The sequence below is a fragment of the Haliotis asinina genome, chromosome 1, assembly GCF_037392515.1.
Source record: "Haliotis asinina isolate JCU_RB_2024 chromosome 1, JCU_Hal_asi_v2, whole genome shotgun sequence".
Classification (NCBI taxonomy): Eukaryota; Metazoa; Mollusca; class Gastropoda; order Lepetellida; family Haliotidae; genus Haliotis; species Haliotis asinina.
The window spans coordinates 8,261,290-8,333,378 of NC_090280.1; the positions used below are offsets into that span (position 1 = coordinate 8,261,290).

The following is a 72,089-nucleotide window of genomic DNA, read 5'->3' on the forward strand; positions in this document are numbered from 1 at the left end:
TTGCACAATGCTTTCTTTAGTATGTACAGAGAATGTCATGTATTGAGTTCGAAGACAGTCTCATGTGGTTTAGTATATAGTGCAGTATGATAAGGGATTAAAAATTAATGAAAAAGAAAACTCTACAAAACAGAAAACGTGAGGTGCAGTGTACTAGTTTCAATGAAACGTTCAATTTTATTTATAGAGAGTTTTCGTTTGACCCTTCACGTTAAAACATGTTAACAGATAATTGAGTCTCGAACTAATTCAGTTATTGATTTTATTATAAGGATTTCATGGCTTCAGGCAAAAGTTGCATTACGACGCATGTAACAACCAGCACAGATAAGCTAAACCCCGAGATACCGAAAACTCTAATCCAGAATCCAAATAATATTTTAGTGAGCATATTACTTTAGCTACATATTATCATGTTCGTTCCATACCAGCGTCTCTTAATGGAAATTATTGCACATATTCATTCATCAGAACTTCCCACATGTACATTCCCACGTTAAATAATGTTATGCCTCGCATAATCACGTGTGTTATATCTATAACAATACATTTGACTGATTACCGGTTACTCGGCTAACGCACGTATTAAGACACGTTCATAATACAACATCGAAAATAGCAAACATCAACAATACCAACAAAAGCAAACCTACCCTAACCAAAACAAACAGAGCACGCCTGAAGGGTTTAGGGTTGTCAAAGCAGACAGACTTTCATCATTACGAAGAGGTACAGTTATTCTCATAACAGACATATCAATCTACTCGAACAGGGAAAGCGCTGGATGCATTTGACTGCCACTTAAAAGGAAGGGAATCCAACATGAGGAGAAAAATCCAAACATGTTCCACTGATGATGATTTATGTAGATTGCAAAACAAATACGTAAGTTGCCTACTCGGATTGCATAATGGCAGAATGTCATTCATTTAGTAATTTAAACCTTCAACGGATATAATTCACTGGATGTATTTAGTCGGGTGGGTTGGCTCACAAGTTTCAACACTGATGAAGTCGTTTCGAATCTCCAGATTTAAGAGGGACATGATCCATTCTGTTCCAGGTATAGTTGCCTTATGGACGACAGTAAACACATAGAGGTTGATAAGGGTTTCGTAAAGTGTGGAGAGAGGAGTCAGCACTACAGTACACTACGTCTAAAGCTTCGCACATGGACACCCATAGTGACCTTCGTCGGAATCAACTCAGTATATATACCACTAAATGTAAACCTACTACATATACTTCTAACACATACAAAGAGATGACATGCCGAGCTAACACACACACGTGGAGCTTTACCAAATTGCTTCATATTGCAGTATCATGTCCCATCTCTCGTGCATGTCTGCAAATATATAATAAGTTTATTTTGAAGCACAGGCAAGACAGTAATTACGAAAGAGTGATACTTATGTTAGGATGTTAGGAGCAGGTGTTTGTCATCCAGATCCATTGTTCTGGAGATTTCGTCTCTTCCTGGAATCAAATTGTTTACAGTGGAAAGTGTTAAGCAGTACTGCAGGAATCTTCCCAACATACAATATTCAAGTATTGGTCTGCCCAGTACGTAAGAAAAACGTAGACATCGCTTAATGTATATCACTGAGATACACGCTCAGCAAAACCGTCACAGCTGCCACCCCATCCTTTCAGTCGTTGAATACTACAAGCTCTAGTAGTTGTTGCAGGCACTTTATAGGAACTATACTGAACCGCAAAAGAAACGCAAGTCGGTTTTCAAAAATCTTACACTGCTATCTTGGGTACTCATAAACTTCATCAATTGAAAAAAACCAACAACAGACACATGATTGTTGATGAAATGGTTCATGATTTCTGATGGAAAATTCATCTCTGTTAACAAAAAATTCAGCACCCATAAACAGTAAAAATGACATAACAGAGTCTCGTAATCAGTAACGCGTGTGAGCGCCATTGCTGTCGACACAGGCAGTACAGCGACGTCTAATCGAGTCAACAAGTTTCTGGAAGAAGGCAGTTGATTCCATTCCCTTGTCAACCGTGCTTCCGAATCGCTCAGGTTTTGAGGTGGACCAGCTGTGTGCATTCTTCTTCCAGTTTCTTCCCGCACGTGTTCTATCGGTGCCATATCGGGTGATAGAGAATGCCAAGGCAGCACAGGAATGTTGTTTGCTCTCAGAAAGTCCATGGAGTCCCGTGCCGTGTGAGGACGAGCATTGTCTTGCTGGAAGATTTGGAGTGGACGCTGTGCTTGGAAAAGGGGTACAACGTGTTGTTGGGGAACTTGATCTCTGTAAACGACAGCAGTCACACGCTGACGAAACACAGGTGGTGTTTTGTGGTGGTGGATGAATCAAGTAATTTTAGGTTGCTCTGACAGGCCAACGGTACCAACGATCTATATAAGTGAAGGAGGGTATTTTGATCCCCTCCCCATTTTGAATTAGAAACAACCTTTAATAAATCAAGTGCCTTCAGGCATTTTGCTTTTAGGTATTTAATATGAGGCAAAAACGTCAAATGTGAATCGAAAATGAGACCTAAGAACTTAGCTTCCTTGACAACTTTGATGGGGGTGCCACTTAAAACAGTTCTGGATCTTTATGGGGTTTGTATTGACGGCAAAAGTGTATACAATTGGTTTTTGATTTAGAAAATTTAAAGCCGTTTTCAAGACACCACTTATCTATTCTATTTAAACACAGCTGCAGTTGCCGCTCAATAGTATGCATTTCCGCGACAAGAAATATTAAAATCATCCACAAAGAGTGATCCATCTATTGAATCATTTAAAGCCTTGGATAAACTATTGATCTTTATACTAAACAATGTGACAGGCAAAATACTACCTTGCGGGACACCCTGATCCTGACTGTAATAATCAGACAGGGTAGAACCCACGCGGACTTGAAATTGCCTGTCATTTAAAAAGTTGGAGATAAATTGAGGCAAACGGCCTCGTAAGCCAAAGTCATGTGTATTCTGTCTGGCAACCCACTGTATTAACTGAAATGGGTCGTAGGACTGTGTTAGAAGCTGGAGTTGAAACGGAAACAGTAGCAGCATAGGATGGCCTTGGAGTTTCTTGGGCAAGAACAATCTTTTTTGCATCCTGGAAAGAGATATTGCGTTCATATTTGACGCGTGAAATTTTGGATTGCTGTTTCCACACTGGGCAGTCTTTAGATGAAGAAGGATGATTGCCTGAACAATTGACACAAGAAGGGGATTTGTCACACAATGCACTGTTTTCACATGTTCCGCCACATCGATGACAAGCAGCTGGGTTTCGGCATGATTTAGAGCCGTGTCCATACTTTTGACAACAGTAACACCTCAGTGGATTTGGAATAAATGCATCGACCCTTATATGACAATAACCTGCTTTTAGCGAGTCCGGACGCGTTGGAACACCGAAAGTGAATAAATAAGTGTTAGTTAGTTAGTATTTTTAATTTCATTGTTTTTCCTGAGAGTAAAACGTTTCACATCAATAACACCTTGTGAATATAGCTCTGAAATAATGTCACACACATTCATATCTGAGAGGCATTGACCAAGATCGCGGACAATGCCTTTACAGGTGATTAAAGTTCTATGACGTGAAACCACAACAGCAACGTTAGCTAGTGACTTTGCAGAAAAGTGAGTGAGTGAGTTAACATTTAACGTCACATCGGCAATATTGCAGCCATATCGTGACGAGGACAATATAAGTTATAGCAATGTTAAGATGAGAAAAGAGAAAAAGTAAAACCTGTAAAAACACTAGAGTATCACAGAACATAAAACTAGCATTGAAAGTTAAAACATTGGAATTAAAGAAGACAATACAACATAAAACCGGGGCTATAGATCGCCAACAAGTGAAGGTAGATCACCATAATAAGGTCCATGGGGACTTACATTACTTCTGCTACCTGCATGAACCCTAGCTGGATTTACACCATCCCCTCAGCTATTGGCGATTATCCTGAAATTTAGCCATGACTTAAAACAACAAATATTCTATGATTAAAAACTAGTAGTAGATTTAAATTGACTATGAGAGTATTGGACTTATGTACCCTCTCAGGAGGACAATAATTTTACCATACTTCAACCCCCTTTGAGGGTACAGCCACTAACAATCTAAGTTACAAATTTAAACTACCAATCATTAAAATACAACTATCTACAGAACATATCAATTACAATTCAATAAGAAAATCAATTTCTTTTAAAAATCCAAGAATTAAATGAGTACTAACTGTGCTAGAAAGATCCTTCATTGTTTTGACATTGAAATAGTTATCCCTTATGAGAATTCAACACAGTCAAGCAGGATATGCTTGACCGTGGTTCTCTCATCACAAAGGATACAAACCGGAGGATCATCGCCTTTTAGTAAATAACTGTGGGTGTAACGCGTATGGCCAATGCGACATCGTCGCATAATGACCTCTTCAAATCTGGACTGACAGCCCAAGTGAGTGTAACCAATATAAGGTTTTATGGCATGTAATTTATTTATTCCCACTTGGATGTCCCACTTCTTTTGCATCAGATCACGAATGTAAGTTCTAATGCTAGCTTTATAGTCACTGTATGGAATAAGAAGTGGTGTCACAGATTTGTTGAGTGCAGCCTTAGCAGCAAGATCGGCCATTGCATTCCCAGAAATACCTACATGGCTGGGTAACCAACAAAAGACGATGTCGCACTGGCCAGTTGCAAGATCATTATATAATTCAATTATGTCAATTAAAAGTGGATGTTTACAAGACAAATTTTTAATCGCCTGAAGGCAAGAAAGAGAGTCAGAAAAAATTATATACTGTACATGATTAGGATGTCTTTGAATATATTGAAGAGCCGTTAATATTGCGTTTGCTTCTGCAGTGAAAATGGAGCTGTTATCAGGTAATCGAGAAGATATTGTTCTGGATGCAATGACAGTGGCACAAGCCACTGCGCCACCGTCCTTGGATCCATCTGTAAATAAGGACTTGTAACTGCTATATTTACTTTTTAATTGATTATATTGTAAATCATTAGTTTCTGATTTTTTAAGCATAGTTAATGTTAGGTCAACTTGTGGCCTAACCATCTGCCAAGGAGGAGAAGAAAGAAGACGGGAAGGAGCTATACTTCCCAGCTCAATGCCGGTAGCAGATAAGAAAGGTTTAATTCTTATACCAAGAGGCGGAACAAGAGAAGATTTCTTATTGTATAAATCCTCATATAGAGGATTGAAAACACAGCTATATGCAGGATTAGATTTGTTAGAGTGTAATTTTGTAATGTATTGTAAAGATAATTTAATACGGCGTTGTGTAAGAGATGGTTCATCTGCCTCAACACAAAGACTGTCAACAGGACAAAGTTCTAAATGATCCAAGACAAAGTCTTAGACCTTGATGATGTACCGAATCTAATAGTTTGAGGTTGCTTTTGCATGCTCCACCATATACAATGGAGCCGTAATCAAGTTTTGATCGGATGAGGGATCTGTACAGTTGGGGAAGGGTCTTCTGATCCCCTCTCCAGTTGCTATTTGAGACTACTTTTAATAAATCCATTGCCTTCATGCATTTAGTCTTTAACTGTTTTATGTGCGGAAGGAAGGTCAGGTGTTGATCAAAGACAACGCCAGGAAATTTGGCCTCTTTCACAACTTTGATAGGAGATCCATCCAATAATAGATCTGGATCCTTATGTGGTTTATATTTCCTACAAAAATGAATGCAGTTGGTCTTGGCTTTTGAGAATTTGAAACCATTTTCAAGACACCATTTATGAATCTTATTCAAACATAACTGCAACTGCCTTTCAATAGTATGCATGTTTTTACCGCGACAAGAAATGTTAAAATCATCCACAAAGAGTGATCCATCGATTGAATCATTTAAGACTTTTGATAAACTATTGATGTTAATGCTAAACAAGGTAACAGACAAAATACTTCCTTGTGGGACACCCTGATCCTGATTGTAATGGCCAGACAGGGTAGAGCCTACTCTTACTTGAAATTGTCTGTCTTCTAAAAACTGAGATATAAATTGGGGTAAACGGCCCCTCAAACCGAAGTCATGGAGATCTTTTAGAATGCCATACTTCCATGTCGTATCATATGCCTTTTCAAGGTCGAAAAAAATTGATACAGCATGCTGTTTATTCAAAATGGAATTTTTAATAAAAGATTCCAACCGTACCAAATGATCGATGGTACTTCGGTTTTTGCGAAAACCACACTGAATGTTTGTGATGAGGTTGTTGGTTTCCAGGTACCAAACTAAACGGTTATTAATCATGCTTTCAAGAGTCTTGCAAACACAGCTAGTAAGTGATATTGGTCGGTAGTTAGAAGGATCAGTATGATCCCGGCCAGGTTTCGGGATAGGAATGACAATAGCATTTCTCCATGATGATGGGAAATGGCCAGAAGTCCATATATTATCAAAGATAGTCAATAATGTTTCTAAAGATGATTCAGGGAAATGTTTAAGCAGCTGATAATGTATATTATCGGGCCCTGAAGCGGTGTCATGAGCTTGCCCAAGGGCAGTATGGAGCTCATGAATGGAAAAGATTTCATTATAATCCTCCCCATTGTCTGAATTAAAATTTATTTTCTTTTTTTCTTCTTGGTCTTTAAATTTCTTAAATGCCGGAAAATAGTTAGATGAGGAGGAATGTTTAGCAATCGTTTCACCAATTTTATTGGCAATAACAGAAGTTTCAGTTAGAAGAGTATTACCCTCCTTTAGATGGTGGACACTACATTTGGATCCTTTACCTTTAATTTTCTTCACCATATTCCAAACCTTAGAAATTGGTGTTCGTGAGTTGATTTTAGAAACATAATTTTGCCATGACTGTCGTTTATGTTGCTTAAAAGTGCGACGAGCCTTGGCATTTAAAATTTTAAACTGGTTCAAATTATGGACAGTTGGGTGTCGACGGAAAAACTGTTCTGCCTTCTTTCTCGCCTTTCTAGCTTGTTTGCAGTCACTGTTAAACCACGGTTTACGAATATGTGGGTTTGTAGAGGATTTGGGAATACATTCGTCAGCAATAGTATTAAGTTCATCAGAAAATGTTTGAATTGGATCGGTAACACTAAGAAAGAAATTAGGTTGCAATCTTTGAGCGCATAATGCATGAAATAAAGACCAGTTGGCTTTTGTAAAGTTCCATATTGAGGAAGGTGGAGCATCACTTGGATGTACAGTTGATAGAACAGTGGGAAAATGATCGCTTCCACAAAGGTCATCATGAAACGACCATTCAAATTCATTTAATAAGCTTGAGTTTGTAACTGAAATATCTATTGAAGAATAACTTCCAGTTCCAGGATGGAGGTAAGTAGGAGAATTATCATTGAATATACATTATTCGAGATGAAATCCTCAAGGACTTTTCCCTTCGTGTCAGTAACTGTACCACCTCAAAGTGGATTGTGGCCGTTCAGGTCACCGGTGATAACACAAGGTTTAGGTAGTTGATCGTATAACTCTTGCAGATCTGACTGCTGAATACAGGATGATGATGGAATGTAAAGAGAACATAAAGTGAAGACAACATGCAAAGTCAACCTAACAGCAACGGCTTGAAGAGGGGTATTAAGTGGGACAGGGCTATGGATTAAACCCTGCCGTACAATAATTGAAGATCCTCCAGTAGCCTTACGACCTGAAGGGGAGAAACAATGGTATGATGTATACCGTCGTAGGTCAAATGTATCAGTTGACTTGAGATACGTCTCTTGCAAGCATAGAGCTGACGGTTTCAAATCTTGAACTAATAGTTGTAAATCACTCAAATTATTCCTCATTCCTCTACAGTTCCACTGGATTATATTCTGAGTATTCATTGAGGGTGTGATATTGGAGAAAGCTCCCGGCCTTTCTTCTTTGGAAAGTGGCTCTTGGAGCGGGTGCTCAGCTGGGATGACACATCCATGTCATCAAAAAAATCGAACCTGTTTAAAATTGGCACAGGGTCTCTGTGTCCTTTTGCAACACGTTCATTTCTGTTTGGCTTTTTTGAATAATCAACGTTAACATTTTTCTTTTTAACAAGTGGTGCAGATGTCTGAGGTTCAGAAATTTTTTGACCATGGCCGAATTTCTGGCAGTTAAAACATCTGAGAGGATTAGGAATATAGAGGTCAATTTTCATGGAGAAGCATCCGACTTTGAGAGTTTGGGGTAACTTTGGAACATCAAAAGTAAGCAGATAAGTGTTTGAAGGCGAATAGACTCCATCTTTCTTGAATGTGAAACGCTTTGCCTCAACTACACCTTGCATTCTTAATTGACTTACAATGTCATCCGTGGAGAGATCAGCTAGACTTCTATCTCTGTCTCGGATAATACCTTTACTGAAGTTGAGAGACTTGTGTGGATAACATTTCACAGGAATGTTTGCAAATGATTTTGTTTCCATGAGATTTGCTGCTTGTTCTCTCTTGACACATTCTATCAAAAGTGATCCAGATCTAATTTTGGTTACATTCTTAACAGTGCCAGCAATGCCTTGAATTGCTTTTTCTAACAGAAAAGGAGAACATGAGGTTAACTTTTTCTCACTCGACTCGGCAACAATGAATTGAGGCCAGGTTTCACGTTCTGAATAAATTAGTCTGGTAATTGCATCTTCCTCATCGTCAGTATCATCAGCGTGAAAACGTTTTTTTTTTTTTGGGTTTTGTGAAGCCATGATTATATAGTTTATGGTTCACTCTCCTGTCTCCCCACCCACCATGGATTGTCAACAAGGACAATGCCATATGCCTGTGGGCCTCCAACAGGCGGCACCAGGGATACCAAGAGAGTGTACTCCAGCAGTAACTTTGAAGAAAATGTACTACCAGATTGGCCCATGAGCCATCGCCTTCTGGGCAAAAATAAAGACTCTAGGCAAATGTATAATAACAATAATATTAAAACAAGATCTCTGTGATTAACAAATCGGACCAAGACCTAAAGTTAACAAGTAATTCAGAAATAGAATCTGTGCAAATACAAAATCATATGCACAGGGCTTGGCATGACCAGCCGATTGGTCGAACCGGGCCCATTCGACCACCCGTCTAGGCGAAGTCAGGGCCAAAGTGGTGTATTGAGCAACAGGAACACGATTGCAGGCCCCTATTGCCCTCAACCACCAGGATCCCCTCCTCCGCCGACACAGGGCCGCAACCCACGGCAAACGGGTTGGTGGACCAAATATCCCCCCGGGTCCACTACGGGGGTGTTTGCGAGCTCTTGGCGTTACCCAGCACCCACCACGAGGAGGTGGCTCGCCACGGGTGCCCTTTGCAGAAAGGAGAATCTGTGATTGGATTTGTTTTTTGCATTCGATAAGTAAATGTCCCGATCGAAGCTTTTTTATCTCTTTGACGTCACCAGCTAATCCTTCAATGCCCTTTGCAATGGCAAAGGGATTTAACTTGAGAGGACTGCCATCAGGAGAACACATAACAAGATATCGTTCCCAATGATCAAGTTTGTTTTGAGATAGTAAAATATCATCATCCGAAGAACAGGAATCATCCGATTCGTGTGAACCTTTTTTTTTGTGGGGGTGCCATGGTTATAGCAAATATGATTCACCCTCCTAGCTCCCCACTAACCATGGACTGTCTACATGGACAACGCCTTATGTCAGTGGATCTCCAGCAGACGGCACCAAGGATACTAGGAGGGTATACTCAAGCAGGAAAAATCTTGAAAAGATAAATCCTACCAGATTGGCCCATGAGCCATGGCCTTCTGGCATAGGACTCTAGGCAAAAGAATGAGTCAGAAATTATGTTTTTCAACCAACCTTTATCACCAAGACAATATAATACATAGTGGAATAAATCATATTGTGTGCAACATATTTGTCCATGCACAGGGCTTGGCATGACCAGCCGATTGGTAGAATCGGGCCCATTCTACCACCCGTCTAGGTGAAGTAAGGGGCAAAGTGGTGTGTTGGACAAAGGAACGCTATTCCTGGAACCAGTGTCTTCAACCCACGGCCAACAGGTTGCCCAATTCGGCTGCTCCTTGCAACCAGCAATGGGGTGCTATGGACCTAATTGACCCGGGTCCACACGGGAGGCAAGCTCTTAGCGTTATCCAGCACCCACCACGAGGAGGTGGCTTGCCACGGGTGACGGAAGAGGTTGTGGTTCACATCACGTCAAAATATGATCAACACGACGAGGGCAACCCGTGGCAATGTTAAGGAGTATAAACATCTGCTACACTCAGCCGTCACCCGAGAACCACCCGCCGCCGCCGCGCGGCCGCGGGGACGAATGAATGGTGTCTGTGAAGTGCAGACGCCGTACATACACTTGCGTTATGTGTTCATGAAGAAGAGGACGTGGATGAACATTTTGTTGCAATATCCAAATGAAAATAGATCAGCTAAAATGATTAAAGTGGAAGACTGCACCTCACACACGTCATTACATCCCTCCGTTGCCATTGGGATCTCAGAGACATTAACACCAGGACCAGTTCTGTATGTGTATTGGAAAGGCGACAGCTGTATAGAGACGTAAACCTAAAGTGACATCGTTTGTGTATTCCATCAGACAACCTCGAGCTCTGTTTTTTGTTATGATGTATATGCAACACTTTATTTGTACATGTGTCTTTTTTTATTGCCCATGCTAGTTTGAAAACGAATGATAATGTATATATTATCTCTCTCTCTCTCTCTCTCTCTCTCTCTCTCTCTCTCTCTCTCTCTCTCTCTCTCTCTCTCTCTCTCTCTCTCTCTCTCTCTCTCTCTCTCTCTCTCTCTCTCTCTCTCTCTCTCTCTCTCTCTCTCTCTCTCTCTCTCTCTCTCTCTCTCTCTGGTGTTGGTTTACCATTGCACCTCTATGTCATTTTATTATCCAAACATGTGTTCCATAGGCGACATTTCTTTTTGTGAGATCAATCGATATTTCCTGTTAGACATAGTTTTGACCATAAATAGAAAACGTTGACCTGACATCATCATTTATGCATTCAGGCATATCTATTCACAATACATGCATACAGAAATATATATGTGGCAAATATACACCTGGAAATTAATCAAGCAACACCCCAATTTTTTCTATTGGAGCAACTTTGAAGTGTTCTGACAATCAAAATATGCCGGGTTGATATAGTTTGACACTTTTTTATTCAACAGACGATCTCTGACAAACAACTTAAAGGGAAAAAGTATCAAGACTTTGCTTTATTGCAACGAAATCCAAATTCTTAAAACTGTCTTAAATTCATGAAAAAATGGACACAATTTACTATTCATCCACAGACGTTGTTGTCAGGTGTATTAACACAAATGTCACATGGAAAGAAAGAACAGTCATCTGAGAGTCTGCACACCGACTTTCATCAATATCTAGTGTGTCCTCCCTGCGCACGCACCACCGATTCCAGACGCCTCCTCATTCCTTGGATGAGTCTCCGGATCTGATTCTGGGGGATCCTGTTCCACTCCTCATGCAGGGCAGCCGTCAATTCGTTGAGATTATGGACTGGTGGGTCTCTCTGCCTCACACGACGGCCAATAAAGTCCCACAAATGTTCAATGGGGTTGAGGTCAGGGCTCATGGCAGGCCATGGAATTCTGTCAATTGCATTTTGCCGCAAAAAATCATTTACAGCATGCGCCCTGTGAGGTCTAGCATTGTCGTCCATAAATATGGGTCTCGTTGCCAGAGTATGGTTCTCAAAATGAGGTACCACAGCCCTGTCAAGAACCTCCTGTTGGTAACGAACACCGTTAAGGTTGCCACGGATGGTAATGATATCCAACTTGCAGTTCATGGAAATGCACCCCCATACCATAACGGAACCTCCAACAAAGGCCACAGTCTCCTGGATGTTCCGTGGAGCCATTGCTGTGTTCCTCTGCCTCCAGACCCGAGTACGACCGTCCACCATGTGCAGCAAGAACCGGCTCTCATCTGAGAAATGGACCTTCCTCCAAGAGGCAATGTTCCAGTGCAAACGGTCATTACACCAGGCCAGTTGGGCTGCCTTATGGGCTGGAGACAGTCTGGGTCGCTTGATTGGCCTCCTTGCCCGGTATCCTGCAGCTTTCAGACGATTCCGAACAGTCCTGTTCGAGATGGGTCTCCCTGGAAGCCACTCCTGTCTCAACCGAGAGCTCGAGTCGAAGGACCTGCGCCGTACAAGTCTCAGTAAAGCTCTGTCCTCCCGGACTGTGGTCTTCCTGGGTCTTCCTGGTCTAGGCAGGTCTTTAACTTCATTAGTGGCCCGGTATTTTTTCAAAAGTTTTGAAATTATGGAATGATGTCGTCCGATTTGAGTCCCGATTTGTCTTAGAGACATACCAGCATTCCTCATGCCGATTATTTGCCAACGAGTGGCCTCTGATAATTTCCTACGTGCCATGACATTGAAATGAATGAAAAACCGAATGCAATCGACAACCTGCGCTTGTAAACACCCCAGGGAAAAAGTGCATTTTTCGAAAGTTGAGGTTAAAGCAATGCACGTGCGCTGTGCAAGCTTCACGCGCGTCATATCAACCCATGAAAAGCTCATGCTGTATGTCAATACATCAAAATTGAATAATCAATCATCAAAATTACTTCGTTAAACTTTGTTAAGTTTTTATGTGTCTTTGAATTTGGTGTTGCTTAATTAATTTCCATATGTATATATACAAAATACATACATGCCAAAAATATACATAGAAATATGAAGATTACAAAGATAAATTGTGCACTGTCACAAAACCATATTTTGGCAATAAAATTGTAGAAATTGTAAATTTTACTGGGAGAGAAACAGCCAAACTGGCACAGGACTAAGGCGTTTAATACTTCACTGCAGCCAACGGACACGGACATGGCGCTGAGACATCAAGACGCTGGATGTACAGTGATTGAAGTCAGTCCTAGGTGACAGCTCGTTCATGTCCAACCACACACTTGTACGTATGCCGAGGAAGTGGATTGGGTGACTTGAGTCTGCGGGATGAGAGGTGAACCGAGACATTCTCTATGACACGAGGAAAAGCAGAGTGAAATGTACCAGCTGCTACCGCGGCAAAGATATATCAGAAAAGAGCTAATGCATTGTGATCACCACCGTGCTACGCCACCTGCTGCTCTAGGTTATCGTGACATTGCTCAGTTTGATTTACATTTCCACCATTTCAGCCGGTCAAGGGATTTATCCCCTCTGTCAGGAATCAGAAATCAGAATGTTTATTGTCATAAATCATACAAAGTGATATACAGGACATACAAATATTTTGATAAACAAAAGTGCTGCAATAGCGTACACCACAAGAAAAAAAATGGTGATTTACAAAAATTTGCAAAATGTAAATGTCATATTTACAAACATTTACAACGATTGTAAATTTAGGAAAGATTTTACCACTACTTCTTTAAATTTTGCCATTTCTCAAGAATCCCCATGACACTGTAAACTTACTATTTTATCATTTCTTTTGTTCTGTTAGAGTTCTTAGTGTTGATATGCATAATGGATCTTGCATGAGACATATTATTCATGAAAACTGATGGAATAAGCCATATATTGTATAGTCTATTTGTGCTTTATATCAATGCAACTGCGTCTGGTGCGTGAAGACATGAAAGTTGATGTGTACGGCCAGCATTGATCTATATATCAAATACTTGTGCCTATTAAAACAGATGTCATCGAGATCATCATCCCAAGCTCATTCCGGTGATTTTACCACTCTACTCCAGGGGAACTATATGCATTCTCTAAATAACACCTGTCACTAGACCATTTATGTTGGTGCTCATTAACGGTGTTATGCAATTGGCGTATTCACGAAATCTCATAAACATGTCAATAGATAATTGGTTGTGTTGTCAGTATGTGTGGATTGGAGCAGATACTCAAATGAATTAACAAATCATTGTGTAACAAGGTTTATATAATCATTTACAACAAGTATGTTACAGAATATCTAAATGGTGCGTGCCGGTCTATCATTTGTTTGTTTATGTTCGGCATACATAAATTTTATCATTCATACATAAAACATAACTTACATAACTGTACACTGTGCTTTGCATTTCGTTACTGCGTAAATATAAGAAATTATTAAAGTGCTACACAATCATACATCATCAGTGTCAACAGTGATAGTTCATTTCATACACAACTGATTCGACAAGATGGGAAAAAACTTTTCCATACTCTGTCATGGTCTTCCTTTCTGCTTGAAGATGTTTTTTGTCTTAAGTCTATGGTTACTTCGGTGAGCATCCACAATTTTACCATCAAGACACCAAAAATAATTATCTTACCAATAACATTCTCATAAATGCTCTACATTGATACATGTCAATTAGTTTGTATGTGTGGAATCTTTAGAAGGGGGAAGTAAGATGTAATACACACACACACACACACACACACACACACACACACACACACACACACACACACACACACACACACACACACACACACACACACACACACACACACACACACACACACACACACACACACACACACACACACACACACACACACACACACACACATATATATATATGGTTAAAACATATTTAAACGTGCAGTCGAAAATGGATTGGCAAACAAGTTAGAAGCTTATGTTACCTCTCTAATGCACTTTACAAAGGTAAATAAACCAAAATTCTGATACAAGATTATCATATGACAAACCACGAGCTTAATTCTTCAATCATATGTATTATCAAATCTAAAAGAAGCAGTGACGAAGAGGTAGGCAGGTCTTAAGATGGACAGATTATTAAGATCAGATAATTCACTATTTCCGTATAGGATTGTCTGTTTGTAATACCCATGTTTGTAATTCAAATTTATATACATATGTGACAGCAAATGCTGCATTAAAATTTTGTATTGTATGTTGTATGGTACCGGTGTTGATATAAACTGTAAAGCTGTTCACAATCCCATTTCATTTTATCAATGAAAATCAAACACAATAAATAAGCACAAACAATGGAGATGTGTGAATCATTCCCACTGCTGTTGATAGCTGTATGGGATTAGTTCAGTCCACTGGCAAAGAGGATACCACTAGTGGGATTATTTGGCTGATTTGGGTTAGTGTTTTGATAACGCTTAGTCTTGATGAAAGACTATTTCAACAACATGGTCAATTGGTAAAATTCGTATTAAAGTGACATACCTTTATTTACATGTTTCACAAACCCTTGAGTACACATGCGCTGTCCATTGTATTTCTCGTACCAAAGCATACAATAGGAATACTACTAGCTCGTGACATGCGTTAACAAGAATTAATGATGTAGACTCACACGGATATGTATGCTGGTGAATCTAAGCATTTTGAGAAAGGGGTTTTAAGTAGTAACATCCGGGCTGTTAACAGGTAATTCAAGGCAGATGAAATCAGCAGAAAAAAAGTATCTGTGTGTCTGTCTGAAATCAGCAGAAAGTTGGAGAAGTTACAGAGAGGAAGAGTAACTCAAGTAATTTGATGACCTCTTGAGATCTAAATAAATATATGAACTACCGATGGGAAAATGCAGCTGATCATTGCACACCAACATACGGACATTTTGCTGTCGTGAATTTGAGACTTTACATCTACAAAGCCGTTCAGAATGTCTGTCAGCGATATTTCTTCAGAGGGACATTCACCTCAGGTGAGTATAGTGCAGATGACACAAGTATATTATTTGTAAAATCAGAATGGCAATCCTGATGACGCCATGTGTTCCTTCAGCAGCATGGTTGTTGAGAAATCTTACACTCAAGACTACCATATCATTTAGCAGGGAGCTCAATACACAGAGTCGTAGAGTATCCCTGCCATTCAGTAAGTGTTTAGTATATTGAATCACGATATGAGAACAACAGCCCGACTAATTGGCTGATCAAAGGTTTACTTCATGTCATAAATATCCTTCCTGGGACTTAATCAGGATATGGGGGTGGAATATATTCCCCAGGTAACACCAGCTGGTTTTTTTTGTGGTTGAGCTGGATTACCTGTTGCATGTAATTTCAATTATATTGTATAATTATTATAAGACTGATTTTGGACGTATTCTTACAGACGTGAAACGTTCTGTTTTATGTTTTAAGACATAGGATTCATCACAAACAACAATGACGGAGCAATACAGACTAATCCCAGTATTTATGCATATACGTATTTTGGGTTCCAATATCACATGTCATTATATGGATGGAATAGTGACCTTAATAGATATATCCTTTTCAAAATCGCTGAGGCATTTCAAAATCAAATTTAACACAAATATATTTTAATAACTAAATTGATTGTTTATCTCTTTGTAAATGTTTGTAACGTTTTCAGACAGGAAATTCTTATACGATGTTGTATTAGCAGTAATTCGACTTTATTTAAGACTTTAGTTGTAATACCTGCTAGTCATTTTGTTAGTTTTTTCAAAATGCTAACTGTATTTTTCCCATGAATTTACTTTCACAGACAACTGTGAGGCAGGCTCTACGGAATGCTGAGTCCGTAAGAGGAATGACTTTAAATCCACAACAGATGTAAGAATATAATTTAATATGATTTAAATACAGTAACTGCAAGAGTTTCAATGCACTAAACCATTCAACAAGTAAAACTTCTGGTGTTTCTACAATAACCTCGACATGAATTTATCTTCATTGTGCAATAAATTTTGAATTGTATTTTTTCAGGTTGGAAACAGGACAGAATAAGGACGCTAAGGCAGCTCTCCCTGTTATTCCGCACGCTGAGTTTCAAGGTATTGCAGTTCTGTTTAATGCTCTGTCCTATATGCTTCAGTGCACAGCAAAAAATGAGCACAACCTACTATATAAATAAGAATTCTCATTTCTTGAGCTCCAAACATGACTTTTGTTGCACAATAAAATTATGCAACAAAATGTGATGTTCAAGGGCGATTTTGTTCAACCGTTTGAATGGGTTGCATGTGTTTGGTGACGACTTCTTGTTATAATTCTGTAATCACTCTATAATATACGTCAGTGTTGTTGAAACATAAAGTTTCTGTCAGGGTATTCTATCTTGTTTGTTGCAGTGGCTATGACAAGATGTTTGCAGACAAAAAAGGAAACCGTCTCAAGAAAGAAAAACAACCAAAATAAACACAGTGATCTCATGAGAAAATGTTCCAGAAAAACTACAGTAAGTAAACATGAAAACCAATTTAACTAGCTTTCGGGAATCAAGAATTAGATGAAACTGTTTTAAGAGGATGCACTATGTAACTTAGCTTACCATCAATTAACAAGGAATAAGGCATGTTAATTGATGAATCTCAACTGAGATGATATCAAGGCATTAGGCCTTGTTAATTAATGAACCCTTACCGGCATGAGTTGCTCATCAATGAACAAGGGATTAGGCCTTGTTATGTGTTGAGGCCTTGTTCAATCACCCCACAGTATTAATCCTAGTCTGTCGTACAGACCCTGGAGTATATATAACCAAGAAAGCCCACGCAAGTCTAGAAAATGTGGCAAATCTAGATTTCCTTAGCTTCAGAAAATGAAGAAAGTCTCAGGGCTCCATTTCAGTATTGTTTTCACTATGAACGTTTTTCAGTAAAATATGTTCATTTCAGAGACTAGCTGTTAGTCTATTTTAATCCGTGTGATCTTTCAAAGGAGAAAAAAGGTTCTACCATACAACACCTGTGTTCTAATACACTAAATACACAAGTATCAATAATAGTTGCTATGAGATTATGAGAATAACCATTGATTCTATTTTCACATTGGTTTACCATTCACTTAATGCAAGTATAATCATATTAACTGTTTTCTTCAGAAATCGAGTCGAAGGGATGCGACAGGCAGACCTCCCGAGCCATAAGAAAGCAAAATATGAACCAGTGTTAAAGAATGCACAACTACAATTTCCTATTGTTTTTTATTGTATATTTGATAATAATGTGTAACATGTTTTCCGTAAATTTGTAAATGGAATGTGCTTGTATGAAATTTAATCTTGCTCTTTCTTGTTGTAACCTGTAAATAAACATCTAGTGTAAGCTTGACACTGTCTATTTGTTTTGGGGTAATTTCATTCGCATGAAAGACATGAGTATTATAAAAGTGAAACAAATTCCGCATTATAGAATACCATTTCCATCAACATCAAATTTATTTCAATGTTATGATATGGTAAATTCCTTGTTCACGCGTCATGAAACAAATTCAGCACATTACAACTTTCACCACCTAAACAACCCACTCCTCGGCGCATAATCGCGATGATGACACTGCAAGATGTCAAACCAGCCTACAACTCAGCAGAAACAATTTCAAAATGTTTTTTTATCCAATTTTTTTATCCAAGAAAGATGCAGTAGAGTTGCGGGGGAAAGGAAGCAGTGTGACTCGCCACACCTCAAATATGGTTCCTATGCCATATGAATAAAATGACAATGCACAAAGCCGAACGAAGGCCATTCTGTGTATTTTACAGGCACAAGGTGGATAAGAACTTACTAGTATTGATCACGAGATAAGAAAAACCCCAAAACATATGAAATATCAACATGTCAAATATTCCACCACTATAAGAACTAGTACTAGTAACATATATTCCATTATATCAGTTCTGCTGTTTGTAAGAAAATAAATAAAATTACAAGCGTACAATCACGATTCAGAAGTGCAATATGTTGTACCAGGGAGCCTATATAGAGTATTGTAGAGTATCCCTGGTTGTCCTTGGACTTTAAGGAAGCCCGCGGGAGACCAAACCCAGTCATAGCTGGTGGATGTGCACTCAAGTGTAACGACGGCAACCGATTGTCTGCTTCATTTGCTGATACGCCGAGCGCTCATAAGGTGGGGCCCATAATGTGTTCAGAAAGATGTATTTGATGGGCATTTTAGAAGTATGGAGAGTCACAAGAAAGTAAGATTCTTTGTGGATATCAACTTTTTGTACTGTATATGATGCATCGTTTCAGTATGGATTGATATACCATTGTCAAACAAAATCATATACACTATGTTGGTATCCATAAAGAATGTATGTAGAGATGTTGGGTTTTGTAAATCTCTGAATCTGCGTTCGATCCAATCAAAAATCATCTCAGTAGAGATGGTGAACTACTGGAAACTGTCATTCGTCCAAGTACAAAGCAGGACTTAAAACTGACAAGCGTTTGCACCAGTTTCTGTGAGATCCAGTCATCCAAGAAAAACGGATGTAGTTTGTTTGCAAACCAGAGACATAAAAAACATGTAATAGGTACAAGTATCACACCTGCTTTATTGCATAATGTGGCTGAGACAGGACTCGGGTGCATGAGTCATCAATCAATTTATTTTGTTTATGGCGTATAGCCTGATAGGTGTTATGTTTAAATGGCATGTGGTCAATAATTGAAGCTGTGTATTGCATATTGTCTTTAGCAGACAGGCAGCCATACATATAGGTGTCAATAAACCAGACATTAAGCTTTCTCTGTGATAGAGGCTGCTTCGTACAATCAACATGTTTTGTTTATGTAACGAGTAGATTATATACTTGTTTGTGTACACAACCAAGATTAGACTACTGCTCACGACCTCATACTCCGGGCATGCATACTGTTTCAAGCTCCGCGAACCTATTCACTGCGCATGCGTTATGGGCGCAGCGCAACACAACTGTTGAAACAACTTCTTCCCCCAGCGCTGGGTGAAATTTAGTGAATCGCTTGAACTCCGAATTCGCGGATTTTTTTTCCATCGCGTTTTTTTTTCAACTTTATAGGCTGAATTGGCATTTTCTATGATTTGTTTCGGTAACTGCTTACCGAAAGGTATCAGAATCTGCAAAGTTGTGTTTTCTTTTTTTATGTGACCTTTTAGAAAGTTTCGTTCCATGAGATACCCTGTCTAAATAATACAACATATCAATAATGCCCTATGTTCCAGGGTGGGCAGTTCTCTCTGGAGGTCTTGATCTTTCCTTTTCCTTGGGACAGTGTCTGACCAGCACTATGTTGCACCATGTTCAGTTTATTAATTTGCGTCCCCAATCCAACATGAAATTTATCACCTCGAAAACGTTGGGATGGGTTTTTCGAACAAGTTACTTTAACCTCCCATGCCAGCCTCTTACCTGTTATTTGTCCAGGGCACATTTCTGTCATGGAGTTCCATTCTTGAAGGTTGTTGTTTAGTTATGTTAAATATAGCAGTATGTGTTAACTGCAACTAGCCCGTGTACAACAGGTGTAGTCCCACGAAGCCTAAAATTATTCAGTTAGGTACAGTTCACTCGGCTTATTGGACTTCATGCCTCAATGATTTTACGGGATTATGGTGGAGTGTTGCTTGACTGACCACAGAAAGGGAGAATCAAAAGAAACAACAGAAATCAAATATGATTGTAAAGTATTTCAAAAGGTGACCTATCCCATCTGTATCACTGGTACTATTGGTAAAGGTTGGATCGACCACATGATTCATAGCAACATATACTGTCATGTGTTATGTTATCACAACACAATTTCTATCATTTAGCATATTATCACAGGTGACAAGGTGATATTGTTTATGGTATTGTTATTCACTGTTCCCAAACACAAAATAAGTGGGATACTGAGTCAGAATTCTTTTCTAAACAGATTGCGCATAGTGAAAGAAACACCCATGCATCTTCACTCCACCGAACACTGTGGTAAGAGCATCATTGTCCTACCCGTAACAGAGTGACCACTCTCCACTGAACAATGGTCTGTCCCACTCTCATTTCACGCCCCAATTACCTCATTAATTATGTCCAGGGGTCAAACTGTAATTAGCCTTTGGGATTTATTAGGTGTGAATTTGAGGCCTTGCGGACCGTTTTACCATCACCCACCAGTTATCTCCCCTTGTGGATCTTTACAAGTTGTAAATGTCTTGTAAACATCATCTTTCCAAGCTTGTAAATGTCTTGTAAACATCATCTTTACAAGAGATTTACAAGCTTGTAAAGGTGGACTTTTTTCCAGTGCACAATACAATACAATACAATACAATACAATTGAATACAAATGCATACTTGAAAGAGATAATACCAAAGAATGATAGTCAGAGTTCATAGGGGAAATAAAGTTATCAGTATGAGGGTCACTACAAATATGATTAGTGGTTAAACTTTTTCTTACATCATCTAGGCCTGTGCATGATAAGATGACATGAAATTTGTCACATATAACATGGTGGTTACACATTGTATACACCCTATTTCCTATGCATATGTTATATCTGTCCATCTGATGGTTTCAACCTGTAAACAACTTGTGATAACCGAATCAGGGCTGCACAGTACAGGAGATGAAGCCAAGATTTCTGAAATGACCCATCTATCATATTGTTTAACGCACTGTCCTGGACATTATTTACAGGTCTTGTTTAGACATGCATGTCAAGGAGACACAGTCTACTTAGAAATCATTGGAAGTGTTCGATGTCTTGGTCACTTCTGGTCAGTCAACAGCACGGTTGATGTGTATATACAGACCCCCACCATCAGCACGGAGTAAGCTCTCTGATGATGACTTTTTTCAGGGACTGTCAGATGGGCGTTCTTCTTGTGCTAAGATCCACACTGTATTTTTGGAAGATTTTAATGTTCATTTCAACACTCCACAAAAAACGAGTGTAAAGAAAATCCTTGACATTCTCAATACTTATTCTCTCAAGCAACTCGTAATTACACCTACTCATAAATCAGGGAACATTTTGGATTGGATTGTTCCCCGACTGATGAGAACATTGTGAGAGAAGTTGTAGTTGCCGACAGGCAAGCATCTGATCACAGTATTGTAAAAGTTACCCTCTGTATCCAGAGGCCTCAAAATCAGTACCGCATGGTTTTGTGTAGAAATCTAAAGAGGAATGATGACAATGATTTCAAAGAAGATCTGAGGTAGTCGGAGTTTCTTCCGTCTGTTGAGAAGCAGATAATACTTCTTCCACATGCTCCTGGGTACAAAGACATTGTTCACGAAATGAAGCACATACAATGTGTACAAGCTGTTGTTGATGTAGCCTCCAAATATGATATATAAAATAGAATATCTTTGGAAAATAACACAGTACCCATCTGCACATGTGTTTTAGCAGTTTGATGGACGATCCTCGTGTAGTTCATCTTACTAAAATTTGCACTTAATTTTGGAGAAATTTATTTTCGATGTAATGATATCTCTCTCTTTATATATATATACACACACACACTGAACCGCAAAGAAAACGTTACTCTTTTTGGAAACTGGTAATCAGTTTAATTCAAACACATGTGTTTAACATACTAAGTGTCGGACAATTTTCAAAATTAACATGTGTGATCATCAAGACGAATTTCATCATCAAGACAATTACAAGTCAAAATGACGACAGGTGGCGCGACAGTGCAGTCTGAACAGACGATCCCGACCAACCGAATCGATTCGTTAAACTCTGTGACGTACCCGACACTACCCGACATGTCTTGATTGATGACGCTACTTGTGTAAATCACTGACCTATCTTTCCCAAACTAATATAAAACAACTTGCGTTCTTTTAACATAAATGTTATTGCCTATGGCGTCATACAACTGAACAAGCGAAGGTTGGAGCATGGGTTTTGCAAAGCATGTATTTAAATACTTCTGAATGCATAGTTCATATACATCGTCGGTGAGAAATGTCAATGAAAGATTTGATTTGTTCACTCTACTTTCATTAATTCAAACTATGTTCCTTTTCCGTCTCTCCTTCCATCGGCCTCTCACTGACTTTTGGTTTGATTCTAAAGTCTGAATGCTTCAGAGACACCAACATGTAGCATCACCAGTAAGCAGGACACTAACTCACTTGTCCAGTACCAGGATCTGTCCCTCATGGTGGACGTACGCGACTACTACTGCTCCACTGGTCACAACATCTCCCTCCAGACCGGAAATGTGACAACCCTGCTGATGGAAGCTGACTCTGTACCAAGTGTCTTTGAAAAGACCTCATCAGTAACACTAAATGTGACGGACTCACATCTGTGCAAAGTAGGACTGGTGTTTAGATGTGACAGCAATCAGTGGAATATAGAGTGTGCTGGTGTGACTAAATTCGGTTAGTTTTACCGCATCCAAATGAAGCACATACCAAGTGTACAAGCTGTTGTTGATGTAGCCTCCAAATATGATATATAAAATAGAATATCGTTGGAAAATAATACAGTACCCATCGAAAGTTACCAGCCTCTAACTTCAGTCAACTGTTCTATACTAGATTGTGCAAAACAGTCCATACTGTTTAAAGTTACTGTTAAAACATGAACTGATGTATTGCAAAACAAATTCGGAAGGGTGAAAAGATTATTGTCATGAGTTCAGTAAATGATGAAACGTTTCCCAAAACTGTAGACCCAAACACAGTCGTTCACATGCACAATATCCGAAAGGTAACATCGTGTATGGCCTCCTTGAGCGTTGAGAACAGCGTTGCCTCGTCTGTATATAGAGCGGATGAGACGGATGATGAAGACCATAGGAACATCGGGCCAACATAGACTTGGTGGTACGCCTGAGAGTGTTCAGTGCAAGTTGTCGACCTTGGCCGCACATCTCTGAGTCTCCTCTGGATCTCGTTCCACGTGTGTTCTATCGGGTTTAAGTCTGCACTGAGGGTAGGCAATTGAAAACTGTGTATGCTATGTTGACTCAGAAAGTCTCTAGTTGCTCTGGCAGTATGGGGACGCGAGTTGTCTTGCTGGAAGACATGGTTTCAACGATGACCAAAGTATGGTGGAGTGAATGAGTGAGTGAGTGAGTGAGTGAGTTAAGTTTTACGCAGCACTCAGCAATATTCCAGCCATATGGCGGCATTCTGTAAATAATCGAGTCTGGACCAGACAATTCAGTGACCAACAACATGAGCATCGATCTGTGCAATTGGGAGCCGATGACATGTATCAACCAAGTCAGCAAGCCTGACCACCCGATCCCTTTAGTCGCCTCTTACAACAAGCACAGTCACCTTTTATGGCAAGCATGGGTTGCTGAAGGCCCATTCTACCCCGTGACCTTCACCGGTCACCAAAGTATGGCACGAGGAAGGTCTCAGTGCTTGAACAATATAGGGGGCAGGTGTTACACCATTTCCTCTACCGGGACAAATATATATATAATATTCCGGAGCACAAAAGGGCCTAGTTTGGGACTGAGAGCAATAGCATCCCACACAATTGTGTTCAGACCTCACCACGAGTCTCTTTCCAGGACACAATCATCTGCAAAACGCTCCCGCGTCATCGCCGTACCCTCACTCTGCTATCAGCCGTCGAGAAGCAATACCAGCTTTCGGCGAAGAAGATTACAGTTCGCTACTCCCGGGGACGAAAAATTCCAGTGATGTGCGAGTCGCTTGAGTTAATGTCGAACAGTAAGGATCGGACCCAGGTAAGGCTTGTCACATCTGACGTTTCTCTGCCTCAAACGCCTCCGCACTGTGTCGGTGGTGATTGGTCTATGGTGATTTCCAGTGCTTGTCTGTGCAGTTTCCATAAACCTAGTAGAACCATTTTGCAGGATATATAATCTGCTGGTTTTGCCTCAGCATTGTCACGGGCGGTCTTCCACTGCGAGGACGGTCGGCTGTGCATTCAGTGGATTGGACTCGTTGCTGCAGGCGGTATATTGTTCGAACATGAACGGAACTATGATTTCCAACATGTCTTTCAATCTGGTCAGCATTCAGTATTCAAGTTTGGTCTCTCTGCTCCCTTGATAATGGTGGCCTGTTGCTACTGTCGAAACGTGAATGAGTCGGTGTATGTTCGGTGACTCTACTTATAGGGATGACATCTCGTGATGCAAGTGCATTGTCATTTTCATGAAATGCTCACAAAAGTCTCGTCCAATCATTACTTTAGTAACAACGTTTTCACGACGTGTTTCTTTTTATCAAATACAAAACCTGAAATCAAAATTTCTTGAACTGTGGCCACGAACTAGATCTAGGTAACACATAAAACGTGAAAAAAAAGAAACTAAGACGTGACATAACTTAACATAAAATTTCTCAGATGTTGTATCACCATTTACAAACCTTTTTGAGGTAAAGGTAAAATTCCAGAGGGACATCAGTTGTCAGACTGCTCTTGAAAATGTCAAAGCCGTGCTCATGAATTTAGCAATATTGCAGGCACCAAAATTTGAGATAGTTGATGCCAGTGATGTAGGTGCAGGTGCTGTCCTGATTCAAGAGGAAGACTCAGGAATTGAACGTCATTTTTAAATACTTTTCCAAGACATTTGACAAACAGCAAAGGAATTATTCTTCCATTGAGAAAGAGACATTAGGTCTTTGATAGTTTTACAGTATTTTGAAGTGTATCTAGGTACCACTGCATTATCAACTTCAGCGTTCACAGATCACAATCCATTGGCTTTTGTTCTTTAAGAATCAAAGACTTACGGAATGGAGTTTAACCTTGCCAGGGTTCAATTTTTTTATTAGACACGTTAAAGGCAAAGACAATGTTTGTCCTGAGGCACCTTCCAGTTTGTAAATGTGTGACGACAGAACTATCCTGACAGAACGTCGTCGACAAGCTCGCCGATTGTGGTGTCTAAATCATGTCTGCAACTGTGGTTTGGTGGAGAAGTGTCGTTTTAACAGATGAGTCCAGGTTTAACATTACCATTAGTGATGGACGTCAACGTGCCTGTAGAAGAACGTAATGCACAAGTCTGTGTCTTGGATATCAATCGCTCTGGCGATGATTCCATGATGATTTGGGGTGGAATAACAACATGTCAAAGAACCCCTTTTGTGATTTTTCAGGGCAACGTAATCGGTGTGGGCTAAAGGGATCAGATTACTTGACCTGTGGCAATTCCTTTTCTGCAACGTCATGGCCGTGGGTTAACATTCCAACAGGACAATGCCCACCCTCATACGGTAAAGGTTGCTATGGATTTCTTACAACACCACAACGTTGACGTTGCCCAGCATGTTTGGGACGAGACAGATCGACGTCTACACCATCGTCTTCATCCTCCCTCTTACAGCAAGGGTTTGCATGTATTTCTTGCAACACCATAACGTTGACCTACTGTCGTGCCCTGCAAATTCACCGGATCCCTCCCTGATAGAGCATGTTTGGGATGAGATGGATCGACATCTACGCTGTCTACGCTGTCTTCCTCAGATGACGTCCTTGACCTTTAGCATAGTTTGGCGTGACATCCCGCAAAGCCTTCCTTGCACGTTTGATAGGCTCTATGCGTCGTCGATGCACTGCTGTTCTCAACGCCGATGGAGGCATTATTGAGCATGTGACATGGTCGTTTGACCCCTTTCTCGCTTGTGGACTCGTTGATTGACTTTTCAATTGAAATTCTCCATACTTGTTATGGTCTCATGATCCCTCCATTAAAGTTTATATGTACTTTTGACATAGTTACCCTACTTATCAACTGGGATAATATCGTTACAGTGCACAGTTTAAGTGGCTGGCATATAAGACTAGTTACTGTGTTGACGACACACACACAGACACAGGGCTTTACTTGAGTTGTCATCATTCGGCCTATCTGCATATGTATACTTCCTCTTCTGATTGTCAACATCGACCTAAGTCCAACACTGACCTCTCATCGTGTAACATTCAATATAGTTGTTTGTCACTCTCAAACCAAGACGGAATGGCGCATACGCAAGGGAGTGAATTGTTCTATACCTGTCGAATCACTACGTGTATTTCCTCTTTTATGATGGGTCTTGGTGCACGTATTTAGCGCAGTAACCATACGATCACGCTTGCCCCACCTCTCTAAGCAGCAAGTGGTAACATAGGGATGATAATGCGACAACATGACACACAGCTTTAAAAAAAGTAGCTTTGTCAAGATTTCTTGAAACTTAACACGTCTCCTATCTAGCCTTGTTTTCTAGTCATCACATATATCTACTGTTATTAGGAATTGACCTTTTAGTTTTTTGTATTTTCATTATTAAAAGTGTTTTCTAAGTACGTAAAACTATATATTTGGCGTTATTTAGATTCGAATTTTCAACATTAACCAAGAGTTCTATGTTCACAATAAACACATCAAGGCTCATGTGTCGAATCCGTTACTTTATGAAGTTTCGCTGTCAATACTGGGACTAACAGAAACTAGTTGTAGTGATTTAGAGTAATGAGGTGAATGAAATCAGTTGAGAGAAATACAGGACAAGTAGCATTGCTTAACTCTAATACCGCTTGGGGATGATAAAATAAGGGTCTAGTGATTATTTGACGTGGTTGCATGTGTAAGATGATTACAATGAAAGCCAGGGAGACTGGTAATGTAATCCACTGAGAAAGGCACAATTTTACCAGTAGATAGTAGGACTAATTAACATGTGCGAGCCGTGGACTTTCGAAATTAGGACGACCACTTAGCTCATTGTTTGAATTGACTGGACTAATTACAGACATGTGAAATTTCACTGTCAAAATTGGGAATTTATGTAAACCCGTCAACAATGTTATACGTATGTGACATTTTCTTTGAGGTGAGGTTAGGCATGAAAACACACACGGTCATTTATATGTTGTGGTAAACTTATATTTCAGCCCTAATGCTTTGTTCGTATTTTTACAACTGAGAATGCTTGAATTCTGATACTAACCCTAGACTGCGTTATGTAACGAAAGTTAAACAGATTATCGATTAACGATTAGATGTATATGCATTTCTAAACTTGGCATCAGTGTGAGTACACTTTAACAATTTCAAAGATACTGACACACCTCTGGCAAAAAATATATAAATAAATAAAATAAATGCAGTCCTTTCAGTTCCCAGGACACCAGCATGCAACATCACCAGTGACAAGGACACAGAGATTCTAACCCTGCATGAAGCGGTGACACTGACCGTGGACATTACTGCGTATTACGATATCCGGGGCTCCCACTGTTCAGTAGATTCAAACTTCACTCTGCAGACAGGTGACGTCTCGCAATTACTACATGTTGGTGACCAAGGTCTTTCACCAATAACATTCAATATGACTGAAACACACTTGGGTGGGATAAGGCTGGTATTCAACTGTCAAGTGCAACACTGGAATCTCAGCTGCGGCGGTGTGACCCGACTCAACAACAGTGAGTTACATTAAAACTCAAATGCTAACGAGGAGTATGTTATCACAAGTACTTCTTTGCTTGCAATCCGTAATACGTAGCAGTACCACCTATAATGCAGGGCATGTTTTTCACCCTATTACGCCTTTTAGACTGCGTGCAATCTGGATCAGTATTGAGTTTTCTTTTACACTGACGTTCCACACTGCATTGCAGCTGAGTCTTCGTTCTGATTGTTTTATTCAAAGTAAATCAACATATGTCTGTTTTCTGACGTATTGTCTGACCTTGTCTGAATACTCCGTTTGCAGAAGATAAAGCAATTGGACAAATAGCCACAAGCTCAACTATAGTTATTATTGCTGGAGTTGTCAGTGCCGCATTGTGTCTCATCGTCCTCGCCATCATCATTTTCCTAGTCGTCAAAAGAAAGGTAAACTGATTTGAACACGAGTCACTCTTCTTATCATCCTAATATACTTTTGAGAGTGTGGGGTATGTCACAACACATGTGTGACTATGCAAGCGAATGAGCGGTCACATGTTGTAAACCGGTAACATTTAATGAGGAAGGATATATCTCAAAATACCTAATGTTAACATGTCACTATGAGATATGAAACTAACTTTCCTCACAAATATTGATCCAAATTTGAATAATAACGACTCTTTAGGATTGCTTTGTAATTACACGCTGAATATGTGACATGGGAATATATTCATAACCTGCACTTGCATCTGCTTACACTAAAATTGGTGCAAGCCACAATTTTCGGTGCAGGTGTGGGTGTAAATGACAACTGACGCTCACTGTTTATCCATATAATGGCATCACTCCTTAAATGTGCATAAATTAGCAACCTCGGGAAGCTGAATGTTTCTATGTTACTTCCTTGTTGGGTTAACAGGTATCTGAATTAACAGTACGCCCCCCTTCTGGAGGAAGTGAGCAGCAACCTGTGCACAATGTTGCAGTCAACTCGGGAGGATCTGCCTCTGGTAATAGCCAATACGTCCATGCACTGCATGTTCATTTTGGGTGCAAATCAGGTATTGTAGGTGTCACCTGGGAATCATATAACAGAATCATCACACGCGATAGGTCACAGAAATATATATGTTTAATCGGTCTGCAGACAAGTCCCCTGTTGACAAAATCCCCCCAGGGAAAAACAACAACCTTGGACCCCCTTAGGACAAAAAAACAACACGTAGAACAAGAAAACCGAATTAATATTGACGGAAAAAAACTATTTAGCCGGCATCACACTTACAATGAAAAATAGCAAAAATTGGATTTTTAATTCAATACGTATACGAGACAGACAGACAGATGACAACCTTTACGTTATGGTATCTAGGAGTATGCCTCTCTAGTTCCTGGAATATCACAAAAGCCAGCTATATTGTCACTAATAAAGGTGTATATCACACTGTTGTGTTCACATGATACTTGTTTTTACAAGTTTTTTTTACCTGGCCTCATTGACTGATTATATACATACAGGGTTTCTAGTAAATCTAATTATCACTTCACATGCTGTATATCACTCTTCTGTGTTCATATCTCAGTGTTTGGGGATTTTGCCAAAAGGTTCTTATTTATTTTGAAGGGATTTGTTTCCTAATTGGTTTTGCCTTGAGGGTTTTTTGTCCAAAATGGTTTTGTTCTACAATCGCTCCGTCGTTCTAGTACACCACACAATTCATATCAGCCATTTCGTTCTAGCCATCGTCCATCGTAGATGGAAATATGAATCACATAATTTCAGCTTGGTTTTATCACTTCATTCGTTTGTCTTGTCAAGTCACGATATGGCTGAAATATTGCCAATGTGGCCATATATTTTAACTCAGTCAGTCGTTCGTCTTGAGTCTATGTGCTAATATTAGATTTTCAGAAACAAATAGACTTTGCTAATTTCATCTAACTGTTTCAGGTGGTGATTACCTGCATCCTCAAGCTGGAGGAGAATATACGGCTCTGGATAGAAGTGCTGTCCAACCTTCAAACATATACGAACCTCTGGCAATATACGAACAGATATCCAATATGTGAAGCGTTAAAAGTCTACGAAGACACCATATACCGCAATTGGACTTTGCATATGAACACATTCTCACCTTTGTACGAAAAACATTACAAATATCTTGAAAAACATTGCGATTTAGACTTATTACCAAAATCAATAATAATTACAATGTAATATGTAAAACAAAGACCATACTGAAACGATATAATGTGCAGTAGACAAGGGTGAAAACCTCCAGTATGTTACAACAGTACTTTGTTAGACAAATGTATATCAGATCACGTGACCACATTATATTGTTGGAGAAGCATGCGTGTGTGTATGGATCCCATTCAATACAGAAGTAAATACACATGAGTAATATACTCAGAGCGTTTCCCTGAAAAATTAAATGTGCGAAAAGTCGATCTCTTAAACTTTCCCCTGCTAGGTGTGTCGTGACATCGGTTTATTCCCAATATGACTACTCCTAGTTTGACTACCCGGCCAATACACAACTTGTCTCTGTCGAGTGTTTTTTTAATTACCTGCTCTCAAAAACTTATAAAGTTTTGTTTGATTTGAGAGAAATATTAACGTGGAAAAGTTCTCTGCAGTTCGAAGAATCCCTACATGCGATGTCACCAGTGTCAAGGACACAGGGACGCTTACACTGCATGACGAAATGATCCTCAAGGTAGACACACTGCCCATTACTATGTACGAGGCGCTTTCTGTCCTCTTTCTCAGAATCAGCATAGTATGCACTGTTTAGGTAAATCGAACAGAAACCACAATCATCAGTTCAACCCTGCTGTACTCCGAAAGTATATTTGCAATGCAGTTTCGTTTGTGATTCTGTCAATCCAGAGCCTCTTCAGTTTCTCTCCTTTTCTTGATATCAGTCTCACATTCCAGTAGCAGGAAGAGCTGTGTCCATGCCCTAAAATACTGCATATTGACTGTGTATTTTCAAAATAGTCAAAATACGTTATATAATGATAGTAGATGCACTGTGACGTTGTGACTGCTTTGAAATACCTATATTTAGAATATAGTTGATATTTTCTTGGAAATTTTGACCGACTTCTATCAACATGGTGGTTACGCAGCATTTCCTACATAAAACGGCGAAAATAAAGCCTTCCCTTTGAAAACGACGCCTCACTTTTAAATCAGGTGTTTTTTTTAGTTAACATTCAAATTTGCAGCGCTTTACGAAGTGAGAAGTATATAATCTGACATTGCCAACTTCAGTAAGTGCCCGTGTGCTGGTATCTAATTATAACCATGCCTGATAAAGATAAGTGTCCTACTACTGCCACTTTTATTTGCCATTATACACGCACAACAGAATTTCCAGTTTGGACCTACAGTGTGCATGATCTATACCGTGTGCCATTTGCCAACAGACATGCCATTTATTTATATTAGGTACTTGTCCTATATCCTACGTCTCTAGGTACCTTAGACCAACAAACAAAATATTACAATAATCTATTCGAAACAGAAATAGCACATGGAACATAGAGGGACCATGCAATTTTGTAAGGTGTGCATTAACTACTGAGGAACCGAATACCTCCGTGATTATGTATTTAAACAACGAGAGTTTAAAGCAGGAGTGGGCTTCATCCCACCGTTGTGAACACTTGGATCATTCTTTGATCCCAATTCCAATGCCACGTGCAAAAATATGCATACGTTATAAAAAGGAGACACAAAATTTTAAAATCGACCAACGACAATCGCGTCAAGTTTGCGAAATCCAAAGCAAACTGTGATGCTATTCATCACGTAAGCGCAAACCACAGTAGGGTCCTGAATTATCAAAATCAAGGTGGTTGAGAGCGCCAGATTCTCGTGTCTCACACACTACCTGCAGTCCACTGGTAAAAGACGTTTCGAGTTCTAAGTGGGGAGTAATGATGACACAAAGGTTGATGATCACTTACTTGATAAAATCATACGAGGCATATTTAAGGCATATTTAAGTATCGTGTGCATAGGTGTAAGAAATATCCACGTGGTGTTACAAATATGTCAGGCTGTAGCACTAATTATACTAACACGATATTCCTGTAAAAAACGTGTTTAGAAATCTGCAAAGCCTGATTCAGAATTTTTTGGAATATTAATATTTAACAACACATATCTGCAGCTGAATTTGATCTCACTCTCAAGTGTCCTCAGACAACTCCTGTCTTCTCTAACTTCACTTTGAAACCCATCCTTTGGTATCCTAACAGGATTATGACTAATTGCGCTCAATCTATACTCAGAAGTAAACGTTGATACGTCTTAGCGTATATTCATGGATATTCTTGTGAATAATTTTCCCAACCAGAGCAAAAGTGTCTTAAGAGGCATTTGTGGTTGTGTATTGCAAACAATAAGGCCCTAGTTCATGGCTGACAAATATAAACCACGGACATTTCTCCAGCCAGCACACTACAGCCCGTATCGACAGAACTTGAATTTATGTTAGGTGATGTTTCACCTATGAAACACGTCGGGGATTATCGACATTTCAGACGTTATCCAAATCCTGCAACAAAGCCTCAGGAATTCCACCAAATCCTTCCTCTGATATAGAATGATCTTAACGGGGCGAAGAAGTCTGGTCTGTTTCTATGCGCACACTGGCTGCTACCTACAATTATACTTTGTGTATATGTTCTTCTTATGTATAAAGTTGCGTGTCACTTGCTTAATAACATTTTGACCCTACATCGGAATGTAGCATCTATTCTACACATGGATTATCTATAACAAGCAAAGTGGAAAACGACTAAAACCTAACCTGACATCAATGGCTTTCGTGAGATTTTGCCTAGGAATTATTAGCCTTCAATCAACATATAAACAGACTCATCATGTTCACAAAGGTCATATTTTAGTCAACAGCTAAAACACTGTGATATTGTGTTGCTAATGATACTTCGTCTTTCCGTGTCGGCAGCAATCAAAGTACCCCTTAATATTTCAGGAATTTTTTCTCCCCGATATGATTGTTATTTCTCATCGAAATGATTGCATGAGTTTCCTAATGTACGATAGTCACGCTTAGTTATATGACATAACTTTCGAACAACACAAGCCGCCTTTTCCCTAGTTTTAATGCCACTAAATCTCTCTCTCTCTCTCGCTCTTTCTGTCAAACATCCTCTCTCTCTTCTCTTTGTCGTTGGCTCTCTCGTGGTCACAACAAAGGTCATGCATAAATATGTATGTAAGAACATCTGGTATTGCGAAGTGCTATACACATCATGTTGACTTTAGTAAGGGAAGAAAAAACAATGTCATATCTCGTGTACAAATAGACGTCAATATTGACTCATACCGGACAAGGACATATGATATGGATACTAAGCGTGTTACGACTGTATAACACATCTAAGAATGATGAATGCATCTGCTCTGTGTCGATGCTTGCTGATACCCACTACATGAAAGGAAGGTGTTTATTGTTTATCTCTCTTGTAAAAGACAAACTTGGGTGTAAATTTTGTAGCGTGTTGGAAATCAAATTGCAAATCACTTTCACTTCGTTTCCAGAGAATAAAACAGCAGTCATCTAAGAATCTCTTCATTGATGTTGAAATTAAATAGTTCGCCAAACGTCTCTTCTATTTTAGAATATAGTTCCTCTAAGTATCCTAGAACAAGGGTTGCATAGGTATGAGCCATATTTGTGCAGTACCATTAACTTGTTTATAATGGGAACCATCAAAACGAAAAGTGCTATTGCTCAGGATGAGCTTTATTCTTTCGGTAATGAATTGCTTAGGTATTCGATCTGGAATCACAGACAGACCTTTTTGTAGCCAGTAGCTCATAGCTTATATTCCTAGATCATATGGACTATTGGTGTAGAGATTAACAACAAAACTTACCAAGTTTGTACCCTCCTCTACTGATTTGGGGAGACTATTGAGGAAATCAGTATTACCCTGTAAATGGGTTTTGACGTGTTGGGTGAAGAAAAGAAACGCACGGGTAATTTTTCAACCCACTTTAATCCCAGTCAGACTATAAAAATATTATGACACCAAATTATATTCAATACTAGTACATGTTTAAATGAGGAATCAGTCACCAAAACATATCACCTGGTAAAAACAGTAATCATAAACACGTAGGTCGACAGATTTGGATGGGAAAACGTGCAACGGTGTGGGCGAAAAATTTCTTAAAACCGAAAGAACTGACTAAATGCTTATAGAGGGAAATCCTACCGCCATTCATTAAATCTTTCACGTTTACGAACAGATACACAATTTTCAGCAGGATAACGGCACACCTCATACAGTAGGCATCACAATGAAATTCTGCACCAGCCAGAATATAACCGTGCTTCCATGGCTCTCTGTATCCCCAGATTTTAAACCACTTGAACACCTTTGGAATTATCTTGATCGACGGCTTTAACGACGTCAGACGCTTCACAAACTACGGCAAGCATTGTAGGATGTAGGCACCGACATTAAAGCCGGCTCCGGTGCAGCGCTGGGGTTGTCGTGACATAAACGTACCTTCATTTGGTGCAGCTTCCCATTGACCCTCATCATACAAAGCTTGATATCTGTGAGGGGTTTATTTACTGTGCTATTGTCATTCAAAATACAGATATGTTGTTCCCAGATGAACCTCGGTGCGTTTCGTTTTTGAGAGAGTGTATATCTTCAAAATTGCTTAACTTATGTGTTGGACATTGTGGCCCCGCAATAATAGGTCGTAATTTTAAATCATTCGCAGATTGGGTGATAGACTTTTACTGAACTTAATAACCGCCCTTTTGTGAATTTGAGGAAGTCTGTAGAAGATACTTTCATTTTATTCGAAATTAATCAAGTAATCTTTTTTTTTACTGGAATAGCAGTCAAGTATATATTTTTTTAAGATTGAAGATTACTGTTTTTCCGAGCTTTCTGGAAGCTTAATATATACCATGTGTAAGAATGTCTAGTGACAGCTGCAGATAATAGTTGGTGTCCATGAAAACTGTCACAGGCTCCGTCTTTATCGGACTTTTGATTCACAATGAATTCATTTTGGAGAACGAGTTTAAGGCGTTCTGTTTTTACCCGAAAAGTTAGATCTACCTTTATAAGAATGTTCTGTGAAAGCGAATTCCTTATATTGCTCAAGGACTTTATCAGGGGCTTTGTTTTTATCAGCTTTAGGTGTGAAGTTACTTTTGTTTTTAGCGAGCGTCACATCTTCAGTACCTATGTCATATTCAAAATGGTCTCTATATGTATACATATATGTTGTGTTTTGGTACACACACGCACGCACGCACACACACACATACATACTATATATGCATGTGTACATATATACATCTTGAATCTTTCAATTTATGGGTAGTAAATATCCATAAATATATGATTTTATGTTTACATCCTTATAGCAACATGCACTGAACGTCAGTATTATACTATCGTGGCTTCTTAGTTTAGCCATTTCATTTAACAGCCCCAAAGAGACCGGAATGTAACATCACCAGTGACAACGACACAGAGGTTCTAACCCTGCATGAGGAAGTGACATTGACCGTGGATGTTACTGCGTATTACGATATCCGGGGCTCCTACTGTTCTGAAGATTCAAACTTCACACTGCAGACAGGTGCCGTCTCGCAGTTACTACATGCTGGTGACCAGGGTCTTTCACCAATAACATTCAATGTGACTGAAACACACTTGGGTGGGGTAAGGCTGGTATTCAACTATCAAGTGCAACACTGGAATCTCAGCTGCGGCGGTGTGACCCGACTCAACAACAGTGAGTAATGTGTGTTTCTTGAGTGAAAGATCCTAAAACCACAAACATATGTCCCGTGCCAAAACACAATAATGCTTATATGTACCGATATCCTGTCATGGGTTACCACTATCCTGTCACTATTTGGTTTGTTGTTAATTGTATTCCATGTGCAGTATCCTTACATCATGCCCAGAATCTAAATGCTGAGTTTGCCATTCATGAATAATAAACTGGAGCTATCGATAGAACAACCTCTTGTAAAAATGTCATTCCGTAAAAAATAATTACGTAAATTTATTGTTTATCCAATAAACACTACTGTGTAAGTGTATTGGCATATTGTGAGTGGGCGAGTCTGAGCGTGTAGCGATATCACGGCGGAGGGCACCGGAGATGGGCTTCACACATTGTGTCCATTGTGCGTTTTGAACGTAATTGCATGATTTTGAAAAATAATTTATTTATTGAAACCTACATGTCAATATTACCTTTGTGTGAATGATATAAACTATTTTCAATATCAAACGATGATTTTTACCTTGCACATACCAGAAGTATTGTAGGCTCAGAACTGTACGATGCCCACGTACTATAACTGTACTCATTGTGCATGAGTAACACAGTAATCTGATTCAACTTATCCTCGCAACCCTTGGACACGACGCTGCGTGTATTAATTAAAAAATCGTATTTCCATGGCGTGACTTTACTTTCAACAATTCACTGTCACGTTTCATATCAGTCCTTGCCAATTTACAAAACAATTCATATTTATTACGTTGCACTCGTCACAATTTCTTGCCTTCTTTCGATCGACTACACGGTTGCGTGTCCCAATTTCTGCATATGGCGGCGGCGGGTGGTTGTCGGGTGACGGCTGAGTGTAGCAGATGTTTATACTCCTTAACATTGCCACGGGTTGCTCTCGTCGTGTTGATCATATTTTGATGTGATATGAACCACAACCTCTTCCACATTTCATCTCATATCACTTTTGGGTCTAATTGAAATTATATATCATGCTCTTGCTTAAACTTCCCCTTTGTTACAGAAAGAAAACCACTGGACCAAGTAGCGACATCCTCAGTGCTAATCATTTCTGCTTCTGTAGTTGGCAGCCTGGTTCTAATCGTCGTCGTCGCCATCGTCATCGTGTTTGTCGTTAAGAGAAAGGTAAATCGAATTAAACAACGCTCGTCAGTTTAATCTTGTTCGCCTCCATACATAACTGTGGGGCAACGCACAAGTGCTGCTTATGCTGCCGTGGAAGTGAATAACTATCCGACCACCATCTGGTCCAGGTCGATCCCACAAGGTAGATGTGATCGATGCAGGAGGTTATGCTAGTGTCGCAGATGTCGTCCCTAACGGTGAACACACATGTCCTTGGCCACCAAGGGATGAATCTGATGAATTATCTCCACCATCTGCAGATAGCCCTAAGAAGGAGATAGGTGTCATTGTACAGAAGATTGTCCCAGAAGATGAGTGAGTGAGTGAGTTAATGCTTAACGTCACATCGGCAATATCTCAGTCATATCGTGACGAGAATATTCAACAATGAAAAAGAGCATATATAAATCATAAAAACCCGTCAACGAAGGACAGTAAAACAACTAGAATATCACCATTTCAATTAAAACTAGCATGGAAAGTTAAAACTAATAGCACTATTTAGACAATACAATATAAAAACAGACTATAGATCGCCAACAACAGAAGGTAGATCACCACACTAGGAACCATGGGGACTTACAGTACCTTTGCTACCTGCATGGTCCCTAGTTGGATTTACACCATCCCTTCAGCTGCTGGCGATTGTATGAAAAGTTAGCCTAAATTAAAAGAACATGAATGCTACGATTAAAATCCTGGTAGACTTAAATTTACTGTGAATGTTTGTGGACTTACGTACCCTCTCAGGAGGACAATATTTTTACAATACTTCAACCCCCTTTGAGGGTACAGCCACCAACGATTCAAGTTACTAATTCAAACTACCAATCATTAAAATGCATCTATTTACACAACATAATTTTCAAAATTCCACCAAAAAATCAATTTCTTTTAAAAAACCAATGAATAAATGACAACTAACAGTGCTAAAAAGGTCCTTGATAGTTTTGACTATCCTATTACTCCTGATCCGCGCTTTGCTCCTTTATGTAAAGTCTTTCTGTTTTGCCCGTACCAACAGTAATCTTTCATGCAGATTTCCCCATCTCCTTGTAAGAAAGTTTCACAGATTCCTAAAATATCTGGATTTAAAATCTCAATTACATCACATTTAAAATTAAAAGCATCAGCGTTCTTAGAGTGTTTTTTGAAGCCCCTGGTATTCCAAACACCAAGCCAGAGTCCCTATGTAAGTTTAACATGTGTGCTGGATGTACTTGAGATCTTCCCATTTTTGTTCAGTCTGAGGTTCACTACATTTCACTACCTCAATAGGTTTCGCACATTTTGGTTCAGTTGTTCACACGGTTCATTTGTTTGATTTCCACGAAGGCCTTTAATTACTGTTGTATTTTCTTCTGCTGTTATTTTCTTATTTTCAATATTCTATACAACATCAGCATCGGATTTTTCATGGTCATTGATTCTTCCTTGAACTTTGTCAAAATCTTTCTGGAACTCCTCCTTTACCTTCCCTACCTCCTCCTCTATGGTGCTTGTTATTAGTGCAGTAAGTTTTGATTCTAAATTGTTTTCAAATCATCCATACGTCTCCTTAATGTCGAAACAGCAAGGCCTAATTCCTCTGAAAGTTTATAGACTGCGCTTAGTACAGCATTGTCTCTTTGCTTCTGTAGTGTGTCGTCACTTTGTTTTGGTTTTGGTTGGGTATTTATCGGCGCTTCAATTACCCCTGTGTCTGTTCTGTGTACGTCTAGCTCTACGATGCGTGTTGTGCCGTAGTTCTTTATTTTCTTGTTTATTGTCAGCATTTCACTCGCCTTAGAATTGGTGTCATCGGATTCCCCAGAGAGACTTCTCTTCTTACATGCAGGCTCATAACTACCTGTGTGCATCATTTCGACTCGTACCGGACTGGGAGACGCCATTACATTGTCAACGAATTCGGTAGCCGACATCATTTTGCTTATGTGTGGTTACTAATGTCTATATCTGATCGCAAATCGAACGGATATAATGTCACTGTATGTCGTATGAGTGTCTTTGTCTATGTGATGCGGATTTATAAACTTTACTCGTGATTTGAGAAAATTTTCCGGAGCTCCGAAGTTCTTCTTCTTGCGTCAAGGGACGTAATCTCTAATTGGTCCCTTAAATTTAGAAATTCACGGAACAACAAAATGCTTAGGTTGATCGCTTGTTGTTATTGTAAGAGCATGTAACACTGAAATAACATATTTTCTTCTTCTTCTTCTTCTGTCATGGGTCAATGACCCTGGGGTGGGTTGCAGATCCCCAACAATCAGCAGTAACAATAGTTACGCAAAGATTAAAATTTCCACCTTGTTAATTTAGACAACAGACAGCAAGAACCACTGTGTATGTCTTCCATTCGTTACAGAAAATCACAACCATTAACCTCAATTCACGTACAAAGAGTATACATTATCATGTGAATGATGCGCATAAAGAACGCTCTTGAATTCAACCTGTATTCGAAGGTTTACACAATTCACTACTCCAATCACCACACGTAAATACAGGGAGAATAGCATATACTCAGGAAAAATAAGAATGTGACATTATGAGACCAACCAAACATTTTATTATTATTTCATGTTGTCGGGCATAAATGTTGAACTTGAGTGTGATCACAACATATTTCGGGCAGATGAAACGAATACAGATAAGTAAACATTCACAGATACTTGATAATACTTGAAGAATAGATCTCATAAAGAAAGAAGAACGAGGCGTGTATGGTCTGATAGAGATAGATATTGAGAGAAAGAATCTACGAACCAAGATATTTATAACAACACAAAGAACTATCCAATAGCCAACGACACCCAGAACAAGAAACATAAGACTTACAAAATATATAATTGAGTGGATAACGCACTTGGTACAGCAGCATATTATCCAGCTGCAAGTGATCCAGTTAAGTTATATTTATATTTGACCAGGTCGCCCTCGCACGAGATCACTCTGTTACCTGTCCCTCGTTCTCAGTAATGCCTGCAATGTATGTTGAATTTCTTCAGTTACACTGGTCTAAATCATCAATTTTCTGTGTGACTTCTTTTCTAAGCAATATAATCTGTGCCTTGAGGGGTTTGCTTTTGCCTTTGAGTTTAGAGATTGCGTTTAGAGTTTGCACAACATATCTAAAATGCTCTGTTATGAGATCAGTAGTGATCTTCATAAATGATCTTCATAAAATTTCTCGTTACTGAGGCAGCATTAACGCGTTAGAGAGTTTCGATGTTAATACATCTGTTAACGCATAATTGGTAAATTGGAACACTGAAGTAGACAGGAATGGGAGCGTTTTATCAGTATTTGGTGTAATAGATCTGTCAGTACCTGGGCTTTTGGTAGCAGTTGTCTGTTTTGGCGTACTCGTCGATGTAGGTGACAACCCACTAAAACTGTGTTCAGGTGAGTCCTGAAAGAATATTGTCGGCTGCAACATCGGTTTTGTTGACTTGCTCGGCTGATGTTAAACAGGCTACGTCTGCTTCATTTTCCCATTTTGCGAGCGCGAACGTGGTGTCTTTGGGTCCATTGTCCGTTGTTTTCCCCTCGTAGTGGCAAAAACAAGTTCCACACTACAGTATATCCAGCAGATAAGTTGCAAATTACAATTGACACTAGTGAAACATGTGAGAGTATGGATTTTCATTGATCGCTTGCCATGGGTAAAATTATCCACAACTTAGCGAGAGCTCACACACACACGTTTACCCGCCGTTGCTGGATGCTGGATTCCTGTTAAATTAACGGAAATCGTCCAATTAATTATTTGTCCAAGAGATTCTGTAATCATGCTGCATTTACATGTCTATTGTCAGCCAAAGGTGATTTATTTCTCACAACACAGAGAACTAAGTTTTATTCTGCATCCTTTCTCTCGCATTTCATGGATGGTATAACCTGAGGGATAGGTTGTTTAATTTCGATTTTTAAAACTGACATGACATTCCTTTATAAAAGCTACCTTTCAAAACGTAGAACTTATATAACTTATAGGTACAATGCGTGAGGCCCCTTTCAGGTGTCCCCCGCCGAGATATTGCTGGAATGTTCTTGAAAGCGGCGTGAAACAAAACTCACTCACTTTTTCTTGTTAGTTTTTATGATATAGGGCAGTGTAACGTATTGTGAAAAGACCTGCTGTGTTTATGGTTTTTGCTTAGTGGGTGTCAGCAGAGGGCGGGTTGCTAGTATGAGAGTTTTTTTTCTTTCTTTCAAGGTGAAGTGTTGTTTTTGTAAATAAAATGAGCATCCTGACTGATTCGGTTGATCTTATTATATATTTTGAACCTGTTACCCCTTTCCAAAAGGTATCAATAAGCATATCTGTGAAAATCGTATTCATGTATCGTACTAGGTTACCTCCCTTGCGCAATAATAAAGCTTATGTGCTTGCAACTCAAGACTTGAACATAACCTGAAAGAGGAAGCTGTTGACTATTTTACATTTGACACATCTCGCAAGGGTGGCAGAGGCATTGATCTCTCGAAAGATGTTGGATACGCGTTCATCATGTGAGACAAAGCGAGAATTTGACAATTTCAAGGTTGTATTCAAAAGTGATAGATCATAACATTAGACAACGTGCAAGTGTGGCCACGGATGGGATAGTTATAAGGGAGAATATAAAGGGTGCAGTTTCAGTGTACGTTTCAAGGAAAGTATGAAACAGGTAAGCATATTAGATTTTTCTTCTCCCACCCACACATATTTGATCCTTATTTCTGAGTGACTGAGTGAATATTGTTTAACTCCCCAGTCAGCTTTGCTTGAGCTCCTGTGTGAAACAGAAGACTGGAGTTTTCTGCTCTAAACACGTCTGGCAGCATGAGGTCAATCGATGCGATTCAGAAAAGAATTAAATATTCTCGACGTTTCCAGCATCTGACTCCCATTGTGCTTTGTTGTGAAGTGAATGTGGCACGAATTATCACTGTTACTCAAACGGACCTCTGCTGTAATACCATACCCGTCCTCTCGATAGATATCAAACATGTATGAGGATGATATAACCAAGGCCATCATGACGGTTAATACGATGGCATGAAGTAACAATTTTGACAATATTAATAATAAAATATAAGTGAAGCACAAGCACACTGATGCTGTTTTTAACATGTAACCATGCACTATGTCGTGTCCAGAATAATGTTTTAACTTGACAGTTACTAATTTAACCGCTGCTAATTGTTGCTCAGCTGTGCACTTTGCTTTATGGTCTTTGTTGGAGGGACCTACTAATGGTTGAAAGTTTACTTCATTAGTATACGATCACGTCGTATAACGCTTACGTTGCTTTGTTATGCGGTTTCCGGTCTTGAAATAATGCAAAGCACTAACTCATTTCTCATGTAAATAGTGAGAATAGTAATGGCGTAAATAACACACGTAATTGTCTAATATATTTGCTTTAAATGTAGACCTGTGTCGTCAAGAGTAAATATAGGATGTAAAGGGAAGAGTTATTCTCTCCTGATTAACTCCTGCTAACATAACGAAGTCACGAGAAACCATTCTCTTTCGAGTATGTATTGGTGTATTTTCGAGTGTATGTAAATGTATAAATGACAGTCGTGTGAGGCACAGGTAAACTGTAGCTCAAATGGGGTTGCGCAGCATAGAAAATATGACAAGTCTTCTTGAGTGAGTGAGTGAGTTAATATTTAACGTCACATCGGCAATATCTCAGCCATATCGTGACGGGAACATTTCACATTTAAATGGAATATATGCATATGTTAAAGGATCTGTCGTCAGAGGACAGTAAAATAACTAGAATATCACAGATATACATGTAAAACTAGTAATTATATATAAAACCTTTGAGCCAGAAGGGACAACACAGTATAAAAACAGGCTATAGATCGCCAACAGCTGAAGGTAGATCACCATACTAGGGACCATGGGGACTTACAGTACCTTTGCTACCTGCATGGACCCTAGCTGGATTTACACCATCCCTTCAGCTGCTGACGATTGTAGGAAATCTTAGCCAAACCTAAAATAACAGAAATACTACGTTTAAAACTCCTGGTAAGCTTAAATTCACTTTGAATGTTTCAGGACTTACGTACCCTCTTAGGAGGACAATAATTTTACAATACTTCAACCCCCTTTGAGGGTACTGCCACTAACAATCTCAGTTACTAATCTAAACTACCAATAATAAATTGTTTAATTATTTACAAGTCACTTAATAAATCTAATTCTTTTAAAAACGCAATAATTAAATGATAACTGACATTATTAAAAAGATCCTTCATAGTTCGGGATTTGAAATATGTGTCCCTTGTGATGGAATATTCAACACAGTCAAGCAAGACATGCTTGACCGTGATTCTTTCATCACAAGGGACACAAAAAGGAGGATCCTCACCTTTAAGCAGATATCCATGTGTATATCTTGTGTGGCCAATGCGACATCGTCGCATGATGACCTCCTCAAATCTGGACTGAAAACCCAAGTAGGTGTAACCAATATACGGTTTTATTTCATGTAATTTATTGATACCTACTTGAGTGTTCCACTTCTTCTGCATCAGATCACGGATATACGTTCTAATGCAAGCTTTGTAATCAGTGTATGGAATAAGAAGAGGTGTCACAGATTTGTTGAGTGCTGCCTTAGCAGCAAGGTCAGCCAGTGTGTTACCAGAAATACCTACGTGGCTGGGTAACCAACAGAAGACGATGTCGTATTGGCCAGTAGCAAGATCATTATACAATTCAATAATTTCTATTAAAAGTGGATGTTTACAAGAAATATTTTTAATAGCCTGAAGACAAGAAAGAGAGTCTGAATAAGTAGTATATACAATGGGGGTTTTAAAACACTTTCAAGAAAAGTCTCTACAAAGCCTTATTTACTAAATAAGGCTTTGGTTGGGCCCTTAGCTCTTGCTACTATTACCCCTACTACTTAACGTGTGTTGGAGGTAGCACTGTGCCGTACGGTACGATCAATAATTCTTCTCTTACAAACCCCCTACCCGGCCCATCCCTCAAGTAGTATAAGTTAGGTTTGTCGGCTTTTATATCCACTTTATCTATGTTGTAAGTTTTGACTGACCATATAGGATCGGTGGCCCGCTTACGGCTATCACCCTCGTGTTCCCCCGGCTGGTATAGATACCTCACTAGGGCCCTATCTGGTATCTGTTTCTCCTTCCCACGCAATGGAGCGGCCGACTCTGCAACTATTGATTTTAGTTTGATAGCGTCTGACGGTTTCTTACCGGTGAGACGGGTGACTTCATGGTTGATTGCCGACACCACCTTGGGTAACCTCGTGACCCATTCAGTCGATCGTTTTCCAGGGTTGGCCATCTCCCTAGCATACTGATGGCCGAACAAGCGCTCAGCCAAAGTCCTATTAAATCTCTCAACTATGGCTTGGCTGCGATGGGCTCCGGCCGTGCCACGCCTGACCTGTGTATCGTGTTTGGCTAGCAGTTGTGACACGGCACCCATGAACTCCCGTCCGGGGTCAACTTGCAGCTCTGTTGGCCACGTCAGCGGACTGCGTTTGTATATGCGTTCGAATCCTCTGGCTACCTGGGCCGAATCTTTCATGGTCAAGGGTTCGGCTTCCTTGTAACGACTGGCTACGTCCACTACGGTTAAGGCATACTTGTACCTCTTGTCGTGGGGTAGGAACAGTAGGTCTGCCTGGTGAACGCTATTAGGTATGTTAATACCGAACCTCCTTCTAGGCACGTAGCGTGGTGCCGGCAAATAGATCTGCCACAGGGCTTGTTTTTCAAGCCACGCTTTGGCTTCCTCCGGGGGTACTCGCGCTATTTTAGCTAGCTTATCTACTGCGCTAGTTCCTTTCCAGTACCCACGCGGGCTGTAGTAAATAGCCTCAAATTTTTTCATGTCCATACGCGTATGTGTTTATCCCATCAATAGCTATCCAACGTTTCGTGTCCATAGGCGACAGGGACGTCTTGTTTATAGTCAGTCCGTATATCTTATGTCCATCACTTCTAAGTGTGTTCATTTTATGCCTAAAGGTACGGGTCTTGAACAGAGCTTCCTTGAATCTGACGTGTTTGATGTGTTGTTTCACCACATACTTCTTAACCCCCTTAGCCTTCCGGATCTCACTATTGTCGGCTTTCAGTATGGAGTACATCTTAGGTCTCAAACCTATGTACTCGGTTATGGGCGTGCCAGCACACTCGTCCTTCATCTTACCTAGGACCTTTTTATTTACCGTACTGTGTATGGCATGGGTCTTAGGGTAGTCGCTGGTGTCGTATAAATCGAGGTGTTTTTTCATGTCCTCGTACACGTCCTCGGTTCGAATCTCCATCAGCAGGGAATCCGTGTCAGTGTACAGCACTTCACACCTGTCACCGTACTGTTTCTTGAGCTCGTTGTAGTAAAAGTCGTACATCAGGTGTTTGAATAAATCGAGGATTCTCATCCCCACGTAAACAGGCCGGTTGAATTTTATGTGGCTTTTCTTCATGTGTAGGGCAACCAGGTTGTCTGTGAATATCTTACTACGGTTGAATGCCGGACTGGCTATCAATCTCCTGAGCTTGTCTTCCTCACTCGACCGAACCAGCTTCACGGTCACGCGTTTCCTGAGGTTCTCCATAGTCTTACCAAACACCGAGTTGTTCATGAGCTTGTAGAGATTTTTCTCAAAATCACTGGTGGCTTTTTTTCGTAGGTCTGTGTTCATTCTGATGTAGGGCTCCATCCATGGGCTCTGGTCGAACATGAGCACCCTGTGTATTTTGGTCAGCCTCATACCCAACGACAGGTACAGCTGTAGGTTGCGATAGTGAACGATGTACTTGGTCTTATTCATTAAGTTAGGCACGAGTTTTTCAACGTCTGTCACACGCCCACCTAACAAGTTATGTTGGTACTCAGACATCCAGTCTGGGTTAACCCTCATACGTTCGGGGGCCAGGGGGTAGCTGTTGTGTGATGTGTGTAATTCCTTGGTATACTCTAAGTCAACCTCGAGGATATACCCTTTGTTCGAATCTGGTGCAACCCCCATAACATCAACGTGGGGTACCCATTCGAATCCCCCTGTAGGTAGATACTGGCTCATGGCCCAGCCGTACAGGTTGTTTGCGTCGAGGTAGAGAATGTGATTGGTTGGCTTGTTAGGATCGTAACCTTTCACGTATTGATTATTTGCTTTAGCGTATCGTTTGGATGCCATGGAAATCCCACCTCGCAAGCCTTTCTCAATGAATAGGTGCATGTCGTAATCTGTGAGCAATTCCAAATTAACTCCGGTCTTTTTAAGCAAGGCGTCCCACGACAGACCTGGGCTGGTGTAATACCATGCGGGGTCGAGTTTATACTGCTTGAAACACGTTCGCCTAAACGTCTCAAACACGTCGGCTAACAGCAGTACATCTGTCCTCAAGTACAGGTCGTGATAATCACCCAGGTTCTTACAACCCAGTTTATTCCATACGTTAGTCGCGTGCGAGTAATCATCTCGTGAGACGGACGCCTCATTCAGCTTGCTATAAAAGCAGTCAATAGGGGGTAGTCTGGTCTCAGTGAACTTGACCCAACTATCCATGTACTCATAGGTCTACACACCCTTCCTCATAAGCAGTTGGCCTTGACCAGACTGTCGAGTGACGACAGGAGGAACTGAAACGAGTCAATGAACCTAAGTCCGTTTAAGCTGAAGGAGATGTATCTCTCCATGTTGTTGGGGATGCACGTTATATTACCATCGATTTTCGTGATGGCCTGCATGATCAAGTGTGAGTCGTACCCTCTCAAGTTGTGAAAGACAACGGGGATGTTTATTGTCTTAGGGTTGATTTTAAGCTTGAGGTTGCACGCGCTGTGAGCGGCGCCTCTATACTTACCAGTTATGTGGCAGTGATCTCTCACCGAATCACCGTTAAGTGGTGAGTCACACACGTGACAGTTAGTGCTACTAGCGTGAGCTAGCCTGTCGACTCGGGTCATACGTATGGGAGCGATTCTATACAATGCATTCCTAATAATTTTTTCTTCCTCCTGCAAACACTTTAGAAACCTTTCAGCCGCGTCAGGGCCCCTATACACTACCGGAGCTTTTGTTTCCCCGTCACAACGGACGACAATGTATCCAAACCCACAGGCTTTATGCTCTTGTGTTTTGTGGGTGATGGGAACCTCGCCGGCGGCACCACTGGGGGAATCCCCCACCACCAAGGCTTTGAAGTCGGCGTATATGATATAAGGCACAGACATTTGGTTCTTGTGGTTACCGAATTTTAGGATATTATCACCTTCCTTAGGCATGTCGACTCGTATGGCCGTCTGCCCCACACCTTGACAATCATCCCGGTGGGATTCTAATAAATCAGCTCGTGTGAAGCCATGTAGGCATCGTTCACAGAAGTGGGTCTTTTCTCTGTGTGCCGATTGGTCATACAACAGCCTGCTAAAGTGTTTTATCCATGTGTAGTGATACTTGTCACCTCGCTGGATCATGAATATATTGATAACTTGGCGATCCTTCACCGGGCTGACCCTGTGTACTATTGTTGTGTTACCTTCGTGCCCAAAGACATTTATAGCCAGATTATTCTGTTTTTCTACTTTAGTGATCTGGGATATGGGGGTGGGTTCATCTATACCATCCCAGTTGAGCCCATCATCCTGAGGATAATTAGAAGACCTGTTCGGATTAGTGTCAGCTGGAAATAAGGCTGACCTGATAGCTAACCTCAGGCAATCGTTTCCTCTATTCTTAACGTTTACTATGGCATGTTTGTTCCTATAGTAGGGGGGCAAGGCTAGGTATGACCCGCCTCTGAACGGCACGTAGTTAGCTATGTCTAGATAGACATTATCGATTTTATCTACAGCCCACCCGGACCCCAAGTGTGTGTAGCGTTCTAGGTATTCTCGTATCTGCTGAAAACTGGTATCGATTGATGCGTCAATGGTCTCTGTATGTGTGACGACCTCTTGTTGACCTCGGAAGTAAGGCTGAACATATTCATCCTGCTTATCGAGCGACATTTTCACTGTGATCTGAAACTTGATACTTCCTAGGTTATTTAGTTCCTGGTTGACCTTATCAGCCATCAGAGGCTTGATATCTGTAATGTCTATGTTTCTATCAACGTGCATGCGCCAACCTCTCAAATAGTTGCCTACAGCGCTCTCAGTGCGCACGAACTGTAGGTCAATAGCTCTATTCTGTCGTAATAATTCTACAAGCTGTGGTTTTCTCATACGGGAATACCCGCCTAAACCCAAATCGTGTGCCTCGGCTTTCAGTTGTTTTACAGTGGGTACGGGGGCATGTGATAACAATGCGGTTAACCCGGCTCTCCCCAGGGTTGAATAACCCGTGTATCCAAGCTGTTTTGCTTGAGCTTTTAATTGTTTTACCGTAGGAGGGGCTTCTAAACCTAGTAATCTCAACAATGCTGACTTCCGCATTCGAGAATACCCGATCACACCTCTTTGTTTTGCGACCCGCTTAAGCTCGCGTACAGTAGTCATAGTGTTTACACCTAACATAACCAATGTCTAATTGGTTCATAGTAAAGGGAGGTAACCTTGATAAAAAAATATGTGGCTGTTCCTTGTGTATATGAGTAAAACATTTATTTGGTGTCTATCTTGAGCAGTCGCCTACGTTCTTTTATGTAGTCCTTTTTATTCTCGTAGATGAGTTGATGTCTGACTACGTTCGCTCCGTGAGCTTTACATAGACAGTAGTGTCCTTTAACCCCGATACCACACACAGAACACGTGTAGTTAGGACTTCCCATATGGAAACAACAGAACCCCTGATTCCTGCATTTCCTACCACAGGCCTCGGTCTTCCCCATAAGTATGTATTCGCATCGGTATGGAGCGGGTCTCATGTTTACTTATATAGGTATTTAATTTAATTGCTTCGCAACCAACGCAGTAGCTGCTATACCCAACACTATGAAGCCCAGTTCACGATTCATTTGTCCCTTGGATGGTGTGTAGTACTGAGCGAGTGTGGGTTTATTGAGCGGTTCCAATCGTTTACCAGTTAGTAGGTAGTATTCTTTCATTGCTTCATCGACATCGTTGAATGTTTGAACGGCATGGTTTTCACGCTGGAGTTGTTCGTTAATAAAATCGATCCTCTGGAGGCGTTTTTTAGCGTACTCGGCCTGTGCCCTTTGTAATTTCTCAGTAGCGAGATCGTGCCGCTTCCTTTCTTCCTGTATTTCAGCCGCGTGATCATCTCGTAGTTTCGAGAAGAGGAAATTACTCCCGGAAAATGCCAGGGCATTCACTAACGCCCCACCGACCATCATAGCTATCGTGGCCATCCTATATTTATTTCATTATATACACCTGGAAATTAATCAAGCAACACCCCAATTTTTTCTATTGGAGCAACTTTGAAGTGTTCTGACAATCAAAATATGCCGGGTTGATATAGTTTGACACTTTTTTATTCAACAGACGATCTCTGACAAACAACTTAAAGGGAAAAAGTATCAAGTCTTTGCTTTATTGCAACGAAATCCAAATTCTTAAAACTGTCTTAAATTCATGAAAAAATGGACACAATTTACTATTCATCCACAGACGTTGTTGTCAGGTGTATTAACACAAATGTCACATGGAAAGAAAGAACAGTCATCTGAGAGTCTGCACACCGACTTTCATCAATATCTAGTGTGTCCTCCCTGCGCACGCACCACCGATTCCAGACGCCTCCTCATTCCTTGGATGAGTCTCCGGATCTGATTCTGGGGGATCCTGTTCCACTCCTCATGCAGGGCAGCCGTCAATTCGTTGAGATTATGGACTGGTGGGTCTCTCTGCCTCACACGACGGCCAATAAAGTCCCACAAATGTTCAATGGGGTTGAGGTCAGGGCTCATGGCAGGCCATGGAATTCTGTCAATTGCATTTTGCCGCAAAAAATCATTTACAGCATGCGCCCTGTGAGGTCTAGCATTGTCGTCCATAAATATGGGTCTCGTTGCCAGAGGATGGTTCTCAAAATGAGGTACCACAGCCCTGTCAAGAACCTCCTGTTGGTAACGAACACCGTTAAGGTTGCCACGGATGGTAATGATATCCAACTTGCAGTTCATGGAAATGCACCCCCATACCATAACGGAACCTCCCCCAAAGGCCACAGTCTCCTGGATGTTCCGTGGAGCCATTGCTGTGTTCCTCTGCCTCCAGACCAGAGTACGACCGTCCACCATGTGCAGCAAGAACCGGCTCTCATCTGAGAAATGGACCTTCCTCCAAGAGGCAATGTTCCAGTGCAAACGGTCATTACACCAGGCCAGTCGGGCTGCCTTATGGGCTGGAGACAGTCTGGGTCGCTTGATTGGCCTCCTTGCCCGGTATCCTGCAGCTTTCAGACGATTCCGAACAGTCCTGTTCGAGATGGGTCTCCCTGGAAGCCACTCCTGTCTCAACCGAGAGCTCGAGTCGAAGGACCTGCGCCGTACAAGTCTCAGTAAAGCTCTGTCCTCCCGGACTGTGGTCTTCCTGGGTCTTCCTGGTCTAGGCAGGTCTTTAACTTCATTAGTGGCCCGGTATTTTTTCAAAAGTTTTGAAATTATGGAATGATGTCGTCCGATTTGAGTCCCGATTTGTCTTAGAGACATACCAGCATTCCTCATGCCGATTATTTGCCAACGAGTGGCCTCTGATAATTTCCTACGTGCCATGACATTGAAATGAATGAAAAACCGAATGCAATCGACAACCTGCGCTTGTAAACACCCCAGGGAAAAAGTGCATTTTTCGAAAGTTGAGGTTAAAGCAATGCACGTGCGCTGTGCAAGCTTCACGCGCGTCATATCAACCCATGGAAAGCTCATGCTGTATGTCAATACATCAAAATTGAATAATCAATCATCAAAATTACTTCGTTAAACTTTGTTAAGTTTTTATGTGTCTTTGAATTTGGTGTTGCTTAATTAATTTCCATATGTATATTATCAGGTATTATCCCTTGTTTTACTAGGATGTCTTTTGTGGCCATCGCCATACCAAGGTTCATTATGAGCATACCCATATCCTGCAGGTTGAAATCTAGCTTGATAGTTGGTTGTTTAAGCACCATTTTAGTCAACCGAGCGTACCCTACGGCTAGACTGGCGACCACTGTGGCGTGGTATGCGTCGTTGACGAACGTTTTCCCCTCAGACATTATGTATATATAAAAATATTTTAAATTATAACATGATATGCGGGTCGACAGTGGGGGTTACCACCTCACTGTTGGGGGGTACCACCTCACTGTGGGAGGGTACTCCCACGTATAACCATGTTATAACCACGGCAGCACCTACAGCCAACAACAGTCGGGGGTTGATAATTTTATGTTGGTTACACCACCGTTTTTTACTGGCAGCTACTCTCTTAGGATTCTTCTGCCTGGTTACTGTTTCCCTGGTCTCCACCGTCACCTCGGGAGGGGTTTCCCTCACTGGTTCCTGTGTCACTTCCGTCACCTCGGGAGCAGCATCCATCTATACTATTATTATTATTTTTTCTCTCAAATTGACAATGCTTTGCCGTGATAATCGCCGCCGTCACTGGAGCCAACAACATACCATATTTGTGGTACAGCCCGCAGCTGATAGAACTCACGGCGTGTTCGATAAAAGGGTCTTTCTCGAGGTCCTCCCACAGGTAAAGTCGGCGCTCTGGTGGAATGGGAACGAAGTATGACACAGTACCGGTGTATATCTGGGTCATAGCCGGTCCTATTGTCTTTGTCATTTCTGCTCCGAGCCGGGACTCGTATCTAGCGTACAGCTTATCGATTTCTTCGGCTGACATTTTGTGAATTTTATCCGGAGTGTAGTCTCCAAAGTAATGTTTGGCTTTGCCGCCAACAGCCAACGCCACCAGTTTCTCTCGCTTATCATTAGTGGGGGAACCCTCCACCAACAATTGTTCGAGCAATTCCTCACACTCCATCTTATAATATAACAAGTAAGATTTAGTTTTAACTATATAATACCCGATGCAGACAAAACACAGAGAAATGAAGGTTAAGTTGCACACGACAAACACTTCAAATATCATAGCTATACTTAGCATTTGCTTAGCTTTAGCTTAGCTTTGCTTAGCTTTGCTTAGCTTTAGCACACCCTATATGCTACTGGTTGGTCGGTCTTTAGCACGAGCTTAGCGTGTTTAGTTTCAGCGAGCTGTTTCTTCACCCGTTCCCGTTCTAATTTGCTCATCACATCGTTCTCTCTCAAACACTCCTCGAACGAATCCCTGTCCTTGCAGTGAAATAAGGCCACCCATCGCGTCTGCTCCCTGAGGTCTTTCAACACCGAGTTGAACTTCTGCGTTAGCACCCAGACGCTGTGATTTGCATGCTGGCCGGAGAAGGCCAGGTACGATAGCATGTCTCTCTTTTTTGTTATCTCGCGATTAGCGCTGCAGTCGTCCAGTATGAACAGCGTCGGTTCCCCTTTAAATTTCTCGTGAAGAGCTTTCAACCAGTCCTGCAGGCGTGTTCCAGGGTCGATTTTGTGTACGTCCGGGTCCGTCATCACCCAAGGTCGCGCGTACGTTTTATTCATGCTCAGAGTAGGGCACATGATAACAATGTTATCGAACACATCCTTGTAGTAACCCTCCAACATATCCAAGACGAAAACGGTCTTCCCACAGCCAGTCTGCCCGCACACTATGGCGCAGTGTGGGTCAGTGGGTAGGTCAATAGATGGCTTGCACGAATCTCCCATTGTCTATATTAAGTTGCGCGTCCATAATAACGTACAGATATAATTTCAACTTACCAGCGGGTTGAGCCTTCTTAGTAATCTGGATGGTTATCCCTTCGCTGCCGTTATCTATACGGCGCCCGCTACCGTGCAGTTTATCATCATCCGTGGATCGCATGTCCAACCATAGGGCGTACTTGGTGGTCAGGTATTCACCGATCTGCACGGAGCCGAGGTCCAGGTCCTTTGTTATGTAATCCCCCACTGGTAGCTTTTTTATCTCATCCCACTGCTGGTGTGGTCTCATACCATGACTGAACAGCTGGTTGGGCACGCCCTCGATGGTCACTTCCACCTTTTCAATCTCGGGGTTGAAAAACTTCTCGCTGTCCCTCCGGAATGGATCGTAATCCTCCACGGGGACGACCAGGATACCTTTCATCGATCGCGCCGGCACGTTCAGGTTGATATTCCACACAGTGTCGCTCTTATCTCGCACGACTGATCTATGCCTCAGTACGCGATCGTACAGGATAGCCATCATCCCAGAGTACTGGCTTCGAACCTGCCTGGCCAGCTCCGGGCTAGTGACCATGTTGAACTCCAGAGAGATGTTGTCTATGGCATAACTGGCCTCATCACCGTTCGGCGTACGCACTACTTTGCTATAGTCGTTAAACGTGAGCTCGTATTCGAGCCTATCACCCAGCGCGGCCTGGTAAAACGGCGCGTGTCCCGTGAGCAACTCGAAGTCGAGCGGCACGCAGAATCGATTCCCGTATGCTCGATCGATGGCCTTTTCACCGTCCGATAGCTTGTCTAGCTGGTCTGTCGTGAAGGCATACCCTATGCGCGACCGGGTTGATTTGCTGATACCCTGGTACACATCATTGACTCGTTCTCCCTCGCTTTTCCAGAGATCCCCGTAGCAGTGAAACACGTCGCTGTCGTCGATACTCAGCACCTCGTTACCGCTGATCTTGACGGTCGTTTTCTTGATGATAGCTCGACCCACGTTCCGCACTAGCTCGCGTTTGTCGTTGTCGGAGGTCAATGTGATATTGAACGCCAGTCGAACAGTGCCTGGTACAATGAGGTCATTCTCACCAAGGTTTGGAAATCTAACCAGCAGAGTTTGATTCTGGTCTATCTTGCTGGGATTGTTGGTGATGGTCACCGACTGGCGCACGGCTCTGGCGCCTAATGGCTCTCTCAATCTTCTGAAAGGATCTAATTTTCTGCCGTACATTGTTATATAAAGGAAATATATTTTTAATACTAATGGATGAAGACATACCTATGGATGATATGTGGGACGATAGTGCCCAGGCATTCAATGATGACCAGGAGACCTCATTCTCAGGTGACGCACTCATGGAGGGCGCCGTCGACGATTATTACAACGCAGTTGAAAATAAATCCAAACTCAAGCCGTTGGGAAGGAACTATTCCAGGTTTACCCTCGATAGCAATGGCACGCTGCGTTTGAAGGCTCACCCGGAGATCGATCTCGTGCATAAACGCACGAGAGAACCGCTTGCTTTATCAACACTGAGCAGTCGACATGGGAGTAACTTTGTCCGCGATGAACTAGGCTTCATAGATTACGGTGGCGTGCGACCTAAGCAGTATCCTCCGAAGTTAGTTCAAAGTCTGGAAGGCATCAGGGACGCCGCATCGGATCAAAACATGACTTATGATATTGAAAAGGTGTTGGCCGACTACAAGAACAAGCCCTTCCCGGGTCTCGAAATTACCTTTCGGGAACTGAAGGGGTTGGACCTGTTGATGCAAACCATTCGTGGTCAGCTCTGGAAAAGCACGGCCAAAATGAGTGAGATAGACGACCACATCGCCTATGAAAAGGAAAAACTCGGTGAAACTGAGGACGAGTCTATGAAAGCCACCATCGAGGAACGAATACGTAATTTGGAAGATGAAAGGCAGACCTGGTTGGAGACAGCGTCCGGCTACAAAGAAAAGCTTAGATCCCAGACCAACCGTGTGCGGGAAACCATCAATCAAGTCCTCCACCGAGACACCACGTTAGCAGACAGGATTCGGATATTGTTCCGGGAGCAAGGGATCACCATCGCCAGCATTCTGACTGCATTGGGTTTCATCATATCAACCCTGGTGGTGTCACTGACAGGGCCTGCCGGCGGCGGGGGAACTCCCACACCTGCCGGCGGCGGTGGTGTTAAAGACTGGATAAAAAAACTCGGGGAAGGCCTAGCTAAACTGGCTGGTAAAGCCGCCGAAGCCCTTCCTGGCATCCTGGGTAGTATCGTCTCGTGGTTGTTGGGCGCTCTGGCTAAAACTGCCATGTGGTTCAGTCAAAACCTGTGGGCAGCCATCGTCACCGTGGCGGGTCTGGTGTACGTAGCGGCTAAGAAATTTTTAACCAAATAAGCCCCAAAGCTACCCCACCAACCACCAGGGCCGTTTTACTATCAATATGATTGGAGGCCTGAATATGGGGTGCCACGTCCTGTGGTGTTGGTTGAACTTTAGACTCCGGGGGTGGCGCCACTATACCCGTTTCACGTGGTGGGATGTGTGGGATATAGGGGGTGTTAATATTGGGGTTGATACCCAACTTTTGATCCGCCGTGGCTATGACTATTTTGTTGTTATAACCCACCACTTTTTTTACTCTCAGTTGCATATCACTCGGAGCCATGTACAACCCCACGCCGAACACGTAATTGACTTTCGATCTGGCGTATTCTAACACGTTTTGGTAGCGTTCGATGGCCCGCGGGAGATCAACTGGAGAATTGATAGCATCCTCAACGTTGACAACGAACTGTTTCTGAGCGTCGTAAGCAGTTCCCTTACCGATGATGTTGGAACGCGTCATCGACTGCGCACCCAACAGCACCCACACGTACGTTCGAATCGAGTCGTTCAAGCGTATTATACCAGCACGAGTGAATTCTTTCGATGTTTTTGAGATCATTTTAGTCCAGGCTGTGGCTGCATGAGGATTGGTTTGCTTTATGCAGCTGACATGGATCTTTTCATTCGTTGTGGGACCTGTAAATGTATGACGGCTTGGTTTGTATGTACCATCTTTAGAACCGGCCTGATATGTTCCGGACCTGTAGAAGTACACGAGAACTATACCGAGACCATGGTTCACACCAGGAAGGCGAAAGTCTTTATTCGTTGGAATCTCAAACTCCCCACAAACACGTTCATAAGCGCGTTTATCATAGGGGTTATTCGTCATACTCCACGCTTTATCTTGGGGAAGAGGAGCACTTATTTCCTTCAATATTCGTCTCGTTTGATAATAAATATGAAACAAAATAACTGCCTTACTCAGTTCGTCTATACCGTAGTCTAGTGTCACACCCGACCCTGTCGTCGCACACCACACAGCAAAGTTATTAGATAGATATTAATAAAGGTTGTTTTAAACCCCGTACCATCTGCATTCACCACGATTTTCAAGTGTGCTATGTACATAACACTTCCAGGAATAACGAGCGGTGAGGCCGTTCAGCTGACGCACGCGATCGATAACACGTCAGGCCAACTCGAAGTCGCACTCTGCGATATCACCTACCTACCGCAATGGACTAACATCAACGCCAGCAACAATAAGCTGTTCGTCAGTGGAACTCGCAGTCAGATAACTGACGGCTACTACAGCGTGTGCTCTCTAAACGACGAGGTCTTCAAACCCCTGGGAGCCGAACTCAAGATGAACGACTCAAACGGTACAGTGGTGTTAATCAACAACGGAAGAACCTCATTGAGGCTCGGCCGACCATTAGCGAGGATACTCGGTATGTCTCCTGACGAGATAAAACCAACAACAACCGTCACAGGCACGAAGTTTCCCGACCTAGTACCGTACCGAGAGCTGTACATTCATCTCGGTCAGGTGAGCACAACGTACAACATTCAAGGAGGTCACCCTTCCACTATACTGAGAGCAGTGCCGGTGAAAACTGAGAAATACAACGACGGTAGAACCGAGTCGTTTTCACCACGGCAGTATAAGAGATTAACCCAGGGCAACATACCTGAGCTGATAATATCGGTGTTAGATATAAATCATAATCCTGTAAATATAGGATACCTCAGCTTAACGCTTCATGTAAAATGACCAGCGCACAAGGGCCTGGAGTGAAAAAATGCGTCAATATCGGGATCTCCGACCTTGGAGACACGCGCGGTTTCGACGCTCCCGGAATAGATGGTAAATCGTACGCCTTGCAACTGAAAAACAACATTTACAAACGCGTTGAAGTCCCCTCCGGTGGAACCCTAAGTGATATAGTAGATACCACAAGAGCAAAAATCAACACTAAGTACGCCCTTGTCAACACCGGTAGTAACTGGATAATATACCCATCGTTCGGGGGTAAACTGTTCGACTTAGACGATGTTGAGAGCACTACCGTCGCCCGAAACAAGCCATATATGCTCGTCTTCACCGAAGATGACAAGTGGGTGTTGTTACCCGATAACGACTGGTTTCTCAATATTAGGCTCGGCTCCCCCTACGTATTCACGGATAACAAAGACAACCACCTAAACAAAGTCGTGAACAATGGAACCCTGCTCGTGGCTTACGTCCCAACTCAGAGACGTAGCGTAGTCATCAGCCCACTCAACACTATGGCAGCCCACATGCTATCGAGTAAACCGGCCATACAAAACGTGGCATTGCAGTTGGTGTCTGAATTCGAAGGCGTGGTCAGTATACTAGAGAGTCTACCGGCAAACTCAACACTGATCATCAAAGTCTACCTAGGGGAACCATCGGGGAATGATGTCGAGATCGTGAAGGGGATCAAACTCGGGTGGGTGAAACGACACCAGTATCTAGTTTGCAACGTTTACGTGCGGGTGAGTGTCGGCTCCAACACCAGTCTGCAGGGGGTCAACGTGATCGTGGAAAACAAGATATCACTAACCAAGATCTTCCTGCCTGACAACATACACTTCATGGGTATGAAGTTCACCCCTGAACTATTATCAGAAAACCAGTTGGAAATTATATCGTAATAGTATAATAATGACCAGTCATCGTCCCAACACTACGCTTAACGACCTAGGAGATACGGAGGGATTCGATCAGCCTGGTGAGGAAGACACCTTATATATCCTGCACTTCAAAGACAACGTGTACAGACGGGTGTCGTTATCAGATTTTAAAGAGCCCAAATGGCTGATCAACTTAACATTCACCTCACCTTATATCACATTAAAAGAGGAGTTTGTCTCTAAGATTAGGAATAACGGTATCTGGCCCGGGGATTTCATTCCGGAGAGTGAATTATACATGATAACTATTGGTATCGAAAAAAATAGGTTAAAGTCTGTAAAAAAAAATAAATTAACATTTAGCAATAATACTTATAGCAGATATCTTGATAGAATATTAGTCCCTTTCACACTCATCATAGAAGTCTTCTTTTCCTATTTAGACAATGAAAACACCTCAAGAGTAAACCAAATTTTACCCGGGGTGTCAATACACTGGTTTGACGAACACCTAGACCAATATTGTCGTATTGTTATACAACAGGATACCCACGCGGACCCTATAAACCGCTTAAAAAGCCTCAGTGGGGTTTTTATTACAACAGGAAATTCTATTAGACTCTCACCTATTACCCTGACTAATAATCTAGATCTTGTAGACTTCAAATTCATTAATAGACTTTTAACTGAAACCCAATTAAAATATCTTTCATAATATATATTATAGGATGGGTCTGTACCCAGTCGTAGAGGAAGTAGCGAAGACGCTGGAAACCGTAGATGGGTTCCGCTTGAGGCAGTTATGTGATGTGAAACGCCAACTAGAACATGACCGTGACACGCGGAAAGCACTATGTAAAAAGTATAATAGAGCTTTCAATATCGTGGACGGGGCTGACACTACCCTTATGGCAACCAGCATGGGACTAGGGGCGGCAGGTGTTGGATTGTTGGCTACCATCGTGGCTGCACCTATAGTGCTAGGTATTGAAATAACGGCAGGGGTGGCAGGGTTGGCGCTTAAGTTAGTATCACGCAGACTGCATCGTAAGGCATTGAAACACGACGAGATCAGGGTTCTGGCCGAAGCAAAGCTGAACACAGTGAGTGAGCGTATTTCCACGGCACTCTCTGATAGTAAGATCTCAGAAGAGGAGTTTCGTTCAATCCTCTCTGAACTCACAAAATATAACGGAATGAAACAAGATATTCGGTCCAAGTCTCGTAAGTCTGCTATCAGCGAGGACGAGAAAAAAAAGTACATAGAACAGGGGATACGAAAAGCCCAGCAAGCCTTTATTACGAACACCAAAGTGATCGTAGGCGGTTCACGCTAAACTGTTTCATCGATATAAACGTGACATAGGCACAGTGTTACCTCCAACACACGATTATTAGTAGGGGTAATAGTAGCAAGAGCTAAGGACCCAACCAAAGCCTTATTTAGTAAATAAGGCTTTGTAGAGACTTTTTTTGAAAGTGTTTTAAAACCCCCATTGTATATACTACTGAATAAATTATATATTGTTTACGTTTAGGGTGTCTTTGAATATATTTAAGAGCTGTTAATATGGCGTTAGCTTCAGCTGTAAAAATAGAACTATTATCGGGTAATCTAGACGATATTGTTCTGGATCCAATGACAGTGGCAGAAGCCACTGCGCCATCGTCCTTGGACCCATCTGTAAATAAGGATTCATAATTGTTATATTTATGTTTCAATTGGTTATATTCTTGTTTATACTGTAATTCATTAGTTTCTGATTTTTTAAATGTACTTAATGTTTGGTCAACTTGTGGCCTAACCAACAGCCAAGGAGGAGAAGAAAGAAGACGAGAAGGAGCTATATTTTCCAACTCAATGCTAGAAGCAGCAAGAAATGGCTTAATTCTGAGCCCAAGAGGCGGAACAAGGAAAGACTTTTTCTTATACAAATCCTCATAGAGAGGATTAAAGACACAATTAAATGCGGGATTAGACTCATTAGAAGCTAATTTTGTAATGTATTGTAAAGATAGTTTGATACGACGTAACTTAAGAGAAGGCTCATCAGCTTTGACGTATAGACTGTGGATAGGAGAGGTTCTAAAAGAACCGAGACAAAGTCTTAGGCCTTGGTGGTGAACGGGATCAAGTAGTTTTAGGTTGCTTTGACAAGCGCCACTATATACGATGGAACCGTAATCAAGTTTAGATCGGATCAGTGATCTACATAAGTGAAGGAGGGCAGCTCGACCCCCTCCCCACTCCAAACCTGAAACAACCTTCAATAAATCGAGCGCCTTCAAGCATCCGACTTTAAGGGATCTAATATGCGGCACAAAGGTCAAATGTGAGTCGAAAATAAGTCCCAAGAACTTGGCCTCCTTGACCACCTTGATTGGGGTACCACTGAGATGTAGTTCTGGGTCTCTATGGGGTCCGCACCTACGACAGAAGTGTATACAACCGGTTCCTGATTTAGAAAATCCGAAACCGTTTTCAAGACACCATTTATCTATTTTGTTAACAAGTCTTCTTATATTCGAGCAAAGCAAGCAAAGGTTGGCAACGTACTTCCCTCGTATTTCCTACCCCATGTTTAATAATTTTTCACGTGAAATGTCGTTCTTCGTCTCTATTATCTGTTACCTTCCGGTTGAACGGAGTGAAGGAACAAGAATAAGCAGATTGTTTATAAAAAATACCATATTGCCTAATCTTATCATGAAGCTGTTGGGGTTTATTTGTCTTATCTGTCGTCGCTATTGTTAGCATTTTCATAACATTTATTCAGTATGAAAACACTTCTGACGTGATGGACGAATGAAGCAGTTGAGGTAACTATAATAGCCTCCTGTTCCTTCACCCCATTGCACTGGAAGCTGGAAGGGGGAATGGAGGTGCAGAACGGTCTGATCCACCACGACTTGCGCTTAAAATGTTGAATACAAATTATTTCACGTGAGTAATTGTTCAACATGGGGTTAGAAATGTGAGTACAATCCAGTTAGGCAATGGGTGTATACCTTTGATGGTGGCGATATTTTATTTTGTCATGAAAAATAGTTCTCGAGCCGAAGCGAGGAAAGTACGTTGCCAGCCTTTGCTCGCTTCGCTGGCATGTAAGAAAAGTGGCCTTGTTCTCTATGCTGTGCAATCCATATGAGCTACATTTGCCTGTGTGTGAGGAAGTTGGAGAACTATCGCGCCATGAACATGGGTTGGATTCTCATCTACATGTACTTCCTGCTTACATATCAATTTTTTCTGCACGCCCACACCAGGCTTACGTTATACCCTCGTCTGGATTCTGAATGTAATACTTATCGGCGAAACCGCATTATCAGTGGTTCAAGGGAGATTACTCTCTCCCTCTACCTCGTTCAGGCGAATGTGGGCCCACATTCGAAACTAATGTACCTTGAAAACATCAAATAAATTATGTCTCACAAAAAAATACTCAAAAATTCAATATAATTGTGGCATATTGACTTGCAATGTATGAAATAATTCCTAAACAAGTTAGACAATACCCAAAGACACTAAGCAGTGCCCCGCGAAACTAGGCCGTGGATTCATTAATATTCATTCAGTTGTTTCTGTTTAATGTATATGTATAATGTATATTTTGGCACCAAAATTATTACAGATGAATTCAAATCATATACTTGTCTACAAAATGCAGGGTATGACCATGACACTGTTAAAAAACAAAGATGGTTACGTAGATAAAAAAAACTGGGGCCCACACAAATTCAATCGAAGGATTTGGGGGCAATGCAAAAGCAAAGTTCACGACAATGCATGGAGTCCCAAGAGAACAGTTGGCTTCTCAGCTTGATGAGATCATGTTTCGATGGAACAACAAAGATGGTTCTATGTTCACAATCATGCTTCGTCTTATTGCCAAATATTATACATTGTGAATCAATTTATGAGGTTTGCTTCATTTTGTATGAAAATACTGAGAGTTTTCCATCAGCTATAGTGACTATAGCTAGCATCAGCTAGCATGAGTTCTCGTTAAATTGTTCATGTTGTTACTCCTCAAAATGTTCACGATGACCTTAACATTTCCAACATATGGTACTGAAAACATGTATGTATAATAGTTCCTGTCAACAATTTGACAAAACTACCTCTGATAGTTCTACACAGATATTTAATCAGCATCTGTGCTGGTGACTGAAGTTTTCCTGTCAGATTCAGTGTGAAATTTGATAAATTTTCTTCACTATCATGAAATGCATTGACAGGGATAATAGTAATCATCTTGTTTGTTGTTTTCAGCCTTGTGAATCAATTCATGAGTTATGCTTCATACATTTTGTATGACAATACTGAAATGTTTCCATCAAATTCATGTGACTATAGCTAGCATCAGTTCTTAAGCTTGTTAAGGGTTCATGTTGTTACTCTTCTAAATGTCCATGACGCCCATAAATTAACATTTCAAACATATGGTGCTGAAAGGATGTATGCATAATATATCTCCTGGAATGAATAACATTTAGAATCATCAGAACGTGTTATTTTTTCATTGTGAGAGTGATTCATTTTTGTAACATTTGAATGGTAAGAAAAGTAGATTTAGTTGGTTTCCAAAATGTGGGCCCACCTACAAAATCTCTGAAGAAAAACACATAAGTGGACCCATAAATCTGTCCACTTTAAGAACTTCAGTTTTTAAGGTGACTTTGATCACATAATGCAGATTTATTTATCTTCTTAAAATGTGGGCCCACCCACAAATTGCTGTATAGGGATAAAAAATAAGTGGGCCCACATGTGTTTTCATGTCAATGCAGTATCGTAGTTTTGTGGTTGACACAACTGTTAAGCAGGGACAAGGGAATAGCCTACCTTTCCTGACTCTGACATCAGTTACTTCAACATCATGGGGAGCTCTGTAATTTTATAACTCGAGTAGGATTACTAAGAAAATACCTGTATCTATACAATGTGGGCCCACATCCGAGTCCCTCCAGTAACCAACAAGTGGGTGATCTAGAATTTGGTAATATTTGACAAACACGCAGAGAAGTCTTGAAGCTCAATAATGTTATTCATAGTGATGGAAATGGCTCTCTAAACAGAATAACCTGAGCATTTTAATGCTAAACCTGACGGACGATATCGTACATCGCTTTTGCAGCGCCATGTTTTTCTCAGGTACGAAACTAAACGTCATAGCTCCAAGCTGTATTTACGGATGTCTCCTTTCGCAACTCGAACCACTGATAATGCGGTTTCGCCTACTTATCGATATCGCATATACATTCCTTTCAAATACGAATGATTTTCGTTGAAGAAGCACAGTTTTCATTGTGGAAATATTTCACTGGGTCCAACTGAAACAAAGATAAGATATTAAAAAATGCAGTACATGTTACTTACATATTGAAATATATTATGAAAATGAACATTATAATTTCCATGTGTACACAAAGTTATATTACTGCGAATAGATAATATGCTGTCATTCCCTCAGTTTCTACCTCACATAGAAATTGCAAACCAGTGGCCTAATTCACTGTGCCAAAAGTACGAAACCACATGCCGAAAATGAAAATTCATTCACCTTGTCAAAAATATATATGTTTTTGTTTTCCAGCCAAAGTTTCCACCGAGCAAACATCACACGTAAATTTTGATAGCTACGACCCTGGTTTATCATCTATGATAATGAAAAGCACACAGTTGATTTATCTGAATTCGTAAACTAAAAACAACGACTTTGCCATTGCCAGAGAAATCTGAAAATCTTCTTATGTCAAAAATAAACTGATTATACCCGTTTATCCAAGTACACAGCAAATACCTACTATGTGCATTTCTTATGTAACAACGAAGTTCCGTTGGTATCCTCAAAACAACATATGTCATATTTGGGATTTCACTTTCTCAGTAAAGTACAAATTCTAGTACTCTTTTGGTTGAGTCTCATCCGGGATTCGAATACGCACCCTCAGAGTCAGGCACCCAATCGCCAGCACACAAACCCAGCCGCCTAGCCCGCTCAGCCACCGCGACTTCCACCTTACTGACAAAGTGAAATCCCAAATATGACATATGTTGCATTTGACCACTTTCTAAATGGCATCGGGTAATCCTCAAAACAGTTTCGACCCATAAGTGTTTTCAGGCTGCTTGCGACACAGAGATTACATCTTTCTTGCTGTAACTCACGTTTGATGGTATAAACCTACACGGGTTAATTGCCATCATTCACTTGATGGTCAATTAATGAATTTATAAAGGATATAAATAGCGGTAACACCACTAAAATTACTCGACATAGGTTCCCATCTGGCATTTCGCCTGTATGGAATAAATACTCCACATTGTATATTAAGGTCAGTAGTGTTTATGAGTGTAGATTTACGTAATCTATACTGAATACACCCTGTCGAGTGTAAAAACAACATCCTTCCTACAAAGAATTAACAGCCACTGCCTTGACTGATTGATTGTTGTTCATTATTGGCTCACTAATAGCGGCCATCATACAGTTAGTTGCCAGGTGTGCTCTCCTGGGTGACCAGTGAGATTATGTCAGTGTGAAAAATTCTCAAACGATGTGCCACTTTTTCGCTTATTGGAGTGTTGAAAGACACAAGACATAGAGCAGGATTATTTAGCAGCTCCAGGTGAATGGAATATCGTTCTTTTATGTGGATATTGATGGATCAATATCAGATAATGTTTTTCTTGTTTATGAATGAATAGTAATTCAAGTGATCGAAGTTACCACAGATGATGAAATATTTCATCCGCTGGATAACATAAATAGTTAAGCCTGCGTATCTTAAATAGTAAATTTAAACAGTTGGTGGGATGCATTATGGTGTGTTCAACAGACTTTATGATAATTTAGTTCAATTAATACTGCCGTATGGCTCTGCTGTTTTGGGGAACAAGTGAATTCAGTTGTATATATGCCATCCAACATACGGCATGTCGTCTCTTTTTAGATGTAGGTCGTAATACAACGAAATTAGCCGTAAGAGGTGAGATGGGTTGCTTCCCTAAACTCACAAAATACTGTATTGGATCTGTGTTATTGAAAACGCCTATAGTTTCCCAGGCCCGATAGCATTATAAGCAAATTCACAACTGGCCATGGCCATTCTCCTTCAGTAAGCCATGCGATAACAAAGGTCTACAATTCTTAAGTTCTTTGGATTTATCTCTTGTTGATGTGCTGCATATTTCACCAATGGATTTCATTTTTATAAAAGAGAAGTTGTTTGATATTGATTACTCTAACTTGATTACCCAAAATCCCTCTTGTACAATGGCTATGTACATATTGTAAGAATACTGTTAAAGACGAGGTCCATTTTCTATAAAAATGTAACATATATTCCCACATGTGGCCAATATTATGGCAAAATGCACACTCTCTTAACCATCTGAATGTGATAACCTAGTGAATCCCTTAGTTGCTTCAGTGTTACTGATTTTTAAACGAAAAAAACTATTATAACGTGTGATATTACACCACCCACCTTTTTTGCCTGCTATCTGTATACAGAGATATGTTTGTCTACTCATTGTTTTATGTATTTCTTACTTATGTTTAAAATGTTAAAAGAAGAAAACTACTATGTCGTATGATATTACACCGAGATCAATATTTATGCATTGTCATATGGATCATAATTTGTCACGTAGACCTGTAAAAGCACATTGATAAATTTCATCAATGTGATTCAGAACATTCTATAAACTATGTAAATATCTGCATGACACATTGATCTATCTATCTATCTATCTCTCTCTCTCTCTCTCTCTCTGTCTCTCTCTGTCTCTCTCTCTCTCTCTCTCTCTCTCTCCAAATAGTCTATATTGTCCAAATAGTGATATTAGAGCTAACTTTCCACGCTAGTAATGTAACTGTGATATTGTAGCTGTTTTCATACCATATAAATATTCGGAAACCATGTCTGTGTTAAATGTTCTCGTCACGATATAGCTGAAATATTGCCTATGTGACGTTAAATATTAACTCACTCACTCTACATGTAGAATTAGGGCAACCGGCATTTACTTTGCCCACGGCCATATCTCTAAACCAATTGCATTTTTTCTTACATTTTTTGAAGATGTTTAGTAATTGTTTAATGCTGTTCATGCATCTTCTGACCCAGTGATTGTACGTTTGTGGAATGTTGGTGGCTTCCTTTCCAGCACAGTAACCATAGTAATTTCGTGCTTCTCTTCAATATGTAATACATACTTAGTGTTTAAATGTTGAAGTGATTCAGATAACACGATTTTTTAATGGATGTCAACATTATAACAAGGAACACACAATTTGGGAGTACATTCACATTCTGTCATCGAGCTTTTTTGGTATCAGTTAAGAAATTAAAGGAGTATGGCTTTGCTTCAAAACGTGGTGCTCTTTATTTTATAGAGGTTGACGTCCATAAAATGACTTTTGCTTTTGTGGTTCTTGCTTCTATTTAATAGTTCATAAGATTAATTTCCGAATTTCTCATTTTCAGAATGACAATCACCAACGCCGTGCCCAAGTCTTTCCTTTTACTGACACAATCCCTTTGCGGTCAGTTCCACATATTTTCTGAAATCCTATATATGCCAGTTAATGCAAATATTAGTTTTCGTTTACGATATTAACATGATATCTGATTACTAGTACTTCAAAAAGTGTTATATATATGTTGCTAAAGATTTATGTTCATAGTGTTCAAAGACACATGGTTTACACCCTACGGTATCCCTCTTTAAGAGTGTTTCAAATTTAGTAAAAGCTGATAACTTACCATCGAATTTCGAAAAAGTATAAATATATATAATCCACATTTCTGAAATGTTCTTTACAGTTTCTGCGGTACTCATCTGCTCATATCCCAACTATCTGTGGTCGTCTGGAGAGTTGATCTGTACAGGGGATGGCTTTACACACACGTATACCAACCCCAGTGAATTTCTGGTTGCTGAATGTCAACTGTCAAATGGAAAATGCGATCCTGCGAACGCATCGGCGTCTGTCATCAATAAAACTCAAACAGTCCTCAACATTACTCACATAAAAACAACAGATGCGGGAGAATGGAGATGTGCGAGTAAACGTAACGTTGATTCCAGATGTAATCTAACAGTTGTGAGTAAGTACTTTTTCATATTTCTGACTGTTCAGACAAAACGGGGCCAATTTCAAGCGATGCCCACGAGACATGAATATTTACTTACGTCCTTGAATCTGGTATTTGTAGTCTGAGGTCAAGATCGTTCGTATCGCTAACATAAGGAATATAGGAAAGGTATCTGTTGTGTTAGTTGTTTCATTTATTTCCAAAATAGGTTTGTGGAACCGGATATTTAGCTAACCCCGAAAATAATATGCCCGAAAATAACATTTAAATTAAGGCCAGTTAAAATTTTCTGACAATTTCAGCGTGCTCGTGATTGAGATAAGAATCCAACTTATGGTACATTCAGCCCCTTTCAAATAGACCTTCATCCAAGTGACATGTGGAACGGTTTGCGCTATGTATTATCGGAATGGGTTAGTTACTGCTTGTCTCCTTCAGGGGAGTCGTGAAAATATGAACTATGTCCTTGATCAAAATTTAGCAATACCAGGAAGGGCATTCACACCGCGAGTGCCAATATTTCCTAAAGCACGTCAGGTAGTCGATGCAAAATCTTGAAATTGTTTGGTGTTTACGTTTTGTCCCATTATCATGCCTTGATATGTATGAATTTTTACAAAGGGGAATTAGTCGCGTTTTCTCACTTCCCCTCCATCATTAATCTGGAAATCTAAAATGCTTTGTTGAAATGGACAAAAATGAGATAAGGCGACGTGTTAATAAAGTTTCGTTGTTTCCAATTCTAACACTGGCTCTTCAGCATAAGAAGTGAGCAACTGTACGCACGGAATCGCTCGTGTATTTGATAAGTCAGATTAATTTTTTGTGGGTACATTTCGCCTTAAGACCTACATTACAATGTTTGTGGTTACAAAATAGTATTCAAATCACTTGAACATATGGTTACCTACATGGTTACATGTATGGTTACGCACAGTAAAAACATCTTTGAAATATATTGGTACAGACTTAACAGTCATAATGTTCTATTTGCTGAAACCTACCCATACTATCACGCTTTGATATTAGTTTAACCTCCAACCCCAACTGGTTGCATAGGGGTACATATATTTATACTTTTTCGAAATTCGATGGTAAGTTATCAGCTTTTACTAAATTTGAAACACTCTTAAAGAGGGATACCTAAATGGACCGTAGGGTGTAAACCATATGTCTTTGTACACTATGAATATAAGTCTTCAGCAACATATATACTTGTCTTAAGAGATGACCAACTGAATTGAATCGTTATTATCTGCGTCGTACTCGATAATATCTCATACTAGCCGAAATATCTTGAATGATGACGCTTTTTTGTGTCAGTCACAGTCGATAAAAGATCTAATTCATTTAATCCACAACATGTATTTCCACTATGGTATCGTTCTATTGTTTGAATGTTTCAGAGACACCAACATGTAGCATCACCAGTAAGCAGGACACTAACTCACTTGTCCAGTACCAGGAGCTGTCCCTTACAGTGGACGTTCGAGACTACTACTGCTCCACCGCCCACAACATCTCCCTCCAGACTGGGAATGTGACAACCCTGCTGATGAAAGCTGATTCTGTACCAAGTGTCACCGATAATACTTCATCGGTAACACTAAATGTGACGGACTCCCATCTTGGCAAAGTAGGACTGGTGTTTAGATGTGACAGCAGTCAGTGGAGTATAGAGTGTGCTGGGGTGACTAAATTCGGTTAGTTTTAACATGAAGCACATTACCAAGTGTATAAGCTCGTGTTGATGTAGATTCCAAATATGATATTTATAACAGAATGTCGTTGCAAAATAATGTAGCACCCATCAAAAGTATAGACTTACTAGCCTCTTACTTCAGACAGCTGTTGTAAACTAGATTTTGCAAAAATCATTCCATACCATTTAAAGGTACTGTTAAAACACGGACTCATATACGGTAAAACCAATTCAGAATAGTTAAAATATTATTGTTCTGAGTTCAGTAAATGAGGAAAATCAGTGAAAATTGGCATTTTTGTTTCAATGAAACTTGACATCAATGCGCAGCTGTCTACATGTACGATATCTGCACATGCGTCGTAGAAATGTGATGCATGATCCTTATGCAGTTCATCTTAATTAAGTTTGCAGTTGATTTCTCCATGTTAGTGGAGAAAGTATGCACACACGCACACGCACACGCACACACGCACACACACCACAAAAATCTGAAGATCCTTAGGACAGATATAATTTCTTCAATTTTGACCGGTTTCACACTGTTAACGTGATCATCATAAGAGTAACTTTAGAGACTACACTTTGTGTGTAACGATATTGACGAAATATTGGATCTACCTTTATAGGAAGGTTCTGTGAAAGGTAATTCCTTAAACCGCTCAAAGACTTTATCAAGGGCTATACTTTGACCAGTTTTAGGTGTACTGTTACTTTTGTTCTTATTGAACGTCACATCTTCAGTACTTGTCATATTGAAAATGGTATACACACGCACGCGCGCGCGCGCACACACACACATATTGAGAGAGGAAGTGATTTAAGTGAGCCTAATCTTTTGATTGATGGGTTCCCATAAATACACATAATATATGATTTAATATTTACATGATCCTTATAGGAACATATACTGAACGTCAATATTACACTATTCTGTCATCTTAGTTTAGCCCTTTTATTTAACAGCCCCAAAGAAACCAGAATGCGACATCACCAGTGACAAGGGCACAGAGACACTCACCCTGCATGAGGAAGTGACACTGACCGTGAACGTTACTGCATATTACGATATACAAGGCTCCTACTGTTCTGGAGATACAAATTTCATACTGCAGACAGGTGAAGTCTCGCAATTACTACATGTTGGTGACCAAGGTCTTTCACCAATAACACTCAACGTGACTGAAACACACTTGGGTGGGGTAAGGCTGGTATTCAACTGTCAAGTCCAACACTGGAATCTCAGCTGCAACGGTGTGACCCGACTCCACAACAGTGAGTAATATGTGTTTCTTGAGTGAGAGATCATAAAACCACAAAAATATGCCCCGTGCCAAAAACACAATAATGCTTATATGTAGCGATATCCTGTCATGGGTTACCACTATCCTGGCACTATTTGGTTCTTAATTGTATTCCATCTGAAACGTATCCTTACATCATGCCCTGAATCTAAATGATGACTTTGACATCCATGAGTGATAAACTGGAACTATCGATAGGACGACCTCTTGCAAAAATGTCATTCCGTATAAATAAATACATAAATAGATAGTCCATTTATTGTTTGTGGTTCCAATAGTGAGTGAGTGAGTGAGTGAGTTAATATTTAATGTCACATCGGCAATATTTCAGCCATATCGTGACGGGAACAGACCACTGAAAACGAATATGTGTGTTATAAAACCTGTCGACAAAGGACAGTAAAACAACTACAGTATCACAATTTGAATTAAAACTAGCTTGGAAAGTTAAAACTAATATCAATATTCAGACAATACAATATAAAAACAGACTATAGATCGCCAGCAACAGAAGGTAGGTCACCATACTAGGGACCATGGGGACTTACAGTACCTTTGCTACCTGCATGGACCCTAGTTGGATTTACACCATCCCTTCAGCCGCTGGCGAATGTACAATATGCTAGCCACAATTAAAACAACAGGAATACTACGATTAAAAGCCTGGTAGAATTGAATTTACTATGAATGTTTTTGGACTTACGTACCCTCTCAGGAGGACAATATTTTTACAATACTTCAACCCCCTTTGAGGGTACAGCCACTAACAATTCTAGTTACGAATCCAAACTACCAATTATTAAAATCTATCTTTTTACAGAAACATATTGCTCACAATTCAATCAAAAAATCAATTTCTTTTAAAAAACCAATAATTAAATGAAAACTAACGCTGGTAAAAAGATCCTTCATCGTTTTAACTGTAAAATACATATCCCTTGTGATGGAGAATTCGACACAGTCAAGCAGAATATGCTTGACCGTGACTCTCTCATCACAAGGGATACAAAATGGAGGATCCTCACCTTTTAACAGGTATGCATGAGTATATCTAGTGTGGCCAATACGACATCGTCGTAGTATGACCTCTTCAAATCTGGACTGACAACCCTAGTGGGTATAACCAATGTAAGGTTTTATCTCATGTAATTTATTTATACCAACTTGGGTGTCCCACTTCTTCTGCATCAGATCATGGATATAAGATCTAATGGTAGCTTTATAATCAGTGTAGGGAAGAAGAAGTGGTGTCACAGATTTGTTGAGTGCTGCCTTGGCAGCAAGATCGGCCATTGCGTTACCGGAAATGCCTACATGGCTGGGTAACCAACAAAAGACGATGTCGTATTGGCCAGTAGCAAGATTATTATACAGTTCAATAATTTCAATTAAAAGTGGATGTTTACAAGAAAGATTTTTAATAGCCTGAAGGCAAGAAAGAGAGTCTGAATAGATTATATACTGTTTACGTTTCGGGTGTCTTTGAATATATTTAAGAGCTGTTAATATGGCGTTAGCTTCTGCTGTAAAAATAGAACTATTATCTGGTAATCTAAAAGATATTGTTCTGGATCCAATGACAGTGGCACAAGCCAATGCGCCACCGTCCTTGGATCCATCTGTAAATAAGGGTTTGTAATTGCTATATTGATGTTTCAGTTGATTATATTCTTGTTTATACTGTAATTAATTCGTTTCTGATTTTTTAAAAGTCGTTAATGTTAGGTCAACTTGTGGCCTAACCAACTGCCAAGGAGGAGAAGAAAGAAGACGGGAAGGAGCTATGTTTTCCAGCTCAATGCCAGCCGAAGAAAGAAAGGGTTTAATTCTGTGGCCGAGAGGTGGAACAAGAGAAGACTTTTTGTTGTACAAGTCCTCGTAGAGAGGATTGAAAACACAGTTATATGCAGGGTTAGATTCGTTAGAGTATAGCTTCGTGATGTATTGTAAAGATAATTTTATACGACGTTGTGTAAGAGATGGTTCATCGGCTTCAACATATAGACTGTCAACAGGAGAGGTTCTAAAGGACCCAAGACAAAGTCTTAGACCTTGATGATGAACAGAATCTAATACTTTTAAGTTGCTGTTGCAGGCTCCACCATATACGATGGAGCCATAATCAAGTTTAGAACGGACAAGTGATCGATATAGATGGAGAAGGGTAGCTTGATCACCTCCCCATTTAGAATTTGATACCACTTTCAACAAATCAAGTGCTTTCAGGCATTTAGTT

At 40.6% G+C, this 72,089-nt stretch overlaps 1 protein-coding gene and 1 pseudogene across 1 annotated transcript in view; both read left to right on the forward strand.

Moving 5' to 3' along the window:
- Positions 1 to 8,751: 8,751 nt before the first annotated feature.
- On the forward strand, positions 8,752 to 37,355 carry LOC137287477 (uncharacterized; annotated as a pseudogene).
- A 28,881-nt stretch (positions 37,356 to 66,236) lies between these two features.
- LOC137287556 (uncharacterized) overlaps positions 66,237 to 72,089 on the forward strand; it is a 16,678-nt gene continuing 10,825 nt past the window's right edge. Inside the window, exons 1-4 of the mRNA XM_067819953.1 lie at positions 66,237 to 66,294; positions 66,575 to 66,859; positions 68,254 to 68,550; positions 69,516 to 69,824. Of these exons, the coding sequence (XP_067676054.1) occupies positions 66,237 to 66,294; positions 66,575 to 66,859; positions 68,254 to 68,550; positions 69,516 to 69,824 (949 nt within the window). The remainder of the gene's footprint in view (positions 66,295 to 66,574; positions 66,860 to 68,253; positions 68,551 to 69,515; positions 69,825 to 72,089) is intronic.